Source organism: Panthera leo, chromosome B4 (genome assembly GCF_018350215.1).
Source record: "Panthera leo isolate Ple1 chromosome B4, P.leo_Ple1_pat1.1, whole genome shotgun sequence".
Taxonomy (NCBI): Eukaryota; Metazoa; Chordata; class Mammalia; order Carnivora; family Felidae; genus Panthera; species Panthera leo.
In genome coordinates, this window is record NC_056685.1 from 134,483,389 (window position 1) to 134,551,331 (window position 67,943).

Here is a 67,943-nt window from a genome sequence, read left to right on the forward strand (position 1 = left end):
TGTCTTTTTTCCATTGGATATTCTTTCCTGCTTTGTTGAAGATTAGTTGGCTGTACATTTGTGGGTCAATTTCTGGGTTCTCTATTTTGTTCCATTGATCTATGTGTCTGGTTTTGTGCCAGTACCATAAAGTCTTAATGATTACAGCTTTGTAATATAGCTTGAAGTCCGGAATTGTGATGCCCCCAGCTTTGGTTTTCTTTTCCAGCATTACTTTGGCTCTTTGGGGTCTTTTCTGGTTCCATACAAATTTTAGAATTGTTTTTTCTAGCTCTGGTGTTATTTTGATAGGGATTACATCGAATGTGCATATTGCTCTGGGTAGTATCGACATTTTAACAATATTCTTCCAATCCATGAGCATGGAATGTTTTTCCATTTCTTTGTGTCTTCTTCAGTTTCTTTTATAACCATTCTATAGTTTTCAGCATACATATCTTTTATCTCTTTGGTTGATGCCTAGGTATTTTGATACTGAGGTATTTTGGTTAATACCTAGGTATTTTATACATTTTCCATGTAGGTTGTCTGTAAAGAGTGAAAGTTTGACTTCTTCCTTGTCTCTTGTTGCTTTTACGATTCTTTGTCTTTGATTTTTGACACTTTTATCCTAATGTATCTTGGAGGACATCTATTGAAGTTGAGACCTTTGGAATTCTCAGCCATTATTATTATTATTGTTAATTTAAATTCTACTTAGTTAGACCATTTTTTCTTTAAGCTTTCTCCCCCCTCCCCACCGCCCCCCCCTTTCTCCCTGTCTTCTCCTTCTGGGGCTCTAATAATCTGCGGATTGCTTCTTTTGATGGCATCCTATAGATCAGATAAGATTTCTTCACTCTTGCCTTCTTTTTCCTTTGTCACTCTCTGGATAATATCAAAGTCCCTTTGTTGTAATTCACAGATTCTTTCTCCTGATTGATTCATTCTGCAGCTGATGCCCTCTGTAGCATTTTTCACTCATTCATTGTATTTTTCAGCTCTAGAATTTGTTTGGTTTTTTATTGATATGATTTCTATTGTTTATTAAACTTCTCATTTTATTCATGTATTGTTTTCCTGATTTCATTGAATTGTTTTTCTGTGTTTTCTTATAGCCCATTGAGCTTCCTTAAGCAGCTATTTTGAATTCTTTGTCAGATAAAATGCAGCTCTCCACGTCTTTGGGGTTGGTTACTGGAAGATGATTGTGATCCTGTGGGGGTGTCATGTTTCCTTGATTCTTCATGTTCCTTGAAGTCTTGCTTTGCTGTCTTCATGTTGTGGTAGCAGTCACCTCCTTCAGCTCTTGCTAACTGACTTCAGGGGAGAAATTCCTATCAGTTGTGCTAGGGAGACTGAAGCTTTCTTTCTCAGACTTTCTATGAATACACCTCCTCCATACTTCTTGCTCCCACTTGTATCAGAATTCTTAAGCTTGTTTGCCTTCTCTTGATCCTGTACCAGAAAGAGTGCTGACAGCCTGTTTTTTTTTTTTTTTTTTTTTTTCTCCCCAAGGGTAGGGTTAGAGTTCAAGTTTGTGGTCTTCCCCTGATCTGCAGACTCAGGCTGGCTTTCCATGTGTGCTCACTAGCCATCTGCCAAAGCTCACTCTTGCCACCATCAAGAGTTTGCACAGAGAGCCAGCTGTAGGGTGAAGGTGTGTGGGATGAGGTACATGGATCACCAGGGGTGCCTTTGGGCCAGTTGGGGGGATTTGCAGTCAAGGTCTCCCCAGCAGCTTGTGGGCAGGCTTCTTGTTGGAGTCTGAAACACGTAGGATCCATTTCCCTTTAATGCCCCCTGAAAGTCTTATCTGTCACTCTCCCAGCCTTTCCCCACCCTCAAGTCAAGCAGCTTATGACTTAGTACTCTGGTTGGAGTGAGTGAGAAATAGACCCATTTGGCAACATGCTGCACAGCTGGGGAAGCCATGTACTCCCTCACATGCTTGCATTTCCCCCTGTGGAGGAAATCAAGGTCCAAGAATATCTCCGTTAGCATGAGCTGTGCAGCCTTGGGGGAAGGGGGATGTGCGTAAAGTCAAACTGTTCCTCTTTCCCTCTCCAGTGAGTCCAGTTTCTTATATTCTTTCTCCAGTGGTGTGCTAGAACTTCTCTACTGGAGGCATGAACTTCCACAAAGGTTCTCTTGTCTGTGGGTGATTGTCTAAGACAGAGTTTTCCAGGGGTCTCCTAGGCTGTGGCTAAGAGGAGCTGGAGCCAGTTCACAGGCCACTGCAGGGTTCAAGGTGGGACTGAGGTCTGTACACCTATTACTTGACACATTGGTGGTCAAGACTCTTCCCTCCCAGTCTCCTTGGTGTGTGGTGCTGAATCTCATATCTCCCACCAGGCACTTTTGTCTGCACTTTTGAGTGGGGGTGTGGTACATGAGGGATAGCTTATTTAGCTACCCCACTTTAAAAATTCTTACTCTTTACCCTGAATATCCACCTGACAGATTGTGTTCTCCCTTCTCCTTGTTCACCCTTTTTTGGAGGGAAATGATATGGGAAAGGGAGAGGCTGTCTCCATTCCTGGAGCCATCTGATAATGAGGTAAGGATGGCAGAAAAGTGTGGATAACATTGAATGGGATAAAAGGAATATTACAATGTTACTTTGCACTGATATGCACAAGGTCTGAAAATGGCAGGAGGATGTCCATTCCTAATGATACCCAGTCCTATCCTTCTTCAATCCTCCTCTTGGGCATCCCAGGCCTGGAAGATGTACGCATCTGGACTGGACTCCCCTTTTCTTTGTGTTCATTGTTGCATTCCTGGGGAATGCTGCTGTCCTGTGTGTGATCCAGACTGAGCATATTCTTCACAAGCTCATGTACTACTTCCTAGCTGTGTTGGACCCTATTGACCTGAGCCTCTCCACAGCCAGCACCCCTAAAATGCTGGGTATCTTCTGGTTGAGTCTCAGAGAGATATCTCTTTTTTAAAAGTTGAGGTAAGAACAGAACAGAAAGCTTATCTTACCCATTTTTAAGTGTAAACTTCAGTAGTGTTAACTATATTCACTTTATTGAGTAGTGGATCTCTAGGATTTTTGCATACAAAACGGAAACTCTATACCCACTGAACAACTCCATTTCCCTTCCCCCAAGCCCCTGGCAACTACCATTCTACTTTGTTTCTACAAAATTCACTACTTTAGGAACTTCATATAAGTGGAATCATACAGTATCTGTCTTTTTGTGTCTGGCTTATTTCACTTAACGTATCCTCAAGGTTCATCCATGTTGTAGCATGTGACAGAACTTCCTTCTTTTTAAGGCTGAAAATAATATGTATGTATATACCTAATTTTCTTTATCCATTCATCCATTAATGGACTTTTGGGTTACATGTCTTTGCTACTGTGCATAATACTGCAGTAGACGTGGGTGTGAGTTTTTTTTTTTTATCGTTGTTGTCATTGTTTTAAAGATTTTAAAGTAATCTCTACAGCCAACGTGGGGTTAAAACTTGCAACCCTGAGATCAAGAGTCACATGCTCTACTGACTGAGCCAGCCAGGCACCCCTGGTGTGAGTTTTTTTAACAGCCTCATTGAGATATAATTCATATACTATAATTCATTTAATGTATACAATTCAATGGGTTTTAGTGTATTCACAGATATGTTCAACCATCGATGGCTCTAGTCAATTCAAGAACATTTTCAGGGGTGCCTAGGTGGCTCAGTCAGTTGAACATCTGACTCTTGATTTCAGCTCAGCTCATGATCCCAGGGTCATGGGATCAGCCCTTGTCTAGCTCCATGATGAGCGCAGATCCTGCTTCAGATTTTTTCTCTTCCCTCCGCCCTTCTTCCCAGCTTGTGCTCTCTCTTTCTGAATCTAAAAAAGAAGAGAGAGAGAACATTTTAATCACTTCCAAAAGAAACCTTGTACTTTTTGTTATCCCTTATCCCTCCATTCTCCCCACCCAGCCCTAAACAACCACTAATCTACTCTCTGTCTTACAAATTTCCCTTTCCTGGACCCTCAAAGTAATGGAATCATATAGTATGTGGCCTTTTGTGACCAGCTTCTTTCCCTTTGCATAATTTTCAAGGTTCATGCATGTTGTAGCATGTGTTAGAACTTTACTCCATTTGTGGCTGAATAATAATATATTGTATGGTTAACCATATTTTGTTTATTCATTCACCAGTTGGTGGACATTTGGGTTCTTTCCACCTTTTGGCTGCTATGAATAATGTTGCTGTAAACATCTGTGTGCAAGGTTTTGTGTGACATATGCTTTCATTTCTTTTGGATATATACCTAGATGTGGAATTTCTGGGTGATATAGTAACTGTATTTGATCATTCGAGGGATTGCCAGATTATTTTCCACAGTAGCTGTACCAGTTTTACATTTCTACCAGTAGCATATATGAGGGTTCTAATTTCCCCACATCCTTATAACTATGACTTTTTTATTCTATCCACCTTTCTAGGTGTGAAGTGGTGTCTTGTGTTTATTATTTGCATTTCCCTAATGGTTAGTGATGTTGAGCTCTGGCCATTTGCAGATCTTCCTTGGAAAAATGTCTGTTCAGATCCTTTGCCCATTTTTAAATTGGGTTGTCTTTTTATTATTGAGTTGTGAGAGTTCTTCATATACTTTACATAGAAGTCCCTCATCAGATATGTAATTGCAGATATTTTCTCCCATTGTGGGCGTTGTCTTTTCTCTCTTCCATAGAGGCAAATTATAGCTATAAATTTCCCTCTGATCACTACTTTCACCCCATAAGTTTTGGTATGTTATATTTTAGTGTTTTGGGTACATTTTATGTTCATTTTCATTCATGTCAAGTATTTTCCCTAGTATGTGATGACTTGCTTCTGTCTTGCTTCTTTCAAAACTCTGCCTTTGTCTTTTGAGAGTTTGGTTATGCTGTGTCTAGGTATGCATCCCTTTGAGTTTATCTTATTTGGAGGGCAAATTCATTGAATTTAACGTGTAGCTTAATTTTTGTCATCAAATATGGGGAACTTTTAGCCAGTATTTTTCAAACATTCTTTCTGCCCTTTCTCTCTTCTTCTGTGTATGTTGGTATGCTGCACGGTGTCTCGTAGGTCTCTGAGCATCTGTTCATTTTTCTTTTCTTCTGTTCCTCAGACAGGCTAATTTCAATGGCCCTATCTTGGAGTTTGCTGATTTTTTTTCTGCCTGGGCATGTCTGCTGTTGAGCCCCTCTAGTTAATTTTTTTTTTTTTTATTTCAGTTACTAGACTTTTCAACTTGTAGGTTCCTTTCTGTAACTTCAATATCTTTACTGATATTTTCTATTTACTGAGACATCATTCTTATTATTTCCTTTAGTTCTGTTTTTTTGTTTTATTTTATTTTTTTAGAGAGCATGAGGAGGGGAGAGAGGGTGAGGAAGGGAGAGAGAATCTCAAGCAGGCTCCACGCTCAGCACTGAGCCTGACATGGGTCTTGATCCCACAACCCTGGGATCATGACCTGAGCTGAAACAAAGAGCTGGGCACACAACCAACTGAGCCACCAGGTGCCTCTCCTTTAGTTTGTTATACATGGCTTCCTTTAGCTCTTCGAACATATTTAAACTAGCTGATTTAAAATTTAATACTAGGGTAAATTAAGACATTAAAAAAAAAAAAAGACATTAAAAAGCTTGCTCTGTTCTTACCAAGATTCAACTGTCTTTCTTAACTGAATACTCTCTGGGCTGCTGCAGACTTTTGGTTAATTTCCAATGTTCTATGAAAGTTGATTCTGATAATACGTGGCAAGGTTTTCATTGCTTTTATGGAGGGAACAAACATTTGGTGGTTATTACTGGACCATTTTTTGTTGACTTCTTGCTTGGATTTTGATTCAAATAAACTATAGAAAGATATTTTTGAGACAGTTGGCAAAAACTGAACACAGAATGGTTGTTAGATTATTAAAAACTTAACTTTTTGGACAGGAAAATTGTATTAAGGTCACATATATTAAGGTGACCTTAATATACTCTATACTTATATACTCTAGCTCACAAGGAAAAAGTATGTGTGGGAAGAGAGATATGAAATAATGGCACATATTGATGGTTGTTAGAACTGAATAATGGGTACATGGAGGTTCGCTGCACCATTTTATTTTTGTGTTTGAAAATTTTTATAATAAAATAATTCTTAAAAGAAGAAGTGTGCCCTTGGATCCAAACAAGACTGCCTTGAACTGGGAAAAAATTGAGTCCCTAACTGTCTGTGGGTAGAAGAGAATAAAACAATGCCTGGAAGATAGGCAGGGTGTGATGTTGACAGCATGAAGGCTAAAAGGATAGAATCAATCAGGCACCCCCAGGATAAAAGTACAAGTTATATCACAAGTGAAGACATGTAACCGTGTCTCAGTCTGGAAGGCTGCTCCCTAATCCTGACTCCCAAGTCCATGGTCTCAACCACCATCCCCTGCCACATCCCAGGGTAGTGGGAAAGACTTCTTTCCTGGGACTGGCCAAAGAAGTGTACCCACCTGAGACCATTCCATTTGGCTAAAACAGCACTATGATCAAGACCCAAAGCTGGAGCTATGCATGGGGTGACAGGCCTCCAAGGACAGAGGCCTGGGATGTGGTAGGTTTCTGACCTTCTAAGTAACCCACAGCCTTAAGACATCAACTGGGGAAAGAGAATGCTCTCTGATGACTCCAGGCTCCATCAGTGAAACCCCAGTAATCTTAAATGACGTTGTAAAATATGTACTTGTAAGTTCTTTACACCATATTCTAAATACCAGTGATGAAATTTGAAGTAGGGTTCAAGAACGAACGGCTAAGAAAGAATTCTTGAGACATTTTGGTGCAAAAAGGTGATTTTATTAGAGCACAGGGACAGAACCCGTGGGCAGAAAGGGCTGCACCCGCAAGTGTGAGGGGTGACTGATTATATACTTTTAAGTTTGTAGAGGCAGGGGAGGTTTCTAAGGAATTTCTGTATGCTGAAAGCAGGGTCTTATAGGACACTGAAGATTTAACTAGTGTCAAGACAAGATTATTTTTAGTTTTTAATGAAATAGAAACATTGAGGCATTAAGGCAGCCATCGACTCCTTGAGGAATGTCACATACTGCATGTCTCAGGTATCTGTCAGTGGGCTGCAGGCTGTAAGGAGATTTCATTTAAACTACATTATTCTTGCCTTTGTTCTCATCACAAGGATCTCAAACCCTGAGGGAGGGGGTATGGGAGATCTACCCAGAAGAGTTCCACAGGGCAAGACAGTGCAGACCCGGGGCGCTGTGTGCTCCCACATTCAAGCCCAAGGAAAACCTACCTAGCCTGCTCTGCTGCCAGCTTTCCAAATGGGGACAAGAACCATCAGGGACCACAGGTACCCTGTGGCCTTAGCTAAAGGAACAGGGCTTGGAAAATAGCAACAAAGGCAGGCAGTCAAGAACCTGCCATTCTTTTACTTTCCTGAAGAGGAGGAGCAGGAAATATATTTTAAGATACAGAGAGGGGCGCCTGGGTGGCTTAGTCGGTTAAGCGTCCGACTCGGTTTCGATTCATGTCATGATCTTGTGTTTTCTGAGTTTGAGTCCCACATTGGGTTCTGTGCTGACAGCACGGAGCCTGCTTGGGATTCTCCTCCCTCTCTCTCTGACTCTCCCCTGCCCGTGCTCTCTCTCAAAATAAATAAATAAAACTTAAAAAAAAAAAAGACGCAAAGAGCCCCTAGACTTGTCTTCGGACACTGGTGGGGGGTGGGTGTGGGTCTGAGCCTCCTCTGAAGCCAGGTTAGAAGAAGAGAAATGAATGGAGGGGCTGGGGGTGCTGCCAGGCAAAGGACCAACTGCAGCAGCCCGGTGGGAGAGAGGCTAGCTGGCCCTCACTGGCACCCAAACCCAGAGTGCCACTGAATGAAGCCCTGGCAGAAAAGGGGACATGAGCTGAAAGGTGCAGAAGACAATGCAAAATCCTTAGCAGATCAGGGTCTGTGTGCAGCAGGAGGGCTGAGGAGTGAGTCTGAAGGGAGTGGGGAAGGGGTGCGCGAGACAAAAGGCCTGTGCCTGCCTGTGTTGTCACCACCACTTGAGTTGGGCAGAGCAGGATGGCTCCCTGGTGAGAGGCAAGTCTGGCATGTCTAGGAAGTATAATCTGTAGGTCACTTTGGAAAATAAGGAGCCAGAAGATGCCACACATCTTCCACGTGAGGTGAGATTTCAAACCAGCACCCTGTGCACTGCTGCCCAGAGTCCCTAACTGAAGGTGCCCACGACCCCACGTCCATATTGCAACTACCCGATTAAAGAACAGCTTTATTGGTAACCAGAGGGAACCAAGGTAACCTGGCTGGTGTTAGCCTGCAAGGCCTTATCCAGGCCGGCAAACCAATCACACAATTTGTGGGAGTTCCTGACAAGAGGTCAGATCTCCAGTCCTAATCATAAGAAAAATTCCAAGTCCTGATTTCAGAGTCAACAGAAAGAAGATCGGAGGGTATCAGTGGCCCTGCTTCTGGGGGCTCAGGAGGCTGGCTCAGTTGTTCAGTAACATCTTTGGGGCTATGCAGAAAAGGTAGAAACCAGGAAGGCCATAGGAAATCGCCCCAAGACAAGTTTCCAAGAAGGTTCACACTTGGGCAGGGTGTGGAACCTGGCCCTCAGATTGCACTTTGGGTCTCACGGGGCCAGGTCACTGAGTGGGCCTGGGTGTCAGAGAACCCCACTTACTAGCCCTCAGCATGTGGAGGCTCCATGGTCTGGGCTCAGTGATGCCGCCACAGCCTGTCACATGTTTCAGTTCCTCATTGCTGGGACTTCCCCAGCTTCCTGATGGGATACAGGTACCACATCACTACCCCTGAAGGGTTGATGACCACCGTGAAGTTGGTTTTAGGGTGGAGGCCACTGATGACATCACCCGTGTAGACGTTCTGGGCCTGTAGTGGAAAGAGATATCGCCGGTACTCATGTAAGAATGGCTGCAGAGACCCCCTCAGAGGGTGTCAAAGCCCGGACTCTGGCCTGTCTGGGGTGGGTCTCCAGCGTGCCCTACAGAAGTGGGAGCCCGGAAGGGGACCAGCCACAGCCCTCGATGCCTGCAGCTGCCTCTTGCGCTCCTGCCAGAGGACCACCCCCAGCAACACCCACCCGGGGAAGCCCGAAGCCCCACAGGTAGTAGGATACTCACCTCATAGGTGTTGGAGCTGTTAAAGTTGAGCTGGGCGAGGGAGGAGTGGTAGCGATAAGGCATATCCGTCCGGCGGCTGAAGAAGACTAAGGCGCTAGCCTCGTCGGCCAGGGGCCTCACGTACACTTCAATGTGGGATTTCTCCTGGACACAGAAGGTGGCTACCGGCTGGGCTCCCTGCTCAGGCAGGCCCTGAAATCCCCTCCCTGGCCCTCCTTTGAGCTTTGGGTCCCCCTAACCCATGGCTCCATGTCATGCAGAAGTTTGGAGGATACCCCAGCCCTCCAGCACCCCCAGCTTATTCTTCCCTGACTCAGCAGATGCTCCCCGACACTTAATCTGTGCCAGGCCCCACGCTAGAACACAGACGGAAGTGCATAAGGTCCTGTCTCAGACAGTTCATAGGCTAACGGGAGGGATAGACGTGGGCAGCTGCTGGCACTGGAGCGGAGGACGCTGTCCATAAGACTGATGAGCTCTGCCCGGAGCAGCCGGGAGGGTGATGCCCCGTCCTTCAGAAGGTCCGTGGGCCTGGTTCCACCATGAGCTCCTCCAGCAGGATTAGTTCCCTCCTCTGGGGATCACCAGTTCTATATGTGCCTTCTATAGTTGTGTGGATTTCTTTTAACTAGAGAGGTGAGGATCTGTGCAAAGCGCACAAGCTGGGAGGCTCTATGCTGTTGGAGTCAAGTTCTGTTGTACCCTTCACCAACTGTGTGGCCTTGGGTTATTTAGACTCTTCAAGTCTCAGTTCGCTCGTTTGTTAAGCAGGGAAGTATTTACCTTCTCAGAAAAGGGACCCAGAATGCCCAGCACACAGTAGGTGCTCAATAAATAGTAAATGCTAGTCTAGTGCTAGTAGTAGTTGCATCCCTTGGCTCAAACAACTCCTAAGCTCTGGAAGGAAGCCCTAGCTATTTGCCAGACATCACAGACATGTGCAGAAGTCTCGCGCTTCCAAATCTAGGGGCCCCACTGTTCCCGTGTGCACCTGTGTGGTAATGTCTCCCTTTCCCAGATCCCATGAGCTGTCCTGCTCTGGCCTTGTTCTCACCCAGGCAAATGGGGGGACGGTTGGAGCAGCTCCCGGTAGAATCCTTGACCGAATACAACCAGGAAGGTGAGCTGAGCAGATCTGAGGCCCAGCCTTCCATAACCTCCAGGCTGGCAACCTTGTTCTCAGCGGGGGGGCCTAGTCCCTCAGCCTCCCCTTCCCTCCCCCCACACTCCAGTACCTTGAGAATCCTGCGTCCTTGGATGCCCAAGGGATCCTGGTTGATTTTGATCATGAGTGGATTCTGCAGAATGTCCATATTCTGGGCAGAAATGGTACGCAGGTCCGTGGACATGAAGAGGGGGGCTGCCAACACTGTCCATAGGGCCATCTGGGCCCGGGCTTGCTCAAAGCTGAGGCCGAAGTTCCCTATGAGCAGCTGGGGGCAGAGGAGAGGATCGGTCAGCTCTGCCCTCTTTAGGAAAGTGGGCACGGGGACCAACTCTAGACACGTAGCCCAGGCAAGAGAAGATGGAGCGGGAGGACACTGTGGGGCCTGGTTCAGCGAACACTATTCCCTAGGAGCGTGGCCTCGGGGTGTGTCAAGTAAGTCACTCTCCCTCTGAGCCTCAGCTTTTTTATTTCACCAAGATTATGGGGTGGTAATATGCCATGGCATCGGTTGTTCAGAGGATCCAGTGGGGTCCTGCTGCCAAAAGCATTTATACACCGACACACTAAAGTCAAAAAATACAGTCAGGGTGGCAGCGGTAGGTACCAGACCTGGACACAGTCCCTGCTCCTGCCACAAGTCACCCACCTGCCCTAAACACAGGTGGCAAGACTGAGGGGGACACTTCCTGACCCCAGGGCAACCAATCCACAGACTGGACACAATTACCGCTAAGCAACATGGTTACGTACTTAGTGATACCCATGTAACACAGCACTGCATGTGCCAAACTGTGCCAAGCGTGTTAAAGGGTCATCCATTTCAATACCCAGAACAACCCTATATAAGGTAGCTACTTTTCTCATCTTCCAACTGACAAAACCGAAGCACAGAAAAAATTAAGTCACTTTCCCAAGGATAAGTGGCCGAGCGGGAACCAGAACTCGAAAGCAGGCTAATTGGTGTTTCTCCAGGTGTCTATCTGGCCTGGTGTCTGTAATTATTGTAATCACTGGTAGTAAATGCTTGTCGACTAAACGAAGAGATAGCTAGCAAGTCATAAGATAAAGCGCAAAAACACTGAAGTCAGGGCTACGAGTGAGGTAGGTGTGAGGGGCCGACTCTGCCTGCAGAGGCTCTGTGGGAGGGGAAGAGGGCACAGGGCATTGAAAGGTGGTCAGAAGCAGGCCTGGCAAGGACAGTCTAGGGAAGGAATGACTGGAGTAGGTGGACTCTTCATTATCTTCACTGTCCCGAGGAACAGTGTCCCACGAGAGTCACTACAGACCAAGTTCTCAGGTTTCAAGAAACATCAGAACCGCCAGGGAAGACTGTTAACAATGGGTATTCCCAGGCCCTGTTCGAACATCCTGATCCAAAAAGTGGAGGTGGGGCCCTGGGAAGAGACATGTAAACCAGCTCCCAGGGTGAGTCTGATGCAGCTAGTTCAAGGACACATTTCAGAGACACTGATCTAGAACCTGGCAGTGAGCGTCCAGGAAGACAGCACAGGGCAGTGGGTCTGTCGCAGCCCGCAGGCCTTGGGCCATCCCCCTCCGTGCTGGTACCATGTCTGGGTCGTTCCAGTGTCCAGGGCCTGCCACCGGCTGCAGTATGTCCTGGTGGTCCACAAACCAGTCCAGGATGGACAGCACGCTACTCCAGGAGTCCTGGATGTCGTCATAGTTGCGCCAGACGTTGCAGATTTCTGCCAGCAGACTGTAGTTCACCTGGATGTCGGGGGAAGGCAGAGTCCAGCAGCGGAGTCACGCCTTGCTGCCTGGAGGCCTGCACGGGGGCTGAGGAGCCTCAGCAGGAGACACACAGGGTGCAGAAGGGGGAAGAGAACAGGCCCCGAGCTAGATCACGATGAGGAAGGTCTCAGAAAGCGGGGTCCTGCCCTGGGGCTTCCCAGGCCTCATCTCCACCTGTGCTGGTGCCAGAAGTCTGCCCTGCCCTCTCATGCCCGTTGGGGCCAGGCCCGGGGAACGGGCCCAGGCTGGTACACCCACAGCCCTCGCTACTGCACACCCACCCCTGTATTCTCTCAGTGAGCCCCGCCGTCTGCCAGCATTCTCCCTCGGGTCTACAAGTCTGATCCCACCCTTTCTAGTGTCCTAGGTGCTGAAGGGCCCCTGGTGATATGCCCACAATGCCTTTCAGAGGCTCAGCCCCCCCTTGCATGGCCTCACTAGCCTTCTAGATGTCCTAGCCCACTCAGTACAACCAGGATTCTGACCACTGGCTGGATGATGTGTGTCAGCACATGACGTGTAGTTCCATGCCCTGGACGCCCATCCCTTCGGCCCACCTGAGAAGTGCCTCCTCTTCTCTAGACCCGGGGTTGGCTGAGGCCCCCTCTGGGGCACTCAGAACCCTCTCCTAGACTGACAAATCAGCACACCGGCAACTATGATGAGAGCAACCCTGACTGCACAGGAGGGGAGGAGGCTTGGGTGTGGGGAGCACTGCCAGGTGGGCTCACGGAATGGCTTACCTTTGGGGGAAGGCCCCCTTCATAGGCCGGCCAACTGCAGGAGAAGGCAATGGGGCGGCCTGTGGCATTCAGGGCAGCTGCCATCTTGGGGTATCCTGGAAAAACCCCACCCCTACATTTTAGGCCTGAGGCGGCACAGGATGAAATCTGGGGCCTCAGCCCAAACCTCCCACCGAATGTGAGGGAACTGAGGCCCAAAAGAGGAGGTGCCTCCCCCTGTACCCAGAGCTACAAACACTTCCTGGGTGGGCATGGTGCCAACCCATCTTTAGGAAGCCTGGGAGGCAATAATCCTCCCAGCCTCTGGATGCAGGGAATTGGCAAATACTACCCCCTGGGGGCCATACAGACAGACAAGCTGGGCCAGGTAGGCCCCGGTGAGCTTTCCGTGGCCACCCCTCCCTGTCTACCTGATGGCCCCTGGCCAGCTCCAGGACCCACCCATGGCCCGTTCCTCGGGGGTCGAAAAGCAGCCATCCAACTTCAGCATGTCCACCTTCCACTCGGCAAAGGTTTGAGCATCCTGAGTCACCTTGTCTAGCGTGATGCCTGGGTAACCCATACAGGTGAAGTTGCCCATGTCCTCGTAGATGCCCAGCTTCAGGCCCAGGGAGTGAGCCTGTGGAGGGTTGAGGACACAAGTGGGCTTAGGCAGGACCCGCAGGGAGCCACCTCACAGGCACATCTGACCAGTCCTCATTAGAAAATTATCGGCTCCCCACTATCGAAAGGAAAGAGTGTGTTTGCTGGTCTGTCTTCTGCCAACTGTGGTCCTTCTCCTCACTCCAACACACACCTCCCATGGGCAGCTTCTGGCCTCCAGGCCTTGCTTCTGTCATCCCCTCTGCCTCGAATGTCGTCTCTCTATAGCAGCTCAAGAATTGCCTCCTCCGGTGAATCTTTCTGAAATCCCAGGCTGGAAAAGATGCCCCTCCTGGCTCTTACCCACCACGGTGGGCCGAAACTAGCTGTCCATTTATCTGTTTTCCCCACCAGACTGTGATTTCTCAAGAGGGATTGTGGAAATAAGCCCTGAGCAGGGGAGGGGGGGGGGGGGGGTTGCGTGGAGACCCTGGTCTGGACCCCAGGCTAAAGGGCAGGGCTGGGGTGGGGCTCACATAGTCAGCCAGGAAGGCAATGCCATTGGGGAAGCGCTTGGGATCTGGTATCAGGCGGCCTTTGGCGTCACGCCCACCAATCCAGCAGTCATCCATGTTAAGGTATGTGTAGCCCAGGTCCCGCCATCCGTCTTGTGCCAAGTGGTCGGCCATCTCCATGAAGAGCCGCTCGCTGGTGAGAGGCAGGGGATGGGGCAGCTCAGTCACCCCCCACCCCCTTCCTCAGAGCTTTTCAGACTTTTCAGAGGATCTGAGTGTGAATCCAGGCTATGAGAACCATAAGCAGGGTGGAAAGAAAGGAGCCGTTTGGCCCCAGGCTGCAAGACTGAGCCAGCCTGGCTGTAGCAATGATCTCCTTTCGGCGATCTCAGGGGCTGGGCCCGCCACAATGCCCCTGCCCCACAGGCCAGACAGCTCCCACAGAAGCCCCAAGCAGGTCACAAGGCTGTCAATGTCCCAAAGGTCACCTCTGGTTGCATTCTCTCTGGCACGGGCGCTCTTTTCCTGCCCTCCACTCCCTGCCCCTACTCCCCGGGGTCTTGGGCAAGGCTTGTTAGGTGGTGTGGACCTCGCTCACCTGATGCAGTTCTTCGGGTCCTCGTCGCAGTCAGTGTTGCAGCGGAAACGTTCCCAGGCCAGCCAGCCCATGGGTGGCTTCCGCAGGAGCCCATTCTCTAGCACCAGCACCTGGGCCACCAGGGCCAGCAAGAGCACTGCAGGGGAGTCAGAAGGATGACTGTCAGTGGCTCCCCTAGCCCCAGCCCTCGCCCCACCCCACCCATATGCTGTTGGGCTCTGCAGAGGCCGCTGGACTTCCCATTAGGGGAACAAGCAGACTCCTGGGCTTGAGAAGAATTAGCTCCTATTGTAACCGCCCACTCCAGCAGTTACAGTGAGTGGGCTCATGGTGCCTGGGGCAGGGCAATGTGTTTGAGGCCTGAGTCCCCACCTGCTATTGCCACAGCAGTGCCGGAATCGGTAAAAAACTAACACTTGAGGTTGTGTCCTTTCTGCACCCTGACTAGCTCCCCCAACTCGGTATACACAGAACTTGAACACTATAGCCAGACTCCAGGTCTCCTGAGTCTCACCCAAGGCCCTTTGCTCTCTACCACAGACCCCCAAAAGGCCTCAGAAGGGCTTAAGAGATTAGCCAGGTTTGGATCTGCATCTAGCCATCTACGGAACAACTACTGCGGTGTTGATAACACATAAAGCAGGTTCTCTGTACTCTGAGGGAGAAGGGGGAGAGAAAGGAAGTGGCCTCTTTGGAAGAGAACTGATTCCTAGGTGGGGAGCATCTCCTTCTTGCTGGCCCAGCTCCAAGAGTAAGAGAGAGGAACATGTCTCCCACATACCCACATCAAAGAAAGAGGCCCAGACACCAGAGGGCTGGAACTTCCTCCAGGGAGCCCCTATCCCCATCGGGTCTCCTGCCCTCCCCAAACCACCCCTACCCGCGTAGGTACCTGCTTTCAGCAACATCGCTCTGGACTCAGCGTCTCAGGACCCGGCCGGATCTGCTCTCCTTTCACCAGCTTTATACGTTGGATTCTGGAAGGTAAGAAACGTTAGGTAAGCACCGGGGTCCACTACTACTGCCTCGCTAGCTCTACCGCTCTCAACCTTGAGCGTGGATCCCACAAGCCGCCCTCACTGTTCACCACCCCCGGCCCCCAGCTATCACTTCCCCGAGCCTGGGTTCTTCCTTCAGAAATACTAAACAAGATGTCTTAGACGTTAGACCCCACCCCCTCTGTAGTGCCGGGAACCCCCGGCCCCACGGGCGGCCCTCCGCCGAGCCGGGACCAGAAAAAGGCAGCGACCGCCTCTGGGACGCCCTGGAAGAACGGAAGCGTCGGCCTGGGACCAGGCTTCGGACTCCCACCGGCTCTGGGTTGCCCCCGCCCCCACCCCATCCCCACCCCGTCCCCAAGGACAGCAGCCCAGCAGCCCTAGCGCGGGGACCGTCCCTCAGAGTGCCCCGCTCGCGCAACTCACCCTGCGGACGCACCCAGAGCCGCCACAGGCTCCGGCCTCTGGAACGCCGATTGCTGCTGTAACCTGATTTGCCTACAGCGTTCCACAGGGGGCGGAGCCTGACGGCGGCAAGCCTACCCGGCGGAACCTATCAGAATCCCCCTAGCAATGCCGTGTCCCGCCCCCTGTGGGCCCATAAGCCCTCCCCCGAAGTTCCTTCTCCGCGCCCACCTCAGGCAGGCACCACCCGCGGAGCAAGTCTATGGACTGGGTGACCTGCCTACCGTGGCTCCCCGAGAGGCTGGCTAGTCCTTTCACCTCTGCGGGGTCCCTGAAGGCGAGCACAGTGCCCGACACAATGTAAACGCTTAATAAATACTATGGAGTGAATACCTGCTTTTTAGAAAGGAAGTGAGAAAATGCCATGATGCATGGTGTAGGGCACTGTTTTTGCAAAGCCAGGAGGCTCTCCCCTACTGACACTCTGGGCCAGCCACGCATTGTACTGGCCCCAGGCACTCTACATATTCCTTCCCTCCTTCATTCATGAAATGTGGTTTTTTTAATGTTTTATTTATTTTTGAGACAGAGAGAGACAGAGCATGAGAGGGGGAGGGGCAGAGAGAGAGGAAGACACAGAATCTGAAGCAGGCTCCAGGCTCTGAGCGGTCAGAACAAGGGCTGGAACCCACAAACTGTGAGATCATGATCTAAACTGAAGTTGGACGCTTAACCAACTGAGCCACCCAGGCACCGCTCATCAAATATGTTTTTAAAGTTTATTTACTTATTTAGAGAGAGAGAGAGAGCGTGCACATGAGTAGAGGGGGAGAGAATCCCAACCAGGCTCCACGCTGTCAGCACAGAGCCTGATTCAGGGACCTGAGCCAAAATCAAGTTAGATGCTTAACTGCCTGAGCCACCAAGGCCCCCCTGGAGTACTCCTTCACAACATACCTCAGGTCACTCCTTGCTCAAGACCCTGTGACAGCTGTTCATCTCAGTCTGGAGACTCACAGATTCACAAAGCCCAACCCCACGCATGCTGACCACATCTCCTGCTGCTGTCCCCCTCCTCCCTGCCTCTCTGCCACACTCTTGCAGCTCCTCAAACACAACTGGTCTCAGGGCCTTTGCACTAACTGTTCCCTCTGCCTGGAATCATCTTCCTCCGGATTTTGGCATGACTGGCTCCCTTATTTCCTACCAGTATTTCTCAAATGCCACCTTCTCAGTGAGGCCTACCCTGACCATCCTATTTGAAACTGCAACCTCGCTGCTCCAGCAATTCCCAAGCTCCGTGTGACTTCCTATATTTTCCATACCACTTATTACCTTCTAACACATTTGTTATGGTTTCTGTTATTAACTGAATAAAAGCTAGTGGGAGAGACAGATAATAAACAGGAAATAAAAGCATGAGTATAGGGCATGTTCTGTAGTGGCTAGCGCTATCATGAAAATACACCCCAGGGATGTGATAGACTTGAGGACAGGCTACTTGACATCGCATAGTCAGGGAGAGGACATTTAAGTCGAGACCTAGTTGGTGTGAAGGAGCCCCGAGAAGTTAGAACTGAGGGATAGAGGCAAGAAGGAACATTCTAGGCTGCAGGAACTGCAAAGGCTCGAGCTCTGAGCTGGGAACCACCAAATTCATGGGCAGATATTCCGACCTCCCCGGCTTCCAGGGCCGTCAGGAACCCCCAGCCTCCTGCGTTTGGTTGTGCATTCGGGGAACCCTCACCACAAGCCTACCCTTGGACCAATTCCAGGCAGAGCCCTGGGGACCGCGGGTGGGTTGCAGGCCGGTGGGAGTGGCGGAAGCAGAAATCGATAGTCCCCAGAAACAGAAATGTGGGCGCTTCTGGAGCCGGGTGGGGTTGCCAGGAAGCTCGGCGGGGCCTCGCAGACTGGATAGGAGCCCGCCCAAAGGAGGCGCCGGGCCCAAGCCGTCCCAGGCTTGGCTCAGTGGGAAAAGTGGGCCGGGCGGGGAGAGGGGGCTGGAGAGGGGAAGAGAAGGACTCCGAGTTCTCCCGGCGGTGGGCTGGGTCCGAGGCCCGCGGACGGCCTGCGGCGGGGCCCTGGGTTCGAGGTCGCCCGCCGCTGACCAGCTCCGTGGTTCTGGCAAGTCTCGGCCTCTCCGGCCTCAGTTTCCCTCCCGCGTGGATCCAGAAGCCGCTTCGCAGATCCCCGGGTGAGCTGTGGGAGGGGAGGGGGGGGTGGTAACTCGAGCCGCCCGGAAGGGGTCTCCCGGCGTCCGCGGCCACGTTCCCGCCCGGGCGGAGGTGCGGGGGCCGGAGCCCGGATCGCCCCAGGCCGCGGGCGCAGCCCACCGCGCGGACCGCCCTCCCGGGCTTCGGCGCGCCCGTCGGCGCGGAGGTGAGCGCGGGCCCCGCGGGCTCTGGAGTAGGCGGCCCCCGGGAGGGCGTGGCCAGCGGGGACGTGGCGGGGCAGCCCCACCGCGCGAACCCGGAGACTGAGGTTCCCGGCGAGGCGACCGCTGTTTTAGGGCGGTGGCGGGTCAGGGGTCCACCCGGTGGCCCCAGGCCGGTGGGTCCGGCGCCCCAGCCCGTCCAGCTCCTCTAACAAAAAGACCGGCGAGACGCGGTGCACCGACTCCCCGCCGGCTCCGCGGTCGGGGCCTCGCACCCCTCCCCAGACTCGCGGCGGGGGCGGGAGCCCTGCTCCTCCCGCTCCGGAGCCCCTCTCCGCGCCCCGGTGCCGGGCGGACACAAGGCGCGGCCGGGGCAGACCTCAGTGAGCTCCTCCTCCTCCTGCGACCACCCCACCCTCGTGGGCCCCCGCTTAGGCCTTATCATGACTGATCCTTACTTTATTTCTTCCGTAATTCATTTTTACATTCATTTATTATTTACTTTTGTCTGTTTACACTGTGTCTCCCCGCTTGAATTTAGGCTCCAGGGGGGAGGGGCTGCTTTGTCCGTTGGCGTTTTCTCACTTATTTGAATACTTTCTTCCTGGATATTGGAAGTCAAACGGGGGGGGGGGGGGGGTGGAGGGGGGTGGAGGGGGGCGGGCAGCCAAGGTGAGTCCTGCCCATTCTGGGGTTGGGGATAATGCTGTAAACACAAATGAGATCGATCATTGTGGCATGAAGGAAATGCAAACAGAAGTGAGGGGGCTGCTGGTTGGGTCACCTTAGATCAGGTCACCTTGGTGATCAGGACCACTTTGGATACAGCCATCAGGACAGACCTCTCAGATTAGGTGACTTAAAGCCAACCTGCGACATGTGCTAGAAGGGAAAAGCAGGAAGCTGAGGACACTTAACTCTGACCTAGCCTTAGGGAGTAGAGTACTGAGTTCTGAGAAGTGATGTTCAATTGCTCCTTATTTAAGGGCCTGGCCTGGGTGAGTGGGTGGGTAGGGAGATGATCACGGTAGGCCTCCTGGAAGAGGTGGTGGTTTTACTGGGCTCCTAAGACTGAGCAGGAGTTCTCATCCCCTAGGAGGGGGTCACTGGGTTTGACAATCGTTTTGCAGGTGCCCTAGGAACCACACAGTCGAAGGGCTGAGCCGTGGCGTGTGGCCAGACAAGCCAGGCCCCTGCCCTCTTGCTGCGAGCTCTGCTGGTAAGTGAGTCACTGCCAAGGCTTGCCCCTAGAAGATATGAGGGAATCGGGAGACCCAAGTTCTGCTTCTCGCTGGTCATGCAGCCTTGGGCAGTTCATCTTCACTGCTCTGGGCCTCAGTTTTTCATGAGTCAGGAGGACGGTTGAACTAGGTGTCACTTATGATCCGTGAGGCACCGACAGTCAATGGCTGAGGACGGTCCTACCCAGCCACGCCTTGTGTTTGTACCGCACTCTTGTTTACTGCACAGATCCCCATCTAAGCCCCCGCTGATGGAGGAATGGGGCAGGCCTGCCTCACCCTGCGCTCATCTGGCCTTGAAGGCTGCAGATTCTTACTAACGGGTAATTGCGCCATCAACGAATGAGAGGCCGCAGGGGCCCAGGAGGGCCACAGAAACCCTGGAGGTTTGGCCTCAGGGTTGGAGCTGAGGGGCCCCTGGATCAGGGGATGGTTTAAGCATAATGATTTCTATGGGTTCTGTGGGCTCAGGATCCATTTCAGCTCAGCCGATACCTTTTTCTTTGGATTTTAAAAAGCTGTGTCAAAGCCCTCCGTACCTCCTGGTCTGGTACACGTTATCATTTTCTCTGAGCCCTCTGGTGTCCAGTTTTTTCCATGACCCTCACAACAACCCTCTGAGAGAAAAGTCAGGGGAGGCTAGCCCATTTCACAGATGAAGACAGTGAGAGCCTCAGGGCACACAGCAAGTGAGTAGAGGCCACAGAGCTGGGGCCCAGGTCTCCTCCAGAGCCAGCGTTCTTTTCCCCACAGGAGCACAGAGGCTGCCTCCCTCTCTGGCCCTCTCCCGCCGCCACTTTTTTTTTTTTTTTTTTAATGTTTTTATTTTATTTTTGAGAGAGAGAGACAGAGACAGAGTGCGAGTGGGGAAGGGCAGAGAGCAAGGGAGACAGAATCTGAAGCAGGCTCTAGGCTCTGAGCTGTTGGCACAGAGCCTGATGCGGGGCTCAAACTCATGCTTAACCAACTGAGTCACCCAGGTGCCCCCCCTTTTTTAATTTTTTAAAAATGTTTTCCCCTCACAGTTCTTATGGGAGCCATGAAGCTGAACGAGAGGAGTGTAGCCCACTATGCACTGAGCGACTCCCCAGCAGACCATACGGGCTTTCTGCGCACTTGGGGCGGGGCAGGGACTCCCCCCACTCCCAGTGGCACTGGCCGGAGGTGCTGGTTTGTTCTCAAAGGCAACCTGCTGTTCTCCTTTGAGAGCCGAGAGAGCAGGGCCCCGCTGAGCCTGGTGGTGCTGGAGGGCTGCACGGTGGAGCTCGCCGAGGCTCCAATGTCTGAGGAGTTTGCCTTCGCCATCCGTTTCGACGCCCCTGGTGTGCGCCCGCACCTGCTCGCGGCAGATGGGCCCGCGGCCCAGGAGGCCTGGGTGAAGGCACTGTCCAGGGCGAGCTTCGGCTACATGCGCCTGGTGGTGCGCGAGCTGGAGAGCCAGTTGCGAGATGCCCGCCACAGTCTGGCCTTGCATCGCCACTCATCCTGGAAGGCCATTACCAGCCGCTATAAGCCCCAGGCTCCAGACCATCGGCCTCCGGGCCTGGAAAACGGCCACTCCCTCTCCAAGGATTGCAGCCCTGTGGACTTGGGTGAAGAAAGGGGCAGCAGGCCGGCAGGGCAGGGCTTGGCGGAGTTGCAGGGCCCTGCCAGCCTCTTCCTGGGCAGGAGGCAGAGCCCCCTGTTCCCTGAGACCTTCTACTTCTCTGCCTTGCACAATTGGTATGGCCAGGAGATCTCGGAGCTGAGGCAGAGGTGGATGCAGAGGGCCCGGGGGAGCCGGCCAGAACGTGAGAAACAGGATGGGCACTGAGCCTCGGCTCTTTGGGTTCTGCCCTTGTCCTGCTGGTCAGGACACCAGAGCCAGTGCTTCTCCAGGAATTTAATGTTTATTTGTTTTAAAGTTGCTTTTTTTGAGAGGGTCCTCTCCTTCCTGCTTTTTAGGCCCCCTCCAGGCTCCAGATCCACCTTTGTGCCTGGAGGGGGACCAAGGAATCGTTACTTGCAACCCCTTTGTTTCCTGAGGCCCAGAGAGGAGGGGATGCTTGCTCAGCAACCACAGGGCCAGACCCAAGTCTCCTGACTCTGTGCTGGACTGCTCCGCTCTCAGGGAATGTTAATGAAATGGAGGAAGTGGGGACTATTGCATGGCCTCAGGCGGCCCTGCCTGTTTACCTACACGACAGACTCTACAACCACAACTTCTAACAACAGACTCTACAACCACAACTTCTAACACAGGGAGTCGTGTGTACATTTAAATACCAGAAGCTGGCTGAAATGTTGGCTCGAGGGCCTGACACTGTCAGAGAAAGTGGATTTATTGTCCTGGGGGTTTCTGGGGCCCAGCTCTTCCTGAGCGGTGGGAAGACTGGGCATAGGAACTGCAGTTTGGGTGGGGCCCTTTGGAGGGACAGGGCCTTCAGCCAACGAAGAGGGATTGATTCTTCTCAGCAAGTGTTGGGGCCCCCATCTTCTCTCCCTGGCTGCCTTGTCTATAGATGGTGCTGGTCATTGTCCCAAGACGGGCTGGGAGCTTTTTATGTCAGCAGAAATCCTTCCTGTATTCTGTCCTTAGCAGCCAGCTCCTGGAGCTGCCAAGTGGGAAGCCAAAGAAGCGAGGAGGCAACGTGGCTCCCTGGGGAAGCCAGGTTGTTATTTTGGTTTTCAGTCGAGGGCATTCTGGGAGTTTGAACACCAGGATAAATTCTTCTAACTGCTCCCAGAGAGCTGTTCCCAGCCCTGAACCCCTCCTAGGAACTCATTCACCATCCTGCTTGTCAGCCAGCGCGTATCTGCCAAGACCCTCTCACTGCTACTCTCAGCAGCATGGCGCCAAGTGTTTTATCGATTGTTTCGGGAGGCAAAGTGGCTGCGTCTAGAGAGCCAGCAGCCAGACTAGCCTGAGCCCTAGAGGTGAGGCAGCAGTGGCTCGATGGAAGATGCAGAACCTGGTCAAGACAGCCCCCCCTCTCCATACACACAGTCTGCCCCTTCGTAGACTCTCAATCCCTTATTAGGGCCTTGGGTAGCCTGACCAGGGCCAACGAGGTCCAGAGGCTGTGACCGACAGCCTCTTAAGTCCAGCACACCCAAGGCCACCCAGAGTCCAGAACCGGTTCCTGCCAGGCTTGTGTCCTAAGAAGAGGGGCTCCCTTCCGAACCCTGTACAGGAGTCCCACAGCCCACTGCGCCTTGTTTTCTACACAGACACTATAGGCTTTTATCTTTCTTATGGTTACAGTATTTTTATATGATTAAAACATTAGGTTTTTATTACTCATTTTGGTTCCTCAAAGTTTATTTTAACAACCACTTGACCAATTTGTGCAAAAGCCCCACTTCTCCCCTTCAGTTATGGTTTACATTTGCCTATAGAGAACGTATACCTTGGCAAGAAATAAAATTCCCAAATCACCCAAGTAGTACAACTAATAAATTTATATATTTTTTAATATTAAAAAGAGAAATACAATTGTTTCAAGCTCAATTAAAGTGATTTCTCTTTTCAACAATCACCCACTCTGCCAAACCCTGGCTGTTCTGGGGGAGTGAACGATACGAGGGGTCCACGAGGACCGCCTGCCAGAAGACCCCGCCCGGCATGCCCAGAATCAGCCGGCTGTTGGGGCATCGGCAGCCTCCTCGTGACGTCACCACGTCCGGCCGGTAACAAACGCCTCTTTTCTACCGCATTGGGAACTAGGCGCACTGCGCAAGTGTGAGAGCTGGGCCTCTCGTCTGATCTCAAGAGTCTCGCGAGGCTTGCGGCCGTGCTCTCCCTGAGGACGTCACAGGGGCTGGGCGGTGGGGCCCGGGTGCCGAGCTAGGGGCGGAGCTGGGAGATGGCGTCCGCAGCGGCTCGCTGGCTGGCATTGGCATCCGTCCGATCCGGGGCTTTACGGAGCGGGCCGAGCTTGAGGAAAGGTGGCGATGTCTCCGCCGGAGGGGGTGGCTCAGGTCGGAGCCTGGTACCGTCGAGGTCAGTCATCGTTACTCGCAGCGGCGCCATTTTGCCCAAACCCGTGAAAGTGAGTGTCTGCCTGGAGGCGGGGCGAAGGGGCCGAGGCCAATCATTATGGGGAGTGTGTGCGGGTCGACGCCGACTGATAGGTGCAAAAGCCAATCGTACAACCGCCCTAGACCGGAAGACGGATCAAGGACAAAGTTTAGCAATGATGCCCTGCGAATTTTGACAGGTGGGAGGAGATGGTCGGGTCAGATCCCGGTGTTGATTGAGTTGGGCGCAAGGAGACAGAGGATGGAGGGGCGGGGGAGCGAGAGCTGAGGGCTGCACTTTGCACTAGTTTATCGTGAGGAGCGCGGTGCGCTAGTTCTCCAGGGCCACACGACTCGGCTATATGCACCCAGTATAGACAAATCACGTAACCACTCTTTCTTGTCAGCCTCAGAGTTGATGGGATGAAATAACGAGTTGTGAAAGGACTTTGTAAATAAATTGTACGTGGGACAGACCTTTTCTTCGTAGGAGTTTTGACCTAGTGTTTAATTCATATAATTTGCAACTCTGAGAGGTGTGCAGGAGGTATTACAGTCAGTTTTTATAAATGAAGAATCGGGCTAAAGCAGTGAAGCCAGTGAGGCTCCAAAGCGAGCAGCCCGTCAGGTCCTGGAATCCAGGTTTCCTGCTGGTCGACCCACCTCCCCCGCCCACCTCCCCCAGGTCCTATTTTTTCCACCACTGAATGCTCTCACGTGCCCTGAGCACCCTTGGATTTTTCTAAGTAAAATGGAAACAGCCCTTTAAGCCAAACAAGTTTGCTTTTTGACTCCGGTGCTGCGTGGGAGTTAACAAAACAAAAACAAATTCTCTTAAAGCTAGTCTGGCCAGGGAAAAGGCACAAAAGGCATAAAAAGGCACAGCTGGAAAAAAACTTTTTTTGGAAACTCCATAGGAAAATATGAGAGGATATGTTGAGATTATACTGAAACTCCTTTAGTCCATCTAAAACAGCTAGTCTTTTAGCATGAAGACATGCTCACTTTTCAAAACATGCTTGTTTTGAACATTTAATGTGGTGCAATTAAACTTCTCAGGCCCTGGGGAATCAGTTAAAGGACTGTATCCTTTCACTGAACATGCTCATTGTTTTGTAATCCATTTTCACGTATTTGGTGTCTTCAAATAGAGGTGAGCTCTGTTTCCACAGTCCAGCTCTTAGTACTTTCTTACCTGTTTGTATCTGCAAGTAATTACCAGGTTGTGCCCTAATTTTTAGATGTCCAGAATGCCTTATACTTTTCTTCCCAGTATCCACTTTGACGACCATCATCTTATCAATTCTTCGCATTATTTTTCTTGCTCTTTTTCCGAGGACTTTAAAATCAAGTAGTTGCTTATCACAGGTCTGGGGTCCACAGGAGTGCCCCTGAGGGCCGGGCCTTCTGTGGTCCCACCAGAGTGGGCTCTGGAACTCACAGCCACCACTCTGACCCTCCGCAGATGTCCTTCGGCCTTCTCCGTGTGTTCTCCATTGTGATCCCCTTTCTCTATGTCGGGACGCTCATTAGCAAGAACTTTGCTGCTCTACTTGAGGAGCATGACATTTTTGTCCCAGAGGATGACGACGACGATGACTAACAGGTAAGACTTCTTTTCCCCTACATGGACTGGGAACAGGAAGTGGGGTGGGGCATCTAAACTGTGATGCAGTTTGGCCCCGTAGTAGTTTCCCTCACTCGAAGCAGAAGTGCAGACCCTTAATAAAGTGACTCACTTGGCTGATGGTCTTATTTTGCCTTTTCTCTACATTGGATGAGGACAACTATCTTACTGACTTAGAACTTCACTGGGATCTTTTCCGACCAAGTTGATCCCAACCAGCCTTTTTATTTGCCCTTTATGTACCCTCGTTCTCTCAACCCGTAAGTTTTCTTAACGGTTTAATATGCTTTACACACCCACCCCGAACAGCTTCATTCTCCACGTTGAAATTTAGAAACTGCACATCCTCACCATGGTTCGCAAGGTCACCAAACTCCGTACCTGTACAGGCTGTACAGGCACCGCAACCTGGCTGTTCACAAACCTTTCCCCCGGTGCCTGTCCTTTTCACCTTTCTCGTCTTGGCTTCTGGTGCTCTAACGTGGGCTGCTTGGCTGCCTCTCTGTTGTAGATAAAGACAGTTCTGGCTCCGTGGTCTGGGATTCAAGGCTTGCCACGATCTGGTCACATGATCTGGTCACACCTCTTATTCCAGCCGCATCTTCCATATTCCCAACCACACACCTATCCCCACTATTCACTGTTTCTTGAATTACCGACAGGCTTACCCACCCCCGAGCAGTGGCTCACTCTTCCTGCCATTGGAAGGCTATTTCTCACTACTCTTACTTTCGCCAGTTCTTCATGATCTTTGATGAAGTCTTCCCTCATTCCTCCATCTGAAAGTGAGGCTGTGCCCTCTGCCCAGTCCCTCTTGTGACACTATTATATACTTAAGCACACAGACACACCTCCAAATTCTACTAGACAATGAGCTTCCTCCTGGCAGGGGACAGGGGGTTTTGTTTTGTTTTAAAGTAAGTTCTACACTCAGTATAGGGTTTGAACTCATGACCCCAAGGTCAAGAAAGAGTCTCATGCTCTACCAGCTGAGCCAGCCGTGTGCCCCAAGGAACGTGTCTTTTATACCTTTGGGCCCCCAGTGCCTGGTCTCCGGTGAATGTTCAGTACACGTATGAGAGAATAAAACTGCCTTGCTCCTGCCTTGTTTGGTAGAACCTCCCTGGAATTCTCTTTTTGGTGTGTGGATAGAGCGCTGCTCCGTGCCCAGTTCACTGCTACTTTCCTTTCTTACAGGACATGGAGGAAGTACAGAAAGGAGACAGCCCTTAATTCAGATACGGTGATCCTCATAGCCTCTCCTACTTCCCTATCAGCAGAAGGGCCCAGGGAAACCCCTCAGCCTCCTGACTCCAGCGAAGCCTCCTGCACCGTCTGTGACCATACCCCAGATCCCCAGGCTCTGGGAGGTTCCCCAAAAATGTGCTATCCACTGAGCACAATCAACTTACGAATAAACATAATAAATATCAGCTCTGTATGACTGAGTGGTGGCTGAAGTGTCTCAATATGAGGAAGACCCTAGTTGCCGTTTCCTGTCCCTGCTGACCTTTCTCTAGCAGCTGAACATAACAGGTCTTTGATTTATAACCCAAGATTCCCAGGCCCCTCTGGAGCTACGAAAGTAATTACGGGTGCCTTGGACCTATTTTCATTATTTACAAAAGCCCGGCAGAAACTTTCCCCTCAGTAAAGATGCACAGGCTAACTAAAGCCTCCAGCTTTTTTTGTGTTGAGGAATGCTGGCTAGTTTTCACCTGCTAATCATAAGCGTTGTTTAAAACTCCTTAAGAAATACCATTATCAGGGGTGCCTGGGTGGCTCAGTTGGTTAAGCATCCGACTTCAGCTCAGGTCATGATATCACGGTCCATGGATTCAAGCCCCGCATCGAGCTCTATGCTGACCGCTCGAAGGCTGGAGCCTGCTTCAGAGTCTGTGTGTGTCTCTCTCCATCTCCTCCCACCCCCTTGCACTCTGTATCTCTCTCTCTCAAAAATAAATTTAAAAAATTTTAAAACATCATTCTTAGAATGAATCTTTCAACACTTGGGTTCCTTAGATGAAAAGATAGTAAAGGGGTTGGTGGTGCTAAAAAATCTGGCAATGCCCAGGGTGACTGTGGACTCAAATAATGAACCCATCTGCAGCATTTAGCCGCCCAGGGAAGGAACCACCAAAAGCAAACAAAGATGAGTTATTTAATCTGCGTCAACACTGATTCTCCTGTCCCTGGAGCCACAGTCCCATTTGCAAACAGTAGAGCTATTTCTGTTGTCTGTGCACTAAACAGCTGTGTTCCCAGCAGAGCGCCTAACTGGGTAGGAAGCTCATGTCATTTTAAGAACTGACGCTTGTTGCAGGTAGAGGGGCTGGGCCTCTGAGCTGCCATTCTCTCCAGAGCCCAGGGAGGAACAGCCCAGCCCGTCAGCCCTAACTCTGCGCCGCTCAGCGTTCCTCTCATCTCTCCCGAACGGCAAGAGCTAATTTTGGATCATCTGTGCCGTGACACCAAGCTATCCTGGAGGCTGTGGAAACACAGCTAAATTAACAGAGTCATCCAGCCTTACACCCGGAATGATGGTTTCTGAGCAGATGGCCTCATCCTTCCTGTTTACTGACATGCAAGGCTCTGAGAAAAGAGAGTCTGATTTATAGGAAACACCACACTGGAGGAAAGGGAAAGAACAGGTGGTGTGTATAGTAAGCCCCCACTTGTTCAGGCAAAAAGTGAGAGAGACTGCGGAAGGAGAACTTCCCCCTGGCTCACCAGTGGAATTCTATTAGGAAGTGACCATCACATACTGAGTTTATTCGTGTTCTAAAATATTTAAATGCCAACATGCACCTTTCCACCGAGTCACGGGTCATGGCCAACGTAGAACTTGGACAGGAAATCCGTCGGCCTCGGCGCTTCTGTCTCATGGAAGAACCGCATAACGTGTGTCCGCTGCTTCCAGACGTTAATTGTTTCCTCCAGTTCCATCTTTCCCTGCACAGGTGAGGGGAGAGGTGTTCAGTCAGAGTGGCTGGAAAGAATACCACCATACAGGCCAGGATTCTGTGCTCTGCTCTGCACGGGCTTGTCGAGTGACTCTGGGCAAGTAACATCCTTGGTCTAGACCACATTTCGGCATCTGGAACATGAGGTGGTTGTACTAGCTGATCTCTAAGGCCTCTCCCATACTCTTTAACTCTGCAGCTAACTGATCCCAAGAGGAGAGACTCCCAGGTCAGTAGGCCCCTGCCCCATGACTGCCTAACCTGACTGGCTGGTTTCTGCTGAACATTCCATGTGGTGTACTGGTCCGTGCTAAAGTATGCACTGATGCTAATGTGACTGACTGGAGATACAGAATCGGGTCTGGGATTTGAACTATGTGCACAGGGCTCAGCTAACCTGCCTGCCTCTTCCAGCTGTAGGCAGCAACCCAGTGAAGCAGTAACTTCCAGGAAGGAGGTTCAAGAAGATTTCAAACTTTCCTCATCTTCTTTTATTTAAAAAAAAATTTAATGCTTATTTTTCAGAGAGAGAGAGAGAGAGAGAGAGAGAGAGAGAGAGATCGGGGGAGGGGCAGAGAGAGGGAGTCACAGAATCCAAAGCAGGCTCCAGGCTCTGAGCTGTCAGCACAGAGCCCAATGCGGGACTCAACTCACGAACTGTGAGATCATGACCTGAGCAGAAGTCGGACACTTAACCAACGGAGCCACCCACACGCCTCCCCCTCCTTTTTAAAAATTTTTAAATGTTTTCCTCATCTTTTTTAAAAATGCAAACCCCAGTGTTTTTTTTTTTTTTTCTTGAACAATCTTAGAGGTGATAACCTCTAAGTTCATCTATTTCTTTGAAACCCTAAGCAAAAGTAGCTGACCCAGTAGTTGCTTTTCAGGCTTGGGAGACAAACGGGACGACTGAGAAGCTCTGGACAAGGTGGCTGCTCTTTTAAGTCAGTCCGGGAGGGGTCAGTTACCTTAATGACCAGAAGATCAACCACCCTGGGGTCCGTGATGTGGGCATTCTTCATGAACATTTCTCGGACTTTATCCCGTCCCTGTTTCACGGTGATGTCTAGCTGGAATAAGTGCACTAAAGAGAAAACATGATTCAGCGTAGAAACTATGTGATCAAGACATGTTTTACAAAAATTGAGTCAGTGGATATTCATAGACACAAACAGGTTCCCCATTCGTTTCATTCACCAAGTATTTGCTTGACCCTAAACTAGGTGCTTGAGGCTGCAGAGAAGAGTGAGACACGGCGCTTGCTCTCAAGGAGTTTAGTTTGAGGAGACCAGACCCGAGGCAGCATAGTGTAGTTTGAATATCAACAACCTGGCTTCAAACCCCAGCTCTGTCAACTTGTCACCTACATGATCCTGTGTATGTTTAACTTCTCTGTGCCTGAGAGTATGTATTTCTGAGTGAATGAGGATGATTAAGAGCACGTATAATCCCCTGGGGTGCCTGGGTGGCTCAGTCGGTTAACTGTCTGACTTTGGCTCAGGTCGTGATCTCACGGTTTGTGGGTTCAAGCCCCACGTCAGGCTCTGTGCTGACAGCTCAGAGCCTGGAGCCTGCTTGGGATTCGGTGTCTCCTCCTCTCTCTGGCCCTCCTCTGCTCGTGTTCTCTGTCTCTCAATAATAAATAAATGTTAAAAAAAATTTAAAAAAAAAAAAAAAAGAGCATGTATAACCCCCAGAGCCACTGTGGATTCCTGGAGACGATACAAGATGCTTAGAACATGCCTGGCATGGAATAAGCTCTCAAAAACATTAGCATGATTATTACAGAGAACAACTGGCAAAAGAGGACAGGGTTGAAATTAACCGACAGTGATGGGGGTATAGGTCTGTGCAGCACACAAGCTTAGGGTTGAGGGAGCCTGCTGAGTGTTTGTGCGGAGAGGAGGGGCTTCAGTCCAGCCAGGGACGACCACCACATTAGGTTACTCGGGGGAAGGAAGGAGCAGTTTACGATGGGACTCCTACTCTCTTAAACTCTATAGTCAGAGGTAGCCACCCACAAACGCAAAGAAAAATCACCATATTCAGCAAACCCGAAGTGCCTAAAATAGTGGCACAGACTTAGGGACCTGGGACTTCAGAGGAGGCCCATGTTATGTCCTTTGAAAATTAGGTTTTAGTCATTTGTGTTCCCATCCTCTGGAAGTCAGCCTTCAGTGGATTTGCTGATGACAACAAGGGCACGAACAGGGCCTTGTGTGGTAGGTGGAGTTAGGAAGAGGGGGCGCATTAGGCTGAGTGAACAGCATAAACAAGGCTCACAGTCTAGAATGAGCCTGTGGTTGAGGAGACCTGTGTGCTCATTTGGTGAGGACCCCTTGCATTGCGGCCATTCCTGGGACATGTCCACTCTAGTCTACAGGATTCTCAAAGCCAGCTCCGAAAACCATGAGGGCTATGTAGTGACTGAATTAATCAACAATAAAGTTTGAGTCTTTAACTCTACTCCTAATTTAGCGGCAGTGTTAGAAAAATAAGGCTTCTGCTGAGGGAAATCCCATGCCATGCTGATCCAACCAGGGAGTAAGCAACAGTGGAAATCTAATAGGAGAAGCTGTATCCCAGCTTCATAGGTGTTAACAGAGGAGAGAAATTACTCCCACTGGAAAGAGTTCAACTCGGTTCCAGCGGTGTGATGGAGCTGGCTCTCATGGAGGCTCTCTTCCCAAATCGGCCTTCAGTGACTTCACTTTGGCAGCTTCAAATCAATCGTGGTGGGAGTACTGGCACCACGAGAAATGGTCGATGCTCTAAATCTAGGTTCCCACCACAGTCAGTATCATAGTAGGAATTTTAGAAAAGAGGAAACACAGGGATAATAAGACAAAGAGACACAAAAACAAATGCAAACCAACAAGCACCCAGGAACTTAGAACCTTTCCACTTGGGGAGATTGGGGCCTACGGCACTGTGGGTACCTGTCTGATGTCATACTATTGGCAAACCTGGACCTGGAATCCAGGTTTAGTGTTTTTCATGTTTAATTTTCTATTTTTTTTTTTTTAAGTTTATTTATCTTGAGATAGAGAGAGTGTGCCAGCAGGGAGGGGCAGAGAGAGAGAATCCCAAGCAGACTCCGCACTGTCAGTGCAGAGCCTGATGCTGGGCTTTAAACCCACAAACCGTGAGATCACGACCTGAGTGGAAATCAAGAGTCTCTTTTTCTTAACATTTTTTTTTCAACTTTTTAAATGTTTATTTATCTTTGAGAGCGAGAGAGACAGAGTACAAGCTGGGGAGGGGCAGAGAGAGAGAGGGAGACACAGAATCTGAAGCAGGCTCCAGGCTCCGAGCTGTCAGCACAGAGCCCGGCGCGGGGCTGGAACCCACGAACCGTGAGATCATGACCTGAGCCAAAGTCAGATGCTTAACCGACTGAGCCACCCAGGCGCCCCTCAAGAGTCTGACTCTTAACTGACTGAGCCACCCAAAAGCCCTTGTTTTTTTCAATTTACAATCTGGTGCTTTTTAAAGGAAATGAATATGAGGAATCTTCCCCTGCTGTCAGTGCTTATCTCTCCTGCATTTTTATATTGGATTCCTGTCCAACCTTGGGAGTTTAAAAAAATAAGGTCCCTCTGTACCAGGGGGGCTGGTGTCCATCCTCTCTCATTCCTCATGACCTCCTGAACCACACACCAGGGCATCGGGTGTACAAACCTTCTCCTCAGGAAAACGTTCACAGGCACAAACGCCAAGTTTTGCTTACAGCGTCAGTTCACAGACCCCTGAATGCCCATCCTCTGAGGTTAAGAACCCTTGTCTCTAGAGAGACAAGTTCCATAGCTTTCTCCTAATCTCCCTCCTCCCATCCCAACCCCTTGAACATGCCCCCCACCAGTGAGAAAGGCTGCGGGAGGTAAATAGCTACAGCCCGCGGAATCGTTCTTTGGTCTAACTCGGTGGTTCTGAAACCAGCAATGATTCTGCCCACCAGAACATTTGGCAATGTCTGGGGGCACTTTTGGTTGTCACAACCAAGGAGAGAGTGTTACTGGCATCCAGTGGGTAGAGGCCAGAGATGTTGTTAATCTACAATGCACAGGACCGCCCCCACAACAAAGAATTATCCAGCACAAATGGGTCAAGAAACCCTGGTATAAATTAATTCCAACTGCTCTTTGGCTTATTCTTCGAATTCTGAATATTTAAACTGTAATTTGAAAGATCTGAGAGGCTCAAGAGGAAGATATCAATGTGGCCCTTCTGGATGAAGGTGCCTTTTCTACAGCCTCTGTGTGTTTTCCCAAAGTTACTGTTAAGGTTCTTCTGAGTCAGAAAGGCTCTGACACGTTAAGAAAGGAAGACAGTGATATAGTTCTCAGCTGTTTGCTCCAATTCATCTTGGTAGCGTTCCTAACAGGCGCTGGGAGATCCTTAGATGGGAAGGCAGCCCAGTGTGTTGGAAAAGAGCATGGGCTCAGGGGTCAAACAAGCTGGGTAAGGTCTCCACACCTCTGTGAACTATGACCTTACCTAGGGTACAGCCTCCTTAGCCTGTTTCCTCATCTAAAAAATAGGAAAGAGGGGCACCTGGGTGGCTCAGTCGGTTGAGCGTCTGACTTCTGCTCAGGTCACGATCTCATACTCTGTGAGTTCGAGCCCCGTGTCGGGCTCTGTGCGGACAGCTCAGAGCCTGGAGCCGGCTTCAGATTCTGTGTCTCCCCCTCTCTGTGCCCCTCCCCTGCTCATGCTCTCTGTCTCAAAAATAAATAAAAACATTAAAAAAATTTTTTTGAAAAGAAAAATAAAAAATAAAAAAAATTAAAAATAGGAAAGAATGGGGCACCTGGGAGGCTCAGTTGGTTGGGCCTCTGACTTCGGCTCAGGTCATGATCTCGTGGTTTATGGGTTTGAGCCCCGTGTCGGGCTCTGTGCTGACAGCTCAGAGCCTGGAGCTTGCTTCAGATTCTGTGTCTCCCTCTCTCTGTCCCTCCCCCGCTCACGCTGTCTCTCTCTCTCCTTCAAAAATAAATAAACATTAAAAAAATTTTTTTAAATACGAAAAAAAATAACCTCTGACTTAATTCCTTTATAGGACCATGGCAAAACTCAAGTGACAACATCTTGTAAACAGTAAAGCTAATGCAAATGTTAGCTGTTAAAATTTTCAGCACTTATTCCCCATACATCTATTTTAAGTTTTAATAATCTGGATATATGCCGATCTTCCTGACTAGTCCATAAGACCCCTGAAGGCAGGGTTGTTTTATTCCCATTTGTATCTCTAAGCATTTAGTACTGACCCAGTAGTACAAGAGATACCCGATGAAATGGAAATTAAATGGTTTCTACAGAAAGTCTCCTGTTCTGTAACCACCAAGCCTCAGGTTAATATTTTTTCAGTGGAGGGATTCAGCAGGTAGTTCTGTCCCTGTGTTCCCATGCAAGGCAGCTGCCACCCAGGCACGTGGCTGCTCTCCAAGTGCGGCATAACTGGGTCCCCTGAGATTCAGGGAAAACCACAGGAGGAGCCAGGTGTAACAGCTGGACAGTCAGGGTCTCCTATGTCACGCTCCTCCCCTTACTAATGGTGTTTTGTGAGATACATTTACATGCCTCAGTTTTCTTCTCTGAAAGACAGGGAAACAATCAGAACCTACCCTAAAAGAAAGCAATGTAAAGCATTTAGCATAATGCTGGGCTCTATGTATGCAATTCAGTAAACGTTAGTTACTATAAATGCTATTAGTTATTCCCAATTCTTTGCTTTGGTTCCTCAGCTGGAATCCCAACGATGGATAGTATGACATTGGTGTAGACACAGGCCTGAGCAACTGACCAGCTACAGACCACCAATCCTCCCCATAAGAATGTACCACCCCCTTAACCCCTTCCCTCTCATTCCTTCCCTTGCTCTCTAGGCTCCTCCTGTCAGGACCCTTCCGACTCTGGGTTTATCTTCCCGAACAGTATTTGAGGGGAATTCCTTGGGAGGGGATGGTTTAAAAAGAGCTGGTTCCTGAGGGTGGATAAGTGGATCTATCCTCAACTCAGCCACCGGATTTTTTTTTTTTTTTTTTAACCCTACGCAAACCATTCTTCCTGCATCTGGGTCTCGTTCCCCACCTCCTGCTCCTCTCTGCAACAAGAAAGGGTTCTGGACACTCACAGAAGTATTCTGCCAGGCAAACATTGTTTTTAAACATCTGCAATTGAATACACCACCACCACCACCCCCCCCCAACATATCCGCACACCCTTGCTACAGTCACTCCCCTATACCTCTCATCCACCTGCCCCCTGAAGGCATTTAAATTTGCAGTCCCCAAACCAGCAGTGCACTGAAGTTTCTCCCTCCCTAGTACCCTGTGGGTCTAAGTTCTGGTCATTGGCAACCTCTCAAAAAGTCAGGGACACTGGGGAACAAACAGTTCTCATACATCAAAAAAATTGGATTCTGGGGCATCTGGGTGGCTCAGTCAGTTAAGCATCTGACTCGTGATTTTAGCTGGGGTCATGATCTGATGGTTTGTGAGATCCAGCGCCGGAGCCTGTCTGGGATTCTCTCTCTCTCCCTCTCTATCCCTCTCTTGCTCTCTCTCGAAAATAAACAAATAAAGATGAAAAAAAAAAAAACAAAAAACTGGATTCTGCATGGAGGCTCCTGCTATAAATAACAGTGATAATAATAATAATAATAATAATAATAATAATAACAGTAGCAGCCAACATTCAATGCATGCCTAACTAAGTGCCAGGACTTACCCTAAGCACTTTAGATATATTTCCTATTTAATAAGGGTTCCTCTCTGAAGAAGGGACTATCATGATGCTCATTTTACAGATGAGGAAACTTGAGGCATAGCAAGATGAAATCATTTGCTCAAGGTCATACAGCTATATTAAGGGGCAAGGTCTGGAGGCAAGTCTCTGTAACCACCACATTCTATTGCTTCTCACAGGCAGGGAAGAGGCAGCCCAGAAGGGTGCTATTGTGCTCCAACTCGCTTAAAAACACCTTCCCTCTCAGACTGGCACTGACAGTCCACATTAAACTAAACTAAATCAAATCAACAAAATAAAATATCGACAGCCCATTCAATGACATTCGTACTGCCCTTGACGGTTTAGTGGAATTTCCCCCAATCTTCCTTTCCTTCCTTCCTTCCTTCCATTCCTTTTGGAATACCAAAATAAGAAAACAGAATCTCTGTACCCAGGGAGCTTCTATTTCAATCCTTGGGGTGAACAGATTGGTTCTCCGACATCTAAGTGAAGGCAGGGGACAGGGAGGTAGTAGGGAGCAGGCCATTAGTGGGGTGGGGGAGGAGTTCCTGAGAAATACTACACACAGACAGATCTAGGGAACAAGCTTGGGAAACTGGAAATGGGAGGACACTCATCTCACCTGGACTGGAAGAGGCATCACTGACTTAACTGGATGACCTTGGGAAAATCACGTCCCTTCTCTGGTTGTCTGTTTTTGTGTGGGGGGATGATCGCTCAAGTCCTACGGCCACTTTGTTTACATAACCTAATGGGCACCTGTGCATATATTCAAGAACTCTACGGTTGACTTTGGGTTCCAGATCCAACAAGAGCTGGCTCTGGGCCTCAGGGGCGTCCCTTCGCCTCTAGGTGCCTCATCTGTAAAATGAAGCACGTCAATGACAGTCCCTGCTTTCCCTCCCACGGGTTCGGTAAGAATTACTAAAGGGCCAAAGCGCCCAGGGCGCCTAGAAGCGCGATCCGGATGCGGGGCACGGCTGGTCTGACTCGGGCGCGGCCGCCAGATCCGGTCCACTAATGCTCGAGGGACCCTCCTCCCCTGAAGCACCCAGAGTCGCCTGTTCCCAAGTCGGTGACCTCAGCTCGTCCTGGGAGAAATGGGAGGCCGGGACGGCTGCGACCTTGGGCGGCTGCATCCGGAGCCCCGCGTGCGCCGCTGCCTCTCACCAGTGTTCGGCACCTCTCGATACCAGGCGCGGTACAACTCGCGCACCCTCCGCTTGGCTTCGTTCATGTCCCGACTAAAAACGGGTTTCACTGAAGTGGGAGCCGCAACGGCAGCTCGCCGGAGGCCGCTCGCCGCCATCTTGCTAAAGAAACCCCTCCCGCGAGTACGGCCTAAGGACGAAAATCTTTTCTCATTGGCTAAAACTGAACGCCATGCCCCTAAACGTCACGGGTAGGCGGGAGGAGAGCTGTCGGGCTCTCTGATTGGCTGGGAGGCCTCGGTGATGGCCGCTGGGGGCTGCGCATGCTCCTGTGCGGAAACTTCAGCTCAGACATTGGTGGTCCTAAGCGTGGCATAATCGCGCCGCCAGGGGACGCTCGAGCGCCAGGGTGGCCGTCGAGCAGCTGCCCGGCCTCCCCCAGCGTGGCGCCGGCCACCTGCCCGCCTCGCTCCTTTGGTTGCGCCTGGGGGCGCGCGGGCGTCGCAGAGCTTCGCGGGTCAGCCTCGCGGCGCTGGCCGCGGCCCCAGAGGGCGGCGGAGGCACACGTGGCGCCTGGGCTGTCGTGGCGATGGCCTGGCCCCTGTGCGGTTTTTCTGCGACAACATTTTTTTTCCCCCTATAAACCAACTCTTTGCAAGGGCTGTGTAGATGCCAAAGCGTTTTCCTGGCCATTAGCTTCGGGGCGCTTCTCCACACCCCAGGAAGGTAGGTTCTATCATCAGCCCCATTTTATGCAAGAACATTTTCATGCCAAACTGTGGATCTCTCTGAAAAACAGCCTAGAAATTTGGGGCTGGAAGGAGCCTCGCATTATCCATCCTGGGTATCCCCGTCGTTGCTGGCATTGAGGTTACCCCTGACCATCCCGGGGAAAAGTAACAGTTAACGTGCGCTAGGTATTCTACCTGGTCGTATTTAAACTCATGGATCAGAGAGGTTCTGTTAGCACCCCTTTTCTACAGGTGAGGAAACTGAGGTGTAAGGTCTGGGCCACCTGCTACGTGATGTGTCCTTCCTGTCCTGACCTCCAAGAGCATCTGGGAGGCACCTTGTGAGTGTGTTGGGGGAGGAGCAGGAGCCGGGGCTGAGGTCAGCCAGCATGGAACATGGCCCTGGCATCTGTCCCAGGCTTTCCCATTCGAAAGGGTTAAGAATCAGATTTTTGTTCCTGTAGCACCTTTTAAAATGAATCTGTGCACTTAAGTGTGCTGCGCGTTAAAAGAAAGCACGCACCGTCTTCAAGTTTAAAGCATTAGAAGAAAATGGAAACTTCAGAACCTCCGGGCCCACCTTAAGAAGTTTATATAAGCATACTGTGTTCTTGACAGCCACTGGCTTAAGTTCTCCAGGGGCATTAACTTGTTTATGCATCACACCACACCAGTGGAACAAGCACTGTTAGACCCATTTTACAGATGAGAAAACTGAGCCGGAGAGCTGAAGTTACTTGACAGGGTTGGTGTGAGACCCAAGAGCTGACCCCAGAGTCTGTGCTCTGTCTCTCACAGCACCTACATCATTATATCCACCTACATCATTATATCTCCTTGCCACAGTCTAACCCGCTCCATGCTCCTGCCTCCTCCAGGAGTAACCACTATTGTGAATTTAGTAACTATCATGAATTTTTTTTTTCAATGAAAAAAAAAAGGCCCCTAAAACAACCCACAAACTGGGGAGAAACTATTTGCCAATCGTATATCCTATAAAGCGCTTATATCTAGAACATGTAAAAGATTCTACCACTCGACAATAAAAAGACAAATAGCCCAATTTAAAAACAAGCCAAGGCGACAGCACCGCATGGCAGTGAGGATGTGGAGCAGCAGGAAGGAGCTGCCTCTCATCGCTGGTGAGAACGCAGAATCATACAGCCACCGTGGAAGCCGGCTTGGCGGTTTCTCGCAGAAGTGATCGCGCTCTTACCATATGATCCGGCGATCGCGCTCCTTGGTGTGATGGGTAGGAGTTGAAAACTTCTGTCCACCCGAAAGCCTGCACACAGAGGTTTACAGCCGCTTTATTCATAACTCCCCAAACTTGGGAGCAACCAAGAAGTCCTTCAGGAGGCGAATGGGTAAATACACTTTTGTACATCCGGACAGTGGAGTGTTCTTTAGCGTTAGAAAGAGATGAGCTATCGAGCCATGAAAAGGCACGGAGGACAGTTAAACGGATATTACTAAGTGAAAATAAGCCAACCTGGAAAGGCTGTATACGGTATAATTCCAGCTGCAAGGCTTAACGGAAAAAGACGAAACTATGGAGACAATAAAAAGATCATTGGTTGCTAGGGGCTGGCGGGGAGGGGGTGGAGGGAATCAATGAATGAATCGGCACAACACAGGATTTTTAGGGCAGTGAGACTCTGTATGATGTTATAGTGGTAGATACATGTCCTATACCTTTGTCCAAACCCATAGAGTGAACCGAAATGCAAACTATGGGCTTTGGATGACAATGATACGTCAGCGTTCACCGATTGTACCGAATGTTGCTCTGTGATGGGGGATATCGATAGTAGGGGAGCCTGGGGGTGGGGTGGGGGAAAAGGGTATATGAGAAATCTCTGTACTTTCCGCTCAGTTTGGCTGTGAAACCAAAACTGCTCCAAAAAATAAAGTCTTATTCTTTTAATGGGCAAAGGATGTGAATAGCTATTTCTCCAAAGAAGAGCCACAACGATCAACGAATACCACGAAAAGACACTCAGCATTGTTAGTCATTAGGTAAATACAAGTCCAACCCATAACAACATGCCATTTCTCACCCACTCGAATGCCCAGAACAGAAGAGAGACAATAGTCCGTGTTGGCGAGGATGTGGAGAAATTGGAACGCTCCTTCACTGCTGGCGGGAATGTGAAATAATGCAACCACGTCGGAAACCAGTCTGGCAGTTTCTTAAAAAGTTAATCGTAGGGACACCTGGGTGGCTCATTCCGTTAAGCATCTGATTCTCCCATCTCGGCTCAGGTCACGATCTCACGGTTGGGGAGATCGAGCCCCATGTTGGGCTTTGTGCTGACAGCACAGAGCGTGCTTGGGATTTCTCTCCCTGCCCCTCCTCCACTCTCACTCGCTCTGAAAATAAATAAATAAACTTTAAAAAATAAATAAATGTATCCCCTGGAAGAAAAGTTAAACATAGACTCACTGTGTGATCCAACAATTTCAATCCTAGGTATCTGCCCAGAAGAAATGAATACATTTGTCCGTACAAAGACATATAAACAAATGTTCATAGCAGCATTATTCACAGTAACCAAAAATCTGTGAATTGGATGGGTCTAAAAAAAAAAAAAGTGGATAAACAAAATGTGGCATATCCATACAATGGAATACTTTGTAGCTATGATGAACCTTGAAAACATTATGCTAAATGGAAAAAGCTAGATACAAAACACGTATGATTTCAATTATATGAAGGGTTCAGAAAAGTCAAATCTATATAGACGAGTGGGCTGAGTGGAAACGAGGAGCGAATGTAGCATAAGGTTTCTGTTGAGGCTGATGGAAATCCTCTAAAATTAGTTTGTGGCACAGTGTACAACTTTGTAAATAAACTAAAATTCATTACATTGTGCACTTAACACGGATGGGGGATAAATTCTACGTTATGTTAATTATATCTCAACAAAGCTGCTGGAAAACACGGGATCTGATGATTTCTCAAATGTGTAAAGCCCAGATAATAATGCCTTCTTGCTCTCATCACCTTAAAAACAGAAAGAAAAAAAAAAAAACCCTATTTGTCTTTATTAAAAATGACTTTAGAAGATTGGGAAATGGGACAGTACAGAAAACAAATACCTCTGTAGAATTAGAAGCAATGTAGTATATGGTGAAAAACATGTATTGTCCGTTCCTGATACCAGTTACAAGCTGTATGTCAAGTTACCTTTCCCCCATGAACTCTGGTTTTCACATCTGTAAAATGGGGATAATGGTGGCTACCACCCAGGGTTGTGAGGAGTAAGTGAGATCATCTAGATAATGTGAAGTGCCTAGGAGAGTGTTTCGAAGCACACAGATGTTTGATAAGTATTAGTTTTCTTTCCTGTGTCTACCAATCAGATTATGAGAATCCTGTTAACTTAAAAAAAAAAATTTTTTTTAATGTTCATTTATTTTTGAGAGAGACAGAGCACTAGTGGGGAAGGGGCAGAGAAAGAGGGGACACAGAATCTGAAGCAGGCTCCAGGCTCTGAGCTGTCAGCAGAGAGCCCCTCGTGGGGCTCGAACTCACGAACCGCGAGATAGGACCTGAGCCAAAGTCGGACGCTCAACCAAGCGAGCCACCCAGGGGCCCCTAATCCTGTTAACTTCTGTAACCTCAATTCCTATCACATGTCACACAGAGTAGATCCTAGTGATCACGAGCCAGTGAAGGGTAGCAGTGTTGTTGAGGGTGGAGGTGGGGTAGATTTTATCCAGGAGATTGTCTTGGTCCTATGTTTGCATCTAAGCCCCTATTTACACTAACATTAAACATTTTACTCCAAATTAAGAAAACGTTAATATTCTGTAGCAAACCAGATTACTTTATTGGGGCGGATGTGTTGATATAGATGTAGGTTAAAGGCTACCCACTACCCCCAGCCCCTCTCGCCACTGTTGTTTCCTTTAATGGATTGTGCTTTGGGTGTCAAATTGAACACTTTGCCAAGCCCTACATTCAGAAGATTATCTGTTTGTTTGTTTTCTCTAAAAGTTTTATGTTTGGGGGTGCCTGGCTGGCTCAGTTGAAAGAGCATGTGACTTTTGATCTTGAGGTTCTGAGTTCGAGCCCCACGTTGGGTAGAGAGATTACTTAAACAAATAAAACTTTAAAATAAATAAAAGTTTTATGTTTTATATTTAAGTACATGGTGCGTTTTTCATTTTGAATTAACTTTGGTATAACATGTTAGATTTAGATATTCTTTTTTTTTTTTTTTTTTTTTTTATTGCCTGTGGATGTCCAATCACTCCAGAACCATTTGTTAAAAAGCCAGTTTTCCTCCACTGAATTGCTTTTGGCCCTTTATCAGAAGTCAGTTGAGCATATCAGTTGGTGACAAATTCTGTTAGTTTTCCTTTATCTGGGAATTTCCTGATTTCTTCCAACATCCAATGAAAGGACATTTTCATTGGATATGGGATTCTGGGTTGACATTTCAACACTTGAAAATGTTGTGTCACTTTCTTCTGGCGTCTGTGGCCTCTGATGAGAAATTAGCTCTCATTTGAGTTGATTTTCCCGTGTAGGTAAGGAGTTGCTTTTCCTCTGGCTACTCTTTTTTTTTTTAATGTTTATTTATTTTTGAGAGAGACAAAGACAGAATGCGAGTGGCTTAGGGGCAGAGAGAGAGGAAGACAGAATCCGAAGCAGGCTCCAGGCTCCAAGCTGTCAGCACAGAGCCCGATGCGGGGCTCGAACCCACAAGCTGTGAGATCATGACCTGAGCTGAAGTTGGATGCTCAACCGACTGAGCCACCTAGGCGCCCTTCCTCTGGCTACTCTTAAGATTTCTCCTTTATTTAGTTTTCAGAAGTTTGACCATAATGTGTTTTGGTGTAAACTTGTTTGGATTTATCTTGTTTGGAGTTCGCTCAGCTTCTTGAGTCTGTCATTTTATGCCTTTCACCAAATTTGGAAAGTTTTCTTTGAGTATTTGTTCAGCTCTGCCCTCTTTCTTCTCTCCTAACATTCTGATAACATGATGTTTGATCTTTTGAAATAGCCCCACACGTCCCTGATACTCTGCTCATTTTTTCCTCAGTCTGTTTTTGTGGTTCAGACTGGATAATTTCTATTGTTTTACCTTCCAGTTCACTGGCTTTTTTTCCTGTCCTCTCCTTTCTGCTTTTGAGCCCATTCACTGAGCTTTTTATTTCAATGATTGTTCTAGAATCGCTATCTGGTTCTCCTTTCTATCTAGTGTTTCTTTGCTGAGACTCTATTTTTTATTTTGTTTCAGGCATGTTCATAAATGCTTGTTGAAGCATGTTTACGATGGCTGCTTTAGAATCTTTACAGATAATTCTGCCTTTATCATCTTGCTGTTGGCATCTAGTGATTTTTTTTTTTTTTCCATTCAGTTTAAGATACTCTTTGTCTTGGGCATGATGAGTGATTTTTTTTTTTTATTGAAACCTGGACATTTTGGATATTATGTTAGGAGACCCTGGATCTTATTTAAACTTAAAGAAAAAATTTTTAAATGTTTTTATAATTTATTTTTGGGAGGAGAAAGAGAGTGACAGACAGACAGAGTGCGAGCAGGGGAGGGGCAGAGAGAAAGAGACACAACCGAAGCAGGTTCCAGGCTCTGAGCTGTCAGCATAGAGCCCAGACACAGGGCTTGAACTCACCCATGAGATCATGGCCTGAACTGAAATCGAAACTTAATTGACAAGGCCACCCAGGTGCCCCTAAACTTTTTTTTTTTTTTTTTAAGGTAGCTTCCTTTGAGACCAGTCCTGCAGGGGAAATGGTGGAGCTTCCTTATTACTGCAAGTGAGGAAAGAGGTCCAGGCCCTCCACTGAGCCTCAGTTGACTGTAAGCAGCGGGGTGGGGAGCCCTCAGGGTAATTAGCAGGAGCGGGAGTTCCGGCTCCCTACAAGTCTTCCTCTCATACCTCCCTGCTGTCTGGCTGGTAAGGGTGGGAGTGCCTCATGACAGCTCCTCCCCTTGTGGCTTCCACAGACACCATGAGAGGGAGGTTTCTTTTTACCTGTGATCGAAGGTGAAAGTCCTGACTCTCCACTGGGTCTCCCTTGACAATATTCAGTAGGAAGGGGGAGATCACCAAGTGTGGTACAGCCCAGCACAGGGCCCCGCGGGGCTGCGTGTGTTGCACAGCAGAGAGCAGTGGACAGGAGTCTGGATCTCGGGCCCGGCCACTTATCCTCTGTGTGACCATCGCATGCATTTTCCAGACATTTCCTGAGTGGCGTTCTCTGCTGGTCATTGAGCCAAATACAGAGGACCTGGAGAAGACAGAGACAGAGTCCTCGCCCTCACAAGCCTCGGCACTGCCCAAAATCTGGGTAAAATTCTGGGTTGAGGGTGAGGGGCAGCAATGCCTCAAGAATTACTTAGGGTTCATTTCCCACAAACTTGAGGGCTTGGAGTTTTGTTTTTTGTTGGTTTTTTAAAAATTTTTTTTTTTAACGTTTATTTATTTTTGAGACAGAGAGAGACAGAGCATGAATGGGAGAGGGTCAGAGAGAGGGGGAGACACAGAATCTGAAGCAGGCTCCAGGCTGCGAGCCGTCGGCACAGAGCCCGACGCGGGGCTCGAACTCACAGCCCTCACGGACCGCGAGATCATGACCTGAGCTGAAGTCGGCCGCTTAACCGACTGAGCTACCCAAGCGCCCCTTTGTGGTTTTTTTGTTTTTTTTTTAATATTTATTTTTGAGAGAGAGAGCACGTGCATGCGTGTGAGCCGGGGAGGGGCAGAGAGAGAGGGAGACAGAGGATCCTTGAGAGCTTGGAGTTTAAAATGTTTATGTAACAAGAAAGAAGTGTGCCATTTCACCATTTCTTGCACATTTGAATTTGCGGGCTGAAATTTTGGGGGAGGGTGTCCATACCTGACTTCTATCATACCTGCTGTTTTGCGTCTCCCTTTTTTCTCCAAGATCATTCTCTCAGTTCATCTAGATCTGATTCATTTTAGTTCTGGAAAGAAGTTGTAATGTGGATATAGCATATTTCGTATGTCAGTTGTTCACCTATTCATAGGCCTGATTTCCAACTCTGTGCTATTAAAAACAAGAGACAGGGACACCTGAGCAGCTCAGTCGGTTGAGCGTCTGACTTCGGCTCAGGTCATGATCTCGTGGTCTGTGAGTTCGAGCCCCGCGTCGGGCTCTGTGCTGGTATCTCGGAGCCTGGAGCCTGCTTTGGATTGTGTGTCTCCCTCTCTCTCTGCCCCTCCCCCACTCATGCTCTGTCTCTCTCTCTCTCTCTCTCTGTCCAAAATAAATAAACATTAAAACAAAGAAACAAACAAGAAACAAACAAACAAACAAACAAAAAAGAGACATACGGGACACCTGGGTGGCTCAGCCAGTTAAACGTCCAACTTGGGCTTAGGTCATGATCTCTCGGTCCGTGAGTTCAAGCCCCGCGTCGGGCTCTGTGCTGAAGCTCAGAGCCTAGAGCCTGCTTCGGATTCTGTGTCTCCCTCTCTCTCTGTCGCTTCCCTGGTCACACTCTCTCCTTCAAAAATAAATAAACATTAAAAAAAAAAATACATATGGGGAGGCTGGGTGGCTCCGTCGGTTGAGCATCTGACTCCTGATTTCGGCTCAGGTCCTGATCCCCGGGTCAAGGATGGACCCCCCATCAGGCTCTGCGCAGAGCATAGATCCTGCTTGGGATTCTCTCTCTCTCTCTCTCTCTCTCTCTCTCTCTCTCTCCCTCCGCCCCTCCCCCTCACATAAAAAAAAAAGAATCTTTAAAAACAAAGTACATCCTCGTTCATGCCTCATTTATGCCTGCCTGAGTGGGTATTTCTCTGTAGTAGATAACTAGAAATAGAATTGCTGAGGCAAAAGGTATGTGTGTTTTGAATAGATGTTGCCAAATTTTGCTCTCATCAGTGATTGAAAGTACTGGGTTCCTTGTACCCACCTGAGCATTGAACATTGTCAGTTTTACAGTTTTGCCAATTTAAGGGGAGAAAATAATAGCTCTTTTTTTGTTGTTTGTTTAAAAATTTTTTTCATGTTTATTTATTTCTGAGACAGAGACAAAGCGTGGTCGAGAGAAGGGCAGAGAGAGAGAGAGGGAGGCAGAGAATTCGAAGCAGGCTCCGGACTCTGAGCTGTCAGCGTGGAGCCCGACGTGGGGCTCGAACCCATAGACCACGAGATCGTGACCTGAGCTGAAGTCGGTCGCTCAACCAACTGAGCCACCCAGACACCCCAATAGCTCTTTGTTTTAATTTTCATGATTACTAATGAAATTGAGCTTTTTATGTGGCCACTTACATTTCTTCATCTTCTTTGCCCATTTTTCTATTTCATTGTCCTATTGATTTGTAGGAATGCCTTTTGTAGTCTCTCTATTAATCTTTGTCACATACACTGCAAACCTCCATTTCTTGTTTGTTTTCAATTTTGTTGATGGCTTTGTCATATAGAGATTTAAATATTTATATAGTATAAATTTACTTGTAAGAAGATCTCTTCTACTCCTGGGTTACAACATACTCTTTTTTTTTAAAACGTTTTTTTAATGTTTATTTATTTATTTATTTATTTATAATTTTTTTTAACGTTTATTTTTGAGACAGAGAGAGACAGAGCATGAACGGGGGAGGGTCAGAGAGAGAGGGAGACACAGAATCTGAAACAGGCTCCAGGCTCTGAGCTGTCAGCCCAGAGCCCGACGCGGGGCTCGAACTCACGGACCGCAAGATCATGACCTGAGCCGAAGTCGGACGCTTAACCGACTGAGCCACCCAGGCGCCCCTTAATGTTTATTTATTTTTGAGAGACAAAGAGACAGAGTGCACGTGGAGGAGGGGGAGAGAGAGAAGGAGACGCAGAATCCGAAGCAGGCCCCAGGCTCCGTGCTGTTAGCACAGAGCCTGATGCGAGGCTCGAACTTGTGAACCATGAGATCATGACCTGAGCCAAAGTCTGACGCTTAACCGGCTGAGCCACCCAAGCGCCCCCAAACATACTTTTTAAATACTTTGGTAGACTCTCTTTGAATGCTTTTATTTATTGTGGAATACTATTAGTCTATGTAGGGTCATGAAAACACACTGCTAATCAGGGTATGCTTGTGGTTAGACTCTGGGGCACCGGGGCTCCCCATTCCTGCTGGGTGTTAGTTACCAGCCATAAAGCACTTCTGTGGCCAAGAATTGTCACATTTGGGGCACTTGGGTGGCTCAGTGGGTTAAGTGTCAGCCTTCGGTTCAGGTCATGATCTCAGGGTCTGTGAGTTCAAGCCCCACACAGAGCTCGGTGCTAACAGCGAGGAGGCTGCTTCGGATCCTCTGTCTCCCTCTCTCTCTGCCCCTCCCCCTCCCTCTTAAAAATAAACATTAAAAACAAATTCTCACATTCATTGCTCTCACCTGGTGGTTAATCCATGTTTTTGTCTTTGCCACAGGTGAGGAGAGAGGAAGCCCGTCAACTTTCTGCTTCACATGAATCCCCTGAGCAGTTATCCTAATAGGGTTCTGTCCCGCTCCCGAGATCCAGCATTTTAATGAGCAGAGACCCCCAGAGATGCTTCCACCTTTCACGGTGATGCTCCTGCCTATAATCTGTGCTTTGGTTTCCTCTGTCAACCTCATTCTGTCTGCCTTCCATTCTTGAGGGGTTCCTTATAGCTTCTAGTTTAACAGGGCCCCGCTTTTTGTTTTCCAGAACTATTACGGATTTATTTTCAGGGCTACTCTCTTTTACCTCTGTGGTTTGAGGCAGGAGAGAGGCAGTGTCCACAGGCGGCAGGCTGATGTCTGGGCCCAGTGGCCACGGAGAACCTTTCTGTCGTCCTGACGCTGACAGCTTGGCTCAGCATAGAATTCTTGGGTCACAATCAGTCATTTTCTCTCAGTACTCTGTAGAACGTCATCCACTCTCCTCTGACGTTCTGTATTGCGTGTGGTAATTGACGCCATTCTGATTCTTCATTCTTTTTAGGTAATCTGGGGTTTTCCCCCTCTGCCTTAATGTTTGCTTTTCTTTCTCTCTCTTTCTTTCTTTTCTTTCTTTCTTTTTCTTTCTTTCTCTCTCATTCTTTCTTCCTTCCTTCCTTCCTTCCTTCCTCCCTCTCTCTCTCTCTCTCTTTCTTTCTTTCTTTCTTTAGATTTTAAGTAGTGTCCACACCCAACATGGGGCTTGAACTCACAACCCTGAGATTAAGAGTCACGTTCTCCAGGGGCTCCTGGGTGGCTCAGTCCTTTAAGCGTCTGACTTTGGCTCAGGTCATGATCTTACGGTTTGAGCCCCACCTTGGGCTCTGTACTGACAGCTGGGAGCCTGGAGATTCTGTGTCTCCCTCTCTCTCTGCCCGTCCCCTGCTCACACTCTGTCTCTTTCTCTCTCAAAAATAAATCAACGTTAAAAAAAAAAAAAAGAGTCACATTCTCCACTGACTGAGCCAGCTAGGTGCCCCCTTAATATTTTCTTTATCCTTAAAATTCAAAAATCTTACCAAGATATATATGCTTAGTGTTATTTTTGCCTTATTAAGTTAATCTAAAAGCATGTGACTGATTAAGAGTCAAAGCTTCCTTTACTTCAGGGAACGTTTTTATTTCATTGCCTCTCCCTCAACTCTCTTTTCCCCCGGTGTTCTTATTTATGACTATTTGGTCTTCTAGGTTTGTCCTCCATCTGTTTTCTCTCAAATGTGTCCATTCTTTATCTTTTGCCTCTGTGTTCTGGGAGAATTTCTTGGTCTCCTCTCTTAATGCACTAATTCAGTTTTGTTTTGTTTTGTTTTGTTTTGTTTTTGTAGTATCCAACCTGCTAGTCAGTGTTTCCATTACATTTTTTAAAAGTTTATTTATTTATTTTGAGAGAGAGAATGAGCAGGGGAGGGGCAGAGAGAGAGAGGGAGAGAGGGAGAATCCCAAGCTGGCTCCACACTGACACGGGGCTCAAGCCCACAAACTGCAAGATCATGACCTGAGCCGAGGTCAAGAGTCAGACGCTTAACCGGCTGAGCCACCCAGGCGCCCCTCCGTTACATTTCAAGACTTAGTGGGCCCTGGCTGGCTCATGGGGTGGAACGTGCCACTCTTGATCCCGGGGTTGTGAGTTCAAGCCCCAAGCTGGGTGGGGAGATTACCTAAAAAATAAAATCTTCCAAAAAATAAAATAATAATAAAATTTAACTATCGGCCTGCATCAGGGTAAGTTTTTGTTACTGCTTACAGTTTCATAGATACAATGTCTTCTTGAATATTGTTGAGAATACAAAATAGGACATTTCTAGTTTTCTGCTATTTTGGGGGGTAACTATCGCTTAGGAGGCCATTGATTGCTCTGAATCCTCTTGCTGAATTCCTCCTTTTGGGTCGCCAGTTCTTTCCACAGGCCTTTTTTTTCTGTTTCCTATCCTTCTAAAGAAATACCTATGTGTGCTCTGTTAGGAGTTGAGGTAGGTTCTTTTGGAGATTATGCGAGTACTGTTTAAACGTTTAAAGAATATTTGCAGTGTTTAAAGTCTAGAGGAAGAGAAAATAGGACCGTTCACATAACTTTACTCTTTTTAAAAACAACTTTATCGGGGGCACCTGGGTGGCTCAGTCGGTTGAGCGTCCGACTTCGGCTCAGGTCATGATCTCGCGGTCTGTGAGTTCGAGCCCCGCATCGGGCTCTGTGCTGACAGCTCGGAGCCTGGAGCCTGCTTTCGATTCTGTGTCTCCCTCTCTCTCTGCCCCTCCCCTGCTCATGCTCTGTCTCTCTCTGTCAAAAATAAATAAACATTAAAAAAATTTAAAAAAAAATTAAAAAAAATAAAAACAACTTTATCGATGTATCGATGTATAGTTGACATACAGCAAACTGCACGTGTTACCGTTTGATATTTTGATATGCACTTCTGAAAGCATCACCACAATTAAGACAGTGAGCGTAGCCGTCACCCCTAGAAGCTTCGTCATGTGCCTTTGTAATCCCTCCATCCCATCTCTTCCTATTCCTACCTCCATCCCCAGGCAACCGCTGATGTGCTTTCTGTCGTGAAAACTTATTTGCGTTTTGCAAAATTTTATATAAATGGAATCATACAGTATGTATTCGTCTTTATTTGGCTTCTTTCACTCAACAAAATTATTTTGAGATTCATCCTTATTGTTATGGGGATCAGTAGCCCATTCCTTTTATTGCTGAGTGTATTCTGTCATACAGATGTGCCGCCACAATTTGTTCATGGGTATTTGGGTTGTTTCCACTTTGGGGCTATTATAAATAAAGCTTTTATGAATATTTGTGTGTATGTCTTTGTACGGAATATGCTTTCTTTCTTGGGTAAATACCTAGAGGGGAATGGCTAGGTAACATGGTAGGTCTATGTTTTTGTTTTTTTATAAAATTTTTTTAATGTTTATTTATTTTTGAGAGAGACAGACAGGGATCAAGCAGGGGAGGGGCAGAGAGAGACACAGAATCCAAAGCAGGCTCCAGGCTCTGAGCTGTCAGCACAGAGCCACACATGGGGCTCGAACTCACAAACTGTGAGATCATGACCTGAGCCGAAGCTGGGAGCTTAACCGACTGAGCCACTCAGGTGCCCCATGTGTTTTTATTTATTTTTTTAATGTTTATTTATTTTATTTAAAAAAAAATTTTTTTTAACGTTTTATTTATTTTTGAGACAGAGAGAGACAGAGCATGAACGGGGGAGGGGCAGAGAGAGAGGGAGACACAGAATCGGAAGCAGGCTCCAGGCTCTGAGCCATCAGCCCAGAGCCTGACGCGGGGCTCGAACTCACGGACCGGACCGCGAGATCGAGACCTGAGCTGAAGTCGGACGCTTAACCGACTGAGCCACCCAGGCGCCCCAATGTTTATTTATTTTTGAGAGAGAAAGAGACAGGATGAAAGTGGGTTAGGGGCAGAGAGAGAAGGAGACACAGAATCCGAGGTGGGCTCCAGGCTCCGAGCTGTCAGCACAGAGCCAGATGTGGGGCTCGAGCTCACAAACCTGAGATCATGACCTGAGCTGAAGTCGGGCGCTTAACTGACTGAGCCACCCAGGCGCCCCATGTGTTTTTATTTTTAAAGAAACTCCCAAACTCCAAAAAGTGGTTGCATCATTTTATATTCCTATCAGCAGTGGTTGAGAGTTTCAGTTACTCCCACTTTTCATCAATGTTTTATATGGTCAGTCTTTTTAATTTGAGAGAGTCTTTAGTAGGTGTGCAGTGATATCTTATTATGATTTAATTTGCATTTTCTTTCCTAGTGACCGGTGATGTTGAGAGTCTTTTCATGTGCTTATTTTCCATCTATCTATCTTCTTTGGTGAAGTGCCTATTTAAATCTTTTGCCTGTTTTATTTTTTTTTTTAATATTTTTTTTAACGTTTATTTATTTTTGAGACAGAGAGAGATGTAGCATGAATGGGGGAGGGGCAGAGAGAGAGGGAGACACAGAATCGGAAGCAGGCTCCAGGCTCCGAGCCATCAGCCCAGAGCCTGACGCGGGGCTCGAACTCACGGACCGTGAGATCGTGACCTGAGCTGAAGTCGGATGCTTAACCGACTGAGCCCCTAAATCTTTTGCCCGTTTTAAAAATCACTTGTTTGTTTTCTTATTATTGAGTTTGAGAGTTCTTTATATATCCTAGACAGATTTCTTTATTAGATATATAATTTGCAAATATGTTCTCTGAGTCTGTGGCTTACCTTTCTATTCTCTTAATAGTGTCTTTAGAAGGGAAGATTTAGATTTTTATGAAGTCCAGGATATCAGTTTTTTTCTATTATGGATCATGATTTTGGTGTTATATTGAGAAATCTTTGCTTAATCCATAGTCACGAAGATTTTTTCCTATGTTTTCCTCTAGAAATTTTATAGTTTTAGGTTTCAGGTTTAGGTCTATGATTAATTTTGAGTTACTTTTTGTACATGGTGTGAAATATGAATCAAAATCCACTTTTTTCCTTATGAATATCCAGTTTCTCTAGGACCATTTATTGAAAAGACTCTTTCCTCCAGTGAATTACCTTTGCACCTTTGTCTAAAATCAGTCGACAGTGTACGGACCTTTATCTGGATTCTATTCTTTCCCGTCTCTCTTGACATCAACAACTTCATATTGCCTTGATTCCTAAACAACTTTATTTTTTTTATTATTGTTTGGCTATTTTAGGCCCTTCACATTTCCATTATGAACCTTAGATAAAGCATATCGATTTTAACAATGAAAAAAAGTTCGCTGGAACTTTTATTACAATTACACTGAATTTATACATCAGTTTGAGGGTGGGATTGACATCTTAACAATCTTGAATCCTCTGATCCATGACCGTGGTATATCTCTTCATTTATGTAGGTCTTTTTAAACTTCTTTTAGCAGTGCCTTGTAGTGTTTACTGTACAGATCTTGCATACATCTTTTGCCACATTTTCCCCTATAAATTTCATATTTTTGATGGTATTATAAATGGTATAATTAAAAATATTTCAATTCCCAGTTGTTGCTATTATATAGAAATATAATTGATTTTTAAATACACTTTATTTTTTAGAGCAGTTTTATATTTACACTGCAAATATAATTTATTTTTACATATTGATCTAGTATCCTTCAACCTTGCTAAACTATAGCAGTTTTTTGTATGATCCATAGGACTTTATACACAATCATGTTGTCTGTAAAATAAAGATAGTTTTACTTCTTCTTTTCCAATCTGATCGCCTTTTACATCTCTGTCTGTCTCTCCAGTTTTCTTTCTTTTTATGTTAAGCTTTGAAGTTCATTGGAAGGATTGGTCGTCTTTTATAATGGCTAACGCTGATTGTCAAATTTGAAAAACATTAGTTTAATCAATAAGCAACATTATACATTTGCAAGTGAAAGGCTTTGGTCTCGTTTGCAATTTGCTACAGAAATTGATGGAGAAAATGTTACAGCTCTTTTATGAACTGGACACAAACAGTATTATAAGTTATATAAAGGGATGAATCATTGCAGTAATGAGGCTCTGACTCTAGAAATCTGTTACTCAAAGTATACAGTTTGACTTCAGGAAAAAAAACTGCCAAGTGGTAATAAATCAGATTTGCAGACGTTAGGTTGGTTATTGGACTAGATTAGGCATGGTAAGGGATGTTTGATGTCATGCTTTCTCACTGACATCACTGCCCCATTCAGGAGTAGGGTAGGTTTACAAATGGTGTAAGGGGCAATTACTTCTCTTTTTTCATTGAGTTCATTGTCTAAAACTTCCAGCACAATATTGTATAGAAATGACGAGGGCAGACATCCTTGCCTTATTCCTGAACTTAGGGGGAAAGTATTCAGTATTTTCCATTGAGTGTATTGTTAGCACTAAGTTTTTCATAGATGTCTTCCATCAAGTCAAGGATATTCTCAACTACTCCTAGTTTTCTGGAAGTTTTTCTTCAGGAACAGATGTTGATTTTTATCAAATGTTTTTTATGCACCTGTTGAGATAATCACATGATTTTTCTTTTTTATTTAGTTACTATGGTGAATTATGTTGATTGCTTTTTGAAGGTTGAGCCAACCTCGAATTCCTGAGGGTAAACTCCTTTGGTATTATGTATTATACTCTTCATATGTTATTGGTTTCAAGTTATAATTGGTTAATAATATTTACACCTATGTTTATGAGGGATGTTGTTCTGTAGTTTTCTTGTCTGGGTTTGTCTGGGATTGATATCAGATAATGCTGCCCTCAATGTCTTCAATAGATGTATTATTCAGTGTTTGTATTTCTTCTTGTCTGAGATGAGGTATTTAGTGCCTTTTAAAGATTTTGTCTATTTCCTCTATGTTGTCCAATTTATTGGCATGACATGTTCATAATATTCCCTTATTATCATTTTGGTATCTATAGAATCTGCCTCATTGTCACCTTTATCATTCTTGATATTAATCACTCACATCTTATTTTTTTCCTGGTTTAGTCTGTCTATAGAATTATGCATTTTGTTCTCACAAAACAAGTTTTTGGTTTTATTGATTTTTTCCTATTGTTTTTCTGTTTTCTATTTCAATTATTTTCACTTTAATCTTTTTTATTTCAATTCTTGGGCTTACTTTGGGCTTTATTTGCTCTTCCCTTTCCAGTTTCTTAAAGTAGAAACGAAGGCAATTCATTTGAGACATTTGTTATTTTCTTTTTTTTAAGTTTACTTATTTTTAAGAGACATAAAGCATGGAAGGGGCAGAGAGAGAGGGAGAGAGAGAATCCCAAGCAGGCTCTGTACTGTCAGCACAGAGCCCTATGTGGGGTTTGAATTCACAAACCATGAGATCATGACCTGAACTGAAGTTGGACATTTACTGAGCCACCCAGGCACCCCACATTTGTTATTTCCTTTTTTATTTTTTTTTTAAATTTTATTTATTTATTTTGAGAGAGAGAGAGAGAGAGAGAGAGCAGAAGAGGGGCACAGAGAGTGGGAGAGAGAGAATCCCACGTTGGCTCTGAGCTGTCAGCACAGAGCCCTATGCGGGGCTTGAACTCATGAACCAGGAGATCATGACCTGAGCCGAAACTGAGAGTCCAGCACTTAACTGACTGAGCCACCCAGATGCCCCTGTTATTTTATAATATAGATATTTTTAGTACTGTGAGTTTTTCTCTAGGTAGTACTTTAACTGCATTCCACACATTCTGATATTTTTTTCATTTTCATTCAGTTCAAAAAACATTTGAATTTTAGATTTTTTATTTCACTTATATGTTATTTAAACATGTGTTTAGTTTCTAAATATTTGGAGATTTTCCAGGGATCTTTCTGTTACAGATTTCTAATTTAATTCCATTGTGGTCAAAGAACATACTTTTTCTTTCTTTTTTTTTTTTCTAAGTAGGCCCCACACCCAATGTGCAGCATGAACTCACAACCCTGAGATCAGGAGTTGGATGCTCTCCTGACTGAGCCAGCCAGGCACGCCCCAGAAGTGACTTTAATCTTTTAAATTTAGTGAGGCTTGTTTTATGGCTGCAAATGTGGTCATCTTGGTAAATATTTCACGTATATATGAAACTATTCCTCAGGGTCTTTCTTAAACGTTTTATTTATTATGGGGCGGGGGGAGGGGCAGAGAGAGGGAGAGAAAGAGGGAGTCAGGATCCCAAGCAGGCTCCGTGCTGTGAGCACAGAGCCCCTCATGGGGCTCGATCTCACGAATTGTGAGATCATGACCTGAGCCGAAATCGAGAGTCAGATGCTTAACGGGCTGAGCCACCCACGTGCCCCTAAGCATTCCTCAGTTTTACCCACACTTCTGTCATTATTACTTAGTCACATTCATAGTAATTTGGGGAGGGTAAAAGTTACTGTCTTGAATCAGACTATGTCTATTTGGTGTTGTCAAGCTCCTCGAAGGCAGGCTCTGTGTCCTGTTTGCCTTTCTATCCCCTCCACATTTTTCCCGGCCCCAAACGGAGGCCCGGCAGACCCTGGTTGAATGAATGGACGAATGGATGACAGTCAGAAATGGTTAGGCTGTGTTCCTGTGTCTGATGCAGAAAACATCCTCTTGGGTTACGTGACAAGACTGAGCCTTACACACCTTTGTGTCTTTGAGTCCCTACGGGGCTCTCTCGGCACGTAACTTGACACATCGTAGGGGCTCAGGCAGCGGTGGTGGCCTTGAATGGAACTGAAGAGACAGCTCCAAAGGTCCCGCCTCTGACCTTTGCAGGGGGGTTAAAGCCGCCCTGAGGCAACTGACCAGCTGTTCTGGCCACGGGTGGAGAGGCTGTCCTGTCATAAAGCCCCCTGGGATGTGATGTCACACACAGCACTCTCCTTGCAAAAGGGAGGGGCCGCGCCCCGGCCCCCCACACTGAGCCGGGCTGCAGTGCCCTTCACGGGCTCGGTCCTGGAGCCAGAGGGAGGTGAGTGGGCCGCCTGGACACCGAACGGGTCGAAGGGCACTCTGCGAATCGCTGACATCAAGGTGGGCCGCCGTGGTGAGGCGGCTCGGAGGGCGGCCCTCAGTAACGCGCCGGAGCAGGTGGAAGTTGTCTTTGCGACTCTCAGCTCACCGTCCCCGCAGCCCTTCCTGCCTGGCCTTCCCCTTCTCCCTCTTCTCTCCCTCAGGACTCACTTACTCTCCTCTCCGCCCCCAAACCGCCTCTCAGAGAAAGCCTGATAACTTTGCTCACGCCAGGTTAGAAATGACTAGAAAGCTTCCTGCTGAATATGCTGCCGGCGCTTTTCTCAGAGAAGGTGACTCCGGACAAGGGAGGCACCGCAGTGACCTGCGGAGAGCTGAAGTCAGCCACGCCTGGAAAAGGCCCACTGGCTTTGGTGGCTCAGCGCTGTTGGTGACCTTGGCGAGAGAGGTTTTGGAGGTTTGCGGGGACAGGACCACGCTGAAGCAGCCGTGGACCGAGGGGAGGAGTGAAGACGCTCCCTGCAGACGGCCCGAGGGCCGGTGTGAAGGATAGGGCGCCATTACAATGGTAGCTGGGAAGGGATCTGTTCAAGGGAGAAGGCCTTTTTCAAAAATTCTTTTTTTAATGTTTTTATTTATTTTTGAGACAGAGAGAGAGAGACAGAGCATGAGCAGGGGAGGGCCAGAGAGAGGAGGAGACGCAGAATCCGAAGCAGGCTCCAGGCTCCGAGCTGTCAGCACAGAGCCGGACGCGGGGCTCGAACTCACGGACTGTCAGACCACGACCTGAGCTGAAGTCGGACGCTTACCCGACCGAGCCACCCAGGCGCCTCGAGAAGGCCTTTTTTTAATGGGACACATGAGTGATGTGTGAAACGCTGATTAGGAGCCAGTAGAGAAGGAAAGGCTGAATATACCAGTGAGACAGGGGACCCCAAACCCCCGGGCTGTGAGAAGACCGGATGGCGTGGAGCACACAGTGGGGCTGGGCCCAGAGAGTGGAGGGCAGCCGCGTTCCTGAGGATAAAACGGCCTGGGAGCAGAGAGGCGGCAGAGAGTTGAGGGAACGCCCATGTGGGGGTGTCTGTGTTCTCTGCTGAAAGTGGGGAAGGCGGAGTGGGGGTCGAGGTTTAAAGGGAGATTCCGAAACAGTCCCTGGTGAGGGTAGGGAGCTCCCTGGGAAGCAGAGGCTCCAGGCCACACTGGGTCCAGCTCCGCAGTGGAGACCTTGACTGCACAGTGGTGGTGGTTCGTATGGAATCGGCCACGGTGGTGGGATTCCAGTCAGAGAGGGTATTTTGAAGAGGCCAGGGATACCCCCAGGACTCCTAAATTATACTAGTAAATAATAGTGATTAAAAGCTACCAATACTTTTGAGTAGTTTCCGTTATGCAGCATTTCTGAAATAATTAGCCACCTACATCTGGGGTCATTTTTTACCAAATGTTCAGTAGAGCGATACCTTTTTCCTTACTCCTCTCCCAACCCCCTTTTCCCATCCCGATTCTCTGGGAGCTGCCTTTCCGGCTCTGAGGGTGTTGAAACCAGCTTTTGCTTGGGGCTCTGAGGTCTTGGGAGGAATCCCTGAGTGTTTTCCAAGCTCCCATCGCTAGCCCACTCCATCCTGAGTTTGGCTTCCGGCTGTGACCTGCAGGCCGTCCCCGGGCTGAGCCCTGTGGGCAGATGTCCTTGCCATTCCCCCCACTGCCTCTGGCCCACTGCAGTCCCCACAAGCCACCAGGTAAAGGAACGCTGGGATCCCCGGTCTGCGTGACGCATTGACCGCTGACCATCTTTTCTTCTTAGGCTGAAAATGGTGTTTGGACTATGCTGCCAGAGAGAGAGGTGAGGTTTCAGCGGGCCCTGTTCCAGGGCCTCCAGTGACCAGGAAGGGGGACCCCCTGCCCCCGGGTCTAAGAGGAAGGAAAATAGGGTTCTCTCTTCCCTTTTCCTTGACTGTTACAGTACCCCTGGGACTCAGGGTTGGGGTGGAGGGCCTGGTCCTGGCACGTGGGGGACATGCCTCTGTGTGTGTGTGTGTGTGTGTGTGTGTATGCTTGTGTGCGTGCACACACACACACACACACACACACACACACACTGGGAGCCAGTGTCCTGGCAGCATCAAGATGCTCTGCTTCTCCCAAGGGAGGGGTCCCAGAAGAGGAGGGTGAGTCACGGGGATACTATTTCTGATCTGGATTGTGGGATCTGTCCAGAGTAGGGGGAGCTTCAGAGGACTTCAGGGAGAAGAGCTGACCCAGCGCTGAATGAGCAACGATGAATGCCCAGCCAACGCTGGGTCCTTGCTCTCTGGCTGGGAAGGCAAGGCGGACCCGTGGAACAAGTACAAGAGGAAAGGAGAAGGGAATGTGCTCCAGGCTCCAAGGCTGGCTGTCAAAGTTGGCAGAGGCACTGAGCCTTGCCTGCGGGGCAGCAGAAAGCCCAGGCTGGGCCCTGTTACAGCTGAAGGATTTACTCACCCACAGTGTTGGACACGCTCTGGTGGATGTGGTCCTGGGGTTTGGGTTGGGAGGAAAGCCGGTACCCACCCACCAGCGAGGGCATGAGACAACACCCCAGCCTTACACTCAACTCTGCTTTCCTTCCAGGCTCTACAAGTCCCTGTACATAGTACAGGTCTTCGTTCTTGCAGGTAGGAGCCTGGGAGTGGGTGACGGCAGGAGCTGGGAAGCTGGTTCCCGCCTCAGGGCCACCCCCACCTCCGACCGCCTACCGGGGCTCCTAAGGGCCCCTCCAAGGCCGCCCAGCTCCCAGGGACTGGCCGTGCAGCTCAGAGTCAAGGCTGCCCTTCTGTCCCTTTCTTCCCTTCCCTTCTTTCTGCCCTTCGTAGTTAAGCTAGGATTTGAACCCACGTTTGCTTCTAAAACCCATGCCTCCACGCTCCCCAGAAAATCTGGGAACCAAAACCCATACGATCACAGCAGCCATCTTCCAATTTTTGCTTGCACGCCTTTCGAGAAATCATACATCCTGCATGCATTTTACTGCCTACCATCTTTCATTAGAAGTTCGGTTTAAAAGCCTATGGTTTCTGGTATATTGTACATACTGACATTTTAAAGTGATTACGTCACTCTTTTAAATGTTTTAACTGGTCTTTCTCCGCCCGCCCTCAGGAGTGGTGTACTACTATCTTCAGGAGTCTGTGGGGAAGCCAGTCCCGGACCATGAGATCGCTGGGGAATCCTCACAGGTAGGCACCTCGGGGCCTAGAGGCTGGGATGGTCTCACTGTAGCCTCAACAGGGGTCACGCTCCTTGACCTCAATTGTTGACTGACCGTGTGTGTGTATGTGTGTGCATGCGAGGGCTCTGCAGAAATTTGCTGTGTGTCTGGCAAAGTGTTAAAACAGAGGCCCCACCCCCCACGGGCTGGCTGGCCGGTCACCCCGGGCCTCTGTGGCAGTGGCCTCCACCATCCAAAAGGAACAGATGAGCCCCCATTCATGCGAGTAGCCGTGGAATGTGGTTCAGCGCCCCTGGGTGGACGAGGTGGTGGCGGGCAGGACACCTGCCTGGGGTCGCATACTCTCCTCCATGTTCCAGATCCGAGAACCTATGGCCGAAGCCCCTGCTCCCAGCCCTGGGTCAGAAGAACGCACATGGGTGCTGGGCGCACACCCAGGGCCACGTGCTAGATTACGTGCTGTCCATCTGTTATGTCATTTGAGCCTCACGGCGACCCAGCAGCTCCCACTTTACGCAGATGGGAAACAGGCCCCCGGAGGGACTAGGTCCAGGTCGCCCAAGTGATAGTACAGAGCCACATGCCTGATCTCTGGGGGCCTCCTGTTCTCTGCACAGCGCTGTCGGGAAGAGGAGAATCCCACAGAAACAAGGTTATCGGTGGCCCAGGAACTCTGAGAAGTATGTGCTACACCTTCTGGGGGTGACCATTCAGGGGTGGGGAGACCCTAAGAAGGCCCATGTTGGCAGGTGCCTTGGAGACCACTGAATCCGACTGCACCTCCTTTCTTTGTTGTTGCTGATTCTTAAAGCAACCGGTCAAATTTCCATTTAAAAATGTATTGTCACGGCACCTGGCGGCTCATAGGGGTAAGCCTCCAACCGTTGATTTCGGCTCAGGCCGTGATCTCGTGGTTTGTGAGATGGAGCTCCAAGTTGGGGCAGTGTAGAGCCTGCTTGGGATTCTCTCTGTCCCTCTTTCTCTGCCCCTCCCCCACTCGCTCTCTCTCTCTCTCGCTCTCAAAAATAAAAATAAACATTAGCCAATGAATTCCTACAGTGGAAGCTGAGGACGTAGCTCTTGTAACAACTGCACATTTACTGCCCCTCCAGCCCTTCACCTCCCCCAGCCTTCCAGTGTAGACAGCGATAGCCTTGTTTTGGGGTTGTAAAACGTTTAATTTGAGTAATGACATTTTCGCTTGTTAAAATCCTTTAAGTAACATTGCTGTTTTGCTGTTTTTATATCATTTTGGCTTTTAAGCCCCCCACCACGGCAGTGGGCTCTTTTTTCTTTTTCTTTCTTTTTTTTTTTTTTTTAATTTTTTAAATGTTTATTTTGAGAGAGAGAGAGAGAGAGAGAGAGAGAGACAGATCATACGTGGGGGAGGGGCAGAGAGAGAAACACACACACAATACAAAGCCGGCTCCAGGCTCTGAGCTGTGCGGTGCTCTAACTCACGAACGAACGGTGAGCTCATGACCCGAGCCAAAGTCGGAGGCTTAACCGACTGGGCCACCCAGGCGCCCCAGTGGCCCCTTTTTTGACAGGCATACCCAGCTGTGTAAGCAGCACCACGGCCCAAACCAGAACAGTTCCATCCCTTCTGACAGTCCCTCTGTACTCACGGGCAGCCAGTCCTTCCCCACTGCCCCGCCCCGACCCACTGAAGAGTTTTCCGTTCCCATACTGCTGCCTTGGCAAGATTGTCCCGGAAGTGGAGGCATCCCCGATGCGGCTGCGCTTCTGGTCCCTCCCTGAGCTGGGTGCGCCTGAGGCCTCCCTGGGCGCATGCGCAGCAGTCGTTTGTGCCTTGCGGCGGAGCAGGCGTCCTTCGTGGGGATGGGCCGCAGTTTGTCCACTCACCACTTGAGCTATTTGGGTGTTTCTACTTTGGGACAGTTACAAATAAAACCGCACTAAATATTTGTCTACAGGTTTTGTGTCGACCTAGGTTCTCCTTCCGCTTCGGGAAACGGCCCCCGAGTGGTGGGGCGTGTGGCTAAGTGTGCGTTTAGTCCCGCAAGAAAACCGGGACTTTTCCAGAGCGGTTGCTGCCGTTCTGCGCTCACACCAGCCCCGAATGCGAGATTCCGGTTGTCCCACATCCTCCCCAGCACTTGCCATTGGTTTTTAGCCATGCCAGTGGGTGTATGTAAGAATTTTTATTAGACCAATATTGAGGGTTTACATTTTTAAACTATGAAAATAATATTCCTAGCGGAGCCCGGAATACTATGCCGTGGCCGCTCTTCGTGTGCGATTTTGGTCTTGCCTCTTTTTTAGTTTTCTACCTACAACTTATCCAAGCTGTCTGCCAAAAAATCAGTCTCCTTGCAATACATTTAGAAAAATTAGGTGCTTGGGGTGCCTGGGTGGCTCAGTCGGTTAAGCCTCCGACTTCGGCTCAGGTCATGATCTCACAGTTCGTGAGTTCGAGCCCGCGTCGGGCTCTGTGCTGACAGCTCAGAGCCTGGAGCCTGCTTCACATTCTGTGTCTCCCTCTCTTTCTGCCCCTTCCCTGCTCATGCTGTGTCTCTCTCTGTCTCAAAAATAAATAAACATTAAAAAAAAATTAAAAAAAAAAAAAGAAAGAAAAATTAGGTGCTTTATCAGTATGATGGTTTTCGTGGAGCCATAGCTCATGGAGCCCTCCCTCCTCCTATTTTCATACGGACAGGACACCCTTCACGATGTTCACCGCTGAGCTGTCCCGGGACCTCCCTTTCTCATGGGTCTGGGGAGCACTCCACTTCTCCCATGTTGGGGAGCCCACATCACTCCTTCATTTGGGTGGGACCCAACCTCTAGGAGAACCCCTGCGTCCCGAGGGGGGCGTCTTTAGATCTCACATATCTGAAACAGTCTTAACTCATATTCCACCAAGAGTTTGGACAGATACAGAATTCTAGACTAGAAGTATTTTTCTCATAGGGCTTGAAGATCCTCATTGTCTCCTGGCTTCAACGACTTTCAAAGGAAAGTCTGACGAAAGTTGAATTCCCAAAACAGACTTTTTTCTTTGTATTTCTGGAAGTTTGGGGGTTCCTTGTCCTCAGTGCTCTCAAACGTATTGATGGAAGGCTCTGGGGGTGGGTCTCCATCATCCATTGTCCTAGGTACTTGGTGATTCCTTCTCTTCTGGAAACTCCTGTCCCTCACCTTTGGGAAATTGTCTTGATAAAAAAGGGGTGTATTCATTTGGTATCTCTCCCCTGCCACCTCAGTCTGTGGTCCCTGTTCCCTCTCTCAGAAAGATCTGTGATTTAGCTGTGGGAGCTCCTGATCTCCTCTCTGTTCTTTCTGGGAAAAAAAAATTTTTTTTTTCCAACTTCACCTTCTACACTTGGATTGGATTTTTCATTCCCATTATTATATCATACTTTTGTGTGCAAGAGTTAGAGGTTTTTTGAACATTTCTGTTTTACAGCCCATTCTTATTTCATGAATGCAAAGTTACCCATTATTGTTTGAACTTTTTCTCAAATTACTGGTAGTTTTTAGGTGTCTGTGCATGCAGACATCGACAGTGGATTTAGGTGTCTGTGCATGCAGGCATCGACAGTGTAGCTGAGGTGGCCTTAGACGTCACCTCAGCCTTGCCTCCCTCCTCTCCCTCCTTCCCACGCAGCCCGTAGGGGAGACCTTAAGGCCAGTGTGGGGGCTGATGGATAAGTGCTACCCTGTGACCACTCAGGTGAGGGCTGGGGACCCCTCTTCCCCTGGGATGGGGTGGCTGTCCTGGGCGTCCTTGGTAGGTTCAGTGAGAGGATGGGCCAGGCGGGGAAGGACTCCCAGCCCCTCGCAGCTGTGAGTCACTTCTGTTTTCCTCTGTAGAGACGCAGAGTCAGGAGTGGGAAGAAGCAAGCCTCCGAGGTAAGTGAGGCTGGCTCCTGTCAGAGCTCCATGAGGCGCAGAGACACCCCAGCTCGTGGCAGGGGAATCCCAGGGGTAGTGGCACACCCCCCCCCCCCCCCCGCCCCCCAGGAAACTCCCCACTCACTGAGCAGGGAAGGACTTCCTTGGAAAGGCAAAGAACTACACACGCTCCGGGTGTAGAGAACGGGGAGGGAGGAGGCATTCGGAGGGCCTTTCTGCCCACCTCTACCCTCCTGACCCTCCCTGCAGGCCATGACCCCCAAGGCAACTGGAGGACTGAATGAGGCCGCGAAGGAGGATCCTGACATCTTGGCTCAGCGTGAGGGGGAGGGGAGGGCCCCAGGGGCGGAAGCAGCCAGCTCCATTCCCGCCAGGAGGGAGACGGCTGAGGAGGAAGAGGTGGCGGGGATCCCAGACTGGGAGGGAAGGAACAGCCCCAGCGTGGGCCCCGCTGAGAAGCCCCAGAGCCCGGCAGGGTGGGGGCCGTGAGGGAGAGGGCAGTACTGGGGGCACGGGGCACCCCCAGGACCACTGGGCCGAACCGCCGTCCCAGTGGCGCAAAGAGCCGCACTCCTGGTGTGAGCGGAGCGGGTCTGAACCCTGCCTCTCCTGACTTCCTGCGAATGAGGCCTTACTTTCCCCATTTGTGTAGGGTAGAACCTGTCTCATCCCACCACTGTGTCCTTTCTTTCTTCCCAGGCAAATAAAAAGGTCTGTAAGGAGATGGCAATATACCCTTCTGGCCCCACCCCGATGCAGGACTGCCTCCCTCCCTGATCGCGGGGACCCTGCAGGGGTCACAGATCACTCCTCTCAGACCTCCTGCCCTGGGTGGGGAGGGGAGGGAAGAAGCCCAGGTGTCCAGATGCCGCGTCCCCCCTAATGTCTCCCCTGCCTCCTGCTTCCTTCCTGGTAGCCGGGAGCTTGAAGCCACTCCCCTCGGGCTGGGGGAACGGCCCGCCTTTCCTGAGCCTGTCCCCCCAGCATCAGAGGGCGCCCTGGCTCTGGGGAAAGGTCCTCCCAGCAAGGGACCCACAGGCATGCCTGTTTGTACTTTCCAGAGGCCTCTGAGGTGGCGAGTGAGGAGGAAAGTCCTGGGGCCTGGGTCCCCCGGCTCCTGAGGAGGCTCTGGCTGGGCTGGTTCCCAGCCCCTGACACCCGGAAGACACAGAACCACGGATGACAAAGTATCCAATAAATCCGCAGTTGCTGCTTCTGCAGACCCAGCTGCCTCCTTTCAGAGGCTTCGTGTCTTCAAAAACCCAGTGAGACCCTGTCCACAGTCCCTGTCCTGACAAGCTGCAGGAGCACCACCTCCTGCCACTGAGCCCGGACACAACGGCAGATGCTCTGAACAGGCCCTCTGACTCAGTGCCAGGGGACAGACCAAGTCCCCTGAGTGCTTGAGAGCCGGGCGGCTCCATGACATGAAGGCATTTAGAAGGTGCTGGTGGGACCTCTGTCAGGGATGCCGTTGGGTGTGCGTGTCCTCTGGTAAAAGAAGCCTGGGGGAGGGGGCGCTTCTGACCTGAGTGTCTGTGGTCCCCAAGCTGTTCCCTAAATGCACCAAGGGGGTCTGCGCAAGACTTGGCAAAGCATCCCATTGTCAGCAACCCTCAGGTGCTCCCCAGGTGCGCAGTCCAGAACCCGCCGGTTGTGGGGGTGGGCACGGAGGGGGCACAGCAGTCCTGCTCCTGGCCACGGCTCCAGGCTGACAGGGTCACAGCCCGAGAAGTCAGAGCAGGAAGACAGGACCCGGCAGCCATCTGACGCCAGCAGCTCATTGGCTGAAGGGGAAACAGAAGCCCGGGGCAGGGGAGGGACTGGCCCAGGGTCACACAGTATCCTGGCAGAGCAAGGGTGAAAGGCAGGTGTCCTCCTCCAGGGTCTCCACATGGCCTCCTCGCCCTCCGACCATCCCACTGTCACGTGGGTCCAAGGTTGACCCCCGTCCCTAGGGCATGCCTGTGGCCCACAGGTCTCCCTGCCTACCCCTGGCCAAGTCTCCCAAGAGCTCAGCCTGACCCAGCCGCTCAGAGGACTGTGCCCTGGGCTGGAGCCAAACGAGTGTCTTCCTGCTCCAGCCTGGCCATGAATGGCAAGTCCTGAGCAGGTGACTGAACGCGAGCATTTCCGAGGGGCTAGGGAACGGGGCCCATCCTAGTTTGGGGTGACTGAAAGGCTCAGGGAGGTGGCTCACTTCTGGGCGGCCATTAGGCTTTGCAGGGAAAGCTCTGGCACCTGAGGACCGAGCCCCAGGTGTTAACCTGGCACATCCCTCCTGGCCCTCCCTGAGTGCCTCACCTTCAGGGGTGTTGTAGATGAAGCGGGGCAGAAGGGTTGAAGGTGCTGCTGAGCTGCTGGCCTGTGGTGTGGGGTGGGCGGTGTTGGACCTGAGGTGGGGGTGTCCAGGCCGAGTGGGGTCCTCCCCCCCCCCCCCCCACCCACCGGGGCCTGGGTGAGATCTCTCAGCAGCTTGTTCTCGCTCTTCCTGGCACGGGCCAGGACCTTAGACATTGCCACTAACCAGAGTGGCCGATGTTGGGTCTCTGGGTGAGTAGGGGGTAAGCTTGTCATCTTCTGGCCCTCAGTATACCCGTCTCTCGAATGGGATCAAATGCAAGGCAAGGATGGATAAGGCAGGGGTAGGGGCTGGCCCTGGGGAGACTGCTGAGGCCCCATCACCGCCAGGGGCTGGTCAGGCGGCCCGAGGGGACTCGGAAGCCAGGATGGAACCGCCAAATTGGTTTATTGCGTATCAGGGCCCCTGCCGAGGAGCCAGGTGGGGGGCTGGTTCCTCCTCCTAGCGGGGCGTGGCACAGAGCTGGTAGGGGGGTGGGATCATCAGGAGGGAAAAGACACCATGGTCGCTGGGCCGGGGTTGCCCCACAGGCACGGAAAAGCTGAAGCGCTGTAGCAGACAGGTGAAGAAGAGGAAGAACTCCATGCGGGCCAGGGGCTCCCCGAGGCATATGCGGCGGCCTGCGGGTGGGTATGGGGGTGCTCAGTGAGCCTGGGGGCCTGGGCTCCATCCTCCGAGACTCCCTTGGGAGGGGTCAGTGAGTTGGGCACCGCAGGTACCTGCAGAGAAGGGCATGAAGGCCTCCTGCTTGACGAATTGGCCCTGGGCATCCAGGAAGTGCTCGGGGTGGAAACGGAAGGGCTTCTTCCAGACCGTCTTGTCCTTCAGCACTGACGATAGGTTGGTGATAAGTGTTGTCCCCTGGCAGGAGACGCCTGGCATGGGTGGGGTCTAGGCTATGGGACGCCCAGACCCCTGCCACCGAACACGCATGGGTGCACGCTCTGCCTGGCACACATGGGACTCTTTCAAATAACCCCGTGGCCCAAGAAGCTTCTCAGCACCTCCTTTGTCCCCATGGCAGGCCAAGTGACTCACCACCCACGGGGGTCCACGCTGCCACCTGTCCCTGTGCACAGGCTCCTCCAAAACCCCGTGCAACATTTCGGTCTGTCTTCCCCACCTGACTCGGGGGCTCTGAAGAGAGAGGCCGGCCCTGCCTCTGCTCCCATCCCCCACATCCACCTAGGCTGGGATAGTCGGTGCTTGCAGAAATGAGGATTGGGTGCCTTGGGTCCCCGCCCTTACCTGGCATTGGCCATGCTGGGTGGTGCTGAGCATGGGTGCAGAGGGCTGCAGACCTACCTTGGGGATGAGAAAGCCCTGTACTTCAATGTCTCGGGATGTCATGTGGGGCACGCCCAGTGGGGCGAGGTCCCCAAAGCGCTGCACCTCGTGCATCACGGCCATGGTGAAGGGCATGCGGGTCTGGTCCGCCATCGCTGGTCGCTGCTCCGGCCCTAACACTTCATCTATCTCCCGTTGGACGCGTCCTAGACAGACAAGCATCCCCATAGTGGTCAGAACCCTGAGGTCTGGGCTCCGACCTCTGCCTGACTCTATGGAAGGGCCCAGGGCCCAGCTTCCGCTCAGAGCTTCGGGGGGCTAGAGCAAGCTTAAGGGGTCCCGGCTGGTTCCTCTCCTCCCTCATCCATCCATCCGGGCCCCAGGCTGAACTCACGCTGCACGTCCGGGTGCAAGATCATGAGCAGGAGGGCCCAGGCCAGCGTGGCTGAGGTGGACAGCATCCCAGCAAGAAACAGGTCGGCTGTCACCATGAGCATGTTCTCATCATTGAAGCTGCTCTCGGGGTTCCCCCTAGCCTGGGCCGTGCCAAGAGGGTGAGCTGGGCCAGAGGGAAGAAGCCCCCAGATGGCCTCCCACCCTGCACCCATCACTGATCACTGGGTGATGTCCAGGCCCCGCCTTCCTGGGCCTGGGTTCATGGGATTCTCAAACCACCACCACTGTCCCCGACACCTCACCTTTTCTATTTCATCCAGGAAGGCGTCAGTCAGGTCTCGGGGTGGCTGGGTTGGGTCCCAGGTGATCCTGTGTTCCTGGACTAGTTCATTCAGGAGGGTCATTAAGGCTTTCTGGTTTGAGAAGACCTTGTCAGCCAGTCCCGGGATGTGCAGGAGCACAGGGATGGAGTTCAGGGCCTGGGAGGGCCACAGATGGGGGACCTTCCTGTGCTCAGGTGTTCACTTCCATCAGCCAGGTCCCTGCCACCTCCCGGGTGTCCCCACCATTGCAGTGGCTCCTCCCTGAGTTCGGGCCTTGATCCTCTTTCCTGGCTCGGGGCCCAGAAGGATAAATCTAAACCCTAGATCTCATGGGCTCTAGTGGCTTCCAATGAAGCAGGTACAGATTCCTTCCCGGGCCCTCTCCTGGGCTCCTGGACCCTGGGCCCGCCTCCCCGGCTCCGGGCCTGCGATCTCCCCACCTTCTCCAGACCCTTTGTCTTGGAATGCCTTTTCTCCCAGGCCCCTCCGTACTCCCCCTCCCCCTCCTCCCCCACGCCCTCCTCCGGGAGGCGCGTTTTAGGGCGGAGGCCGCCTCCACGCAGCTCGCCCTGCGGGGCTCCTTGGCGCCCCCGCCCCGCACCTCACGCGCGAAGCCGCTGTCCTCCTGCAGTCCCTTCAGTGCTCGGTCTATCAGCTTGTGGAGGAGCGGGTCGTCGTACTCGAAGCGGCGCCCGTAGGTGAGGGAAGCGATCACGTTGCTCACAGCTTTATTCAGAAGGGCCCTGGGGCTAAAAGGGCGTCCTGAGAGGGGACGGTGCGGGTCAGGGGGTCTCCTGCATCTCTTCCCCAGCCCCTCCGTCCCTGTCTCCTGTGCCCCTCAGCCCCCAAACGCACCGGCATGGTCGGCGAAGGCTGCACAGAGGCACGACGCCTCCTCGGTCACCCACTGCTCCAGTGACTTCTTGCCCAGGCCGAAGTTGCGCAGGGTGGACAAGGCGAAGCGCCGCTGCTCGCGCCACTCGCGCCCGTAGCGCGCCATGAACACCCCTGGGGCGGGGCGGGGCGGTGGGCGTGGTTTGACGCGTCCGCCCAGGGCACTCGGCCCCGCCCCCTTCGCAAGGCCCCGCCCCTGCCCCGTTCACAGGCCCGGCCCCCTGCCCGCCCCCACAAACCTTGCCCCCCACGCCCACTAAATCGCGCCCACTTTGACACCCACTTGCCGCTGGGGACTGGTCTCTCTGCCTGCCCGCCAGCTCTCCTCTGCTGGGGGCAGGTGTTGGCATCACCCTGCCCACCTTGACCCCTGCCCGGTAGGGAAAAGTCCTGGTCCGCCCCCTGCCTCGCCCATACTGTCTTCCTTCCCCCTCATTCCCGCCCACCCAGACGTCCTTTTCTTGACCGATTCGGCCCTGGGCCCGCCCCTTCTCGGTCAGGCCCGGTCCTCATCCGCCTCTATCAGACCCCGGCACTTGGCACCAGATCCTTCCTCCACCTGCGGCCACTCCAAATTCTTTGACTCTTCCCTGCACTGCATGTCCACGATCCTGCCTCCACTTAGCCCTGCCGGGTCTTGAGTCACTGCTGGCCCAGTCCCCGCCGGACCTCGGTCTGCCCCCCTTCTCCGCTTGCCTTGGGAGCGCGGCCCGAACCCCAGGTGCTCGTAGATCGGCGTAGGTGGGCGGTCGGCAGTGTCCTCGCTGTGGTAGACCAAGGCCTCGCGCACGGCCTCCAGGCCGTTGAGCACGACCACGGGCGTCCAGGCCAGCTGCAGGCTGAACACGTCCCCGAAGCGGCGCCGCAGCTGCAGGCCGAGGTTTGAGGGCGTTTGTCAAGCCCGGTTCCGCCCCCCCACCCCCACCCCCAGCAGGCTGCGGCCCCAGTCTCATGGCGCTAGCCTTGGGGCACCCCTAGGCCTCCGGCAGCACGCTG

At 49.9% G+C, this 67,943-nt stretch overlaps 5 protein-coding genes across 9 annotated transcripts in view; 2 read left to right on the forward strand and 3 right to left on the reverse strand.

Moving 5' to 3' along the window:
• Positions 1–8,241: 8,241 nt before the first annotated feature.
• NAGA (alpha-N-acetylgalactosaminidase) lies at positions 8,242–15,981 on the reverse strand. 2 transcript variants are annotated; one of them, XM_042947990.1, is made up of 10 exons: positions 15,914–15,981; positions 15,382–15,466; positions 14,490–14,625; positions 13,913–14,084; positions 13,236–13,413; positions 12,795–12,889; positions 11,866–12,027; positions 10,367–10,564; positions 9,132–9,275; positions 8,242–8,880 (listed from the first exon to the last, which is right to left on the reverse strand). In XM_042947990.1, the coding sequence occupies exons 2-10, from the start codon at positions 15,395–15,397 to the stop codon at positions 8,746–8,748; spliced, it is 1,236 nt and encodes a 411-aa protein (XP_042803924.1). In that variant the 5' UTR covers positions 15,398–15,466; positions 15,914–15,981; the 3' UTR covers positions 8,242–8,745. The 2 variants fall into 2 exon arrangements, with proteins under 2 accessions (XP_042803924.1, XP_042803925.1); XM_042947991.1 differs by lacking the exon at positions 15,914–15,981 and adding an exon at positions 15,664–15,817.
• A 1,915-nt stretch (positions 15,982–17,896) lies between these two features.
• On the forward strand, positions 17,897–23,106 carry PHETA2 (PH domain containing endocytic trafficking adaptor 2). Of its 2 annotated transcripts, none has more exons than XM_042947992.1 (3): positions 17,897–18,089; positions 19,400–19,488; positions 20,536–23,106. In XM_042947992.1, the coding sequence occupies exon 3, from the start codon at positions 20,541–20,543 to the stop codon at positions 21,321–21,323; it is 783 nt and encodes a 260-aa protein (XP_042803926.1). In that variant the 5' UTR covers positions 17,897–18,089; positions 19,400–19,488; positions 20,536–20,540; the 3' UTR covers positions 21,324–23,106. The 2 variants fall into 2 exon arrangements, with proteins under 2 accessions (XP_042803926.1, XP_042803927.1); XM_042947993.1 differs by lacking the exon at positions 17,897–18,089 and adding an exon at positions 18,396–18,652.
• Positions 23,107–23,271: 165 nt separating this feature from the next.
• Positions 23,272–26,580, forward strand: SMDT1 (single-pass membrane protein with aspartate rich tail 1). The gene is made up of 3 exons (XM_042947994.1): positions 23,272–23,541; positions 24,975–25,115; positions 26,334–26,580. Exons 1-2 carry the CDS (start codon positions 23,356–23,358, stop codon positions 25,110–25,112), a joined length of 324 nt encoding a protein of 107 aa, XP_042803928.1. The 5' UTR covers positions 23,272–23,355; the 3' UTR covers positions 25,113–25,115; positions 26,334–26,580.
• Positions 26,581–27,887: 1,307 nt separating this feature from the next.
• Positions 27,888–36,196, reverse strand: NDUFA6 (NADH:ubiquinone oxidoreductase subunit A6). Its single transcript, XM_042947995.1, has 3 exons — positions 36,020–36,196; positions 29,068–29,183; positions 27,888–28,088 (listed from the first exon to the last, which is right to left on the reverse strand). Exons 1-3 carry the CDS (start codon positions 36,156–36,158, stop codon positions 27,957–27,959), a joined length of 387 nt encoding a protein of 128 aa, XP_042803929.1. The 5' UTR covers positions 36,159–36,196; the 3' UTR covers positions 27,888–27,956.
• A 28,201-nt stretch (positions 36,197–64,397) lies between these two features.
• Positions 64,398–67,943, reverse strand: part of LOC122225208 (cytochrome P450 2D15) — a 6,049-nt gene continuing 2,503 nt past the window's right edge. For all 3 annotated transcript variants that reach the window (XM_042947999.1, XM_042947997.1, XM_042947996.1), the window contains 8 exons: positions 67,644–67,815; positions 66,909–67,061; positions 66,655–66,815; positions 66,033–66,209; positions 65,729–65,870; positions 65,353–65,540; positions 64,767–64,908; positions 64,398–64,667 (listed from right to left, as the gene is read on the reverse strand). In XM_042947999.1, coding sequence (XP_042803933.1) covers positions 64,489–64,667; positions 64,767–64,908; positions 65,353–65,540; positions 65,729–65,870; positions 66,033–66,209; positions 66,655–66,815; positions 66,909–67,061; positions 67,644–67,815 — 1,314 coding nt within the window. In that variant the 3' untranslated portion in view covers positions 64,398–64,488. The remainder of the gene's footprint in view (positions 64,668–64,766; positions 64,909–65,352; positions 65,541–65,728; positions 65,871–66,032; positions 66,210–66,654; positions 66,816–66,908; positions 67,062–67,643; positions 67,816–67,943) is intronic.

Excerpts from the sequence above, each read along its gene's own strand:
- NDUFA6 (XM_042947995.1), bottom strand. The coding sequence starts at position 36,158 with ATGGCGGCGAGCGGCCTCCGGCGAGCTGCCGTTGCGGCTCCCACTTCA. Across the intron at positions 29,184-36,019 it reads TCGAGAGGTGCCGAACACTG|TGCACTTATTCCAGCTAGAC; the intron begins GTGAGAGGCAGC and ends TTTTCTCTTTAG. Across the intron at positions 28,089-29,067 it reads TTGATCTTCTGGTCATTAAG|GGAAAGATGGAACTGGAGGA; the intron begins GTAACTGACCCC and ends TCACCTGTGCAG.
- PHETA2 (XM_042947992.1), top strand. The coding sequence starts at position 20,541 with ATGGGAGCCATGAAGCTGAACGAGAGGAGTGTAGCCCACTATGCACTG.
- SMDT1 (XM_042947994.1), top strand. The coding sequence starts at position 23,356 with ATGGCGTCCGCAGCGGCTCGCTGGCTGGCATTGGCATCCGTCCGATCC. Across the intron at positions 23,542-24,974 it reads TTTTGCCCAAACCCGTGAAA|ATGTCCTTCGGCCTTCTCCG; the intron begins GTGAGTGTCTGC and ends GACCCTCCGCAG.
- NAGA (XM_042947990.1), bottom strand. Across the intron at positions 14,085-14,489 it reads GACCCGAAGAACTGCATCAG|CGAGCGGCTCTTCATGGAGA; the intron begins GTGAGCGAGGTC and ends GCCTCTCACCAG. Across the intron at positions 10,565-11,865 it reads ACTGGAACGACCCAGACATG|CTGCTCATAGGGAACTTCGG; the intron begins GTACCAGCACGG and ends CTCTGCCCCCAG.